Source organism: Phoenix dactylifera, unplaced genomic scaffold (genome assembly GCF_009389715.1).
Source record: "Phoenix dactylifera cultivar Barhee BC4 unplaced genomic scaffold, palm_55x_up_171113_PBpolish2nd_filt_p 000749F, whole genome shotgun sequence".
In the NCBI taxonomy this organism is placed as follows: Eukaryota; Viridiplantae; Streptophyta; class Magnoliopsida; order Arecales; family Arecaceae; genus Phoenix; species Phoenix dactylifera.
Genome location: NW_024068121.1, coordinates 1,307 through 73,395, shown reverse-complemented (window position 1 = coordinate 73,395; position 72,089 = coordinate 1,307). Strand labels below are relative to the sequence as shown.

General features: G+C 39.4%; 2 protein-coding genes and 1 pseudogene across 5 annotated transcripts; 2 read left to right on the top strand and 1 right to left on the bottom strand.

Moving 5' to 3' along the window:
* Positions 1-31,373: 31,373 nt before the first annotated feature.
* On the top strand, positions 31,374-31,471 carry LOC120107062 (annotated as a pseudogene).
* Positions 31,472-39,607: 8,136 nt separating this feature from the next.
* LOC103724272 (60S ribosomal protein L10a) lies at positions 39,608-44,111 on the top strand. Of its 4 annotated transcripts, none has more exons than XM_008815485.4 (6): positions 39,608-39,755; positions 40,015-40,061; positions 41,288-41,507; positions 41,836-42,001; positions 42,841-43,046; positions 43,812-44,111. In XM_008815485.4, exons 2-6 carry the CDS (start codon positions 40,057-40,059, stop codon positions 43,863-43,865), a joined length of 651 nt encoding a protein of 216 aa, XP_008813707.1. In that variant the 5' UTR covers positions 39,608-39,755; positions 40,015-40,056; the 3' UTR covers positions 43,866-44,111. The 4 variants fall into 4 exon arrangements, with proteins under 4 accessions (XP_008813707.1, XP_008813708.1, XP_008813705.1 ...); XM_008815486.4 differs by having other exon boundaries at positions 39,637-39,755; positions 39,990-40,061; XM_008815483.4 differs by having other exon boundaries at positions 39,649-39,755; positions 39,937-40,061.
* A 3,730-nt stretch (positions 44,112-47,841) lies between these two features.
* Positions 47,842-54,339, bottom strand: LOC103724273 (iron-sulfur assembly protein IscA-like 2, mitochondrial). The gene is made up of 4 exons (XM_039120203.1): positions 54,064-54,339; positions 52,557-52,687; positions 52,335-52,443; positions 47,842-48,121 (listed from the first exon to the last, which is right to left on the bottom strand). Exons 1-4 carry the CDS (start codon positions 54,265-54,267, stop codon positions 48,059-48,061), a joined length of 507 nt encoding a protein of 168 aa, XP_038976131.1. The 5' UTR covers positions 54,268-54,339; the 3' UTR covers positions 47,842-48,058.
* Between the last annotated feature and the right edge of the window lie 17,750 nt (positions 54,340-72,089).

The window sequence follows — 72,089 nt, the reverse complement described above, 5'->3', positions numbered from 1 at the left end:
GTCCACTCCCCAAGTCTCACTTGGGAATTCACTATAACCCCTCGGATTACAGCCGTTGTTTTACAAGCTCACAACCCAACTTGTTATTTTACGAGGTCACAACGAACTCGGTCGGTTTTTCCAGGCTCACCGACTAGAACCACCCGATTGTTTTTTCGGGATCACAATCGAACCTTACACGTTGGTTTTACCCTCGGCTCACCAACCAACCTCTACACCCTTGATTCAATCCTCCGATTAATCAAGTGACAAGAAAACAGTTTATAAAGAATACAGGAATAGCTTCTTGAAAAGCAAATATAAACAATATAACTAAAGAAGAGTTAGAAGCCCTCAAACAGATTTTTAGATTTGAGGAAGGAGGCTTCTCGAACTCTGCAATCTTCTCGTGAGTGGGAAGAAGATTTGCTATCAGATGAGGAGCCTTGAATGCGAAGAAGACGTTGGGAGTATGGACTTCAATGCACTTCTTCCTTCTTTCTCTTGTATTTACTCTAGAGAGGCTTTGGTAGGTGAAAATCACTTTAGCTTTGAATGGAGTCTCTCGTTCTCCTCTTGCTACAGTCCTCTGTGGCTATTTAAGCCATTCCCCACGGAAACTAGCCGTTAGACACACTTTTCTAGCCGTTCTGCACATTCTGCACATCCTGACAATGTGTCCGTTGGGATCGGAGTCGACTCGCGCGATCTGGAGTCGACTCGGCTGTAGCAGGAGTCGACTCATGCTTTTCTGGAGTCGGCTCGGCAACTGTTCCAGATTTGAATTAAAGTGGTCTTCTCGACTCGTGCATTTTTGGAGTCGGCTCATGCCAAGGAATCCATGGATGTATTCTTCAACTTGGCTCACTCGAGTCGACTCGTGAATTCTGGGAGTCGACTCGATGCTCAGAGCCCGAACTCCCGATCTTCTATTTTTTGGCTCGTCCAGTCTTGGAGTCGACTCGAACTGTTCCGGAGTCGACTCGGCTCTCAGTATCCGGAAAACAGTTCTCTGTCTTTTTGGAGTAGCGCTGCCTTGGAGTCGACTCGAACTTTCTTGGAGTCGACTCGCGTCTCAGAGACACAAATACTGTCTTCTGTCTTTTTGAGGTCGCGCTGTCTCGGAGTCGACTCGGCCTTTGCGGGAGTCGACTCGGCCCTCAGTGTCCGAAAGTTGCTCTCTGACTTTTGCCTTGTATTACACTGAGAGTCGACTCTCACTTTCTTTGGAGTCGACCTGCCAACCATCGAGTCGACTCGCGTTCCTCAGGAGTCGACTCGGCTCTCAGGGTCCGAAAACTGCTCTCTGACTTTTTGTCTGTAACTCCCTGGAGTCGACTCATACTACCCTGGAGTCGACTCGGCTAGCATCGGAGTCGACTCGCGCACTTCAGGAGTCGACTCGCTGACAGGTTCTGAGTTGGATCTTTCTGTTTGTCTGTCTGTTCTTAGTCGGAGTCGACTCGTAATGTTCCGGATTCGACTCGAGCCTGTGCCAATGCTTCTGATACGCTTGGAGTCGACTCGTACTTTCCAGGAGTCGACTCGAGTCTCAGACTTTGGTTCATATAGACTTCTTAACTTATCCAAATTGTCTTGAACCAAATCTAGAGACTCTTAACCATAAATTTACAAGATTTTCACTGAAACACTAGATTGAATTCATTAGTAAACATAAGATATACTCAAATGCTTTGAGCTCATCAAAATCAAATAGGGTTCCAATCAATCACTCCACAATCTCCCCCTTTTTGATGATGACAAAACATTGAGTATATGTAAAGTGAATTGCTCAACCAAAAAGGAAATTTACAGTAAAATTTCAAAATGAATTCAAGTGTCTTGTTATTTGATTTATCCAAAACTGAAAGGTGTGAAATAGTAAATTTTGAAGTTAAAACTCCTCCTTCCAAAGATATGAAAATAGTTCACTTTTGGTTTTCTGTTTTTCCAAAGTTCATAAGGTGTTTTCTTTATAATGGGTCTTAATAAAACTCTATTTAATATATGACATGAGGTATTAATGGCTTCTCCCCAAAAGTACTTAGGGAGATTACTTTCACATAACATGGTTCTAGCCATTTCCTCTAGAGTTCTATTTTTTCTTTCCACAACTCCATTTTGTTGTGGTGTCCTAGGTGCAGAAAAATTATGAGTTATCCCCTTTTTACTACAAAATCATCAAATAAATGATTTTCAAATTCGGTTCCATGGTCACTTCTAATAGCTATGACTGAAGTATCTCTAGCATTTGTTACTTCTTTGTGAAATTTCTTGAAGACTGAAAATGCTTGATCCTTATGACCTAAGAACAAGACCCAAGTGTATCTAGAATAATCATCTACAATAACTAGACCATATTTATTTCCACCTAGACTTGTGGTTCTAGTTGGTCCGAATAGGTCCATGTGTAGTAGTTCTAGAGGTCTAGAGGTAGAGACACACTTTATAGATTTAAAGGAGTTCCTTGATTATTTCTTCCAATGAAGTTTCTTTCATGCCAAAAGGAGAAGGTGCATTCAAACCTTGAGGGAAATGGGCCTTCGGTGTAAAAAGTGTAGTCGATACTGGACTAGATGGTGATAAAGAAGAGTTTGGGTTCTCTTTAGGCACAGTCATACTCCTATCTTCATTTTTCTTATGTTCTTTTTCTCCAACCTTATTGTCCACTACGTGTCCGCTTCTTAAGGTAGTCATGGCGTTAGCTTGTTCATGGTGACATCATTCGGGTGGGTCTCTTGAGCCATGTACTGCCCCCTCGAGTTACTCACTGGTTGACTTGGAAGCTTTCCTTCCTCTCTCTTATTCAGTGCACTAGCTAGCTGCCCTAGCTGGATTTCTAATTTGGCAATAGACTGGGTATGGGAGTGGCAATAATTGTGTATTGGCTTCTAGTCCTTGAAGGGAAGTCAATACTTTTTGCTCAAAAGCCATATCTCTTTGGGGTGCTGGAGGGAGACATGTTGAAATTGTGAATAGTGAGTAGGAGGATGATTTGGATGAACATTCTGGAAGGTTGAAAATTTTGGAAATAGGTTGGGAGGTATTTGGGAGTCTGCTGCTTCCAAGAGAAGTTTGGGATGGTTGCGCCATCCCGGGTTGTACGTGGTAGAATATGGATCATTACCAGGTCGGAATTGTATTTGGATAGCATTAACTTGTTCTTATACAAATTTAAGGATTGAGCTGCGAAGGGCACTCATAACAGGATGAGCCGGGCTAGAACAGAGAGCACACACTTGTGCTAGGAGAAAGTTTGGAAGCTATTTCTTTAGACATTAATTGATCAATCTTGTGGGACAGTGCATATACTTTGTCAGATAGACCTATGGACTGGCTAACTTCATATATGGTCCCTTTTCTTTGAGAACTCGGGGGTGCTTGACGAGCGGAGGAGGCATGGTGGAGGGAATTTTCATTGAGGTTTTCAAACAACTGCCATGCCTCTGCTCACTCTTAAGCATGAAGTTCCCCCATAAGAAGCATCAACCATCTGACGGTTTCGTTCAGACAACCCGTCATAAAGATTACACTAATTGTCATTTGGGTATTTGATGATGCGGGCATTTTCGGAGTAAATCTCTAAATTTTTTCCAAGTTTCATGAAATTCTTCCTCGTCAGATTGGAAGAAGCTCGTGATAGCACGCCTAAATTGGTTTGTTCTTCCTATAGAAAAATATTTCTTTAGAAATTCATGTTACATTTGCGCCCATAAAAGAATAGAATTGGCTTCTAATGAATGGAGCCACTGCTTAGCTCTTATCCTTTAAGGGAGAAAGAAAACAACCTAAGTTTCAGAACATCATCAGTGAAGTTCTGAATTTTGACAGTAGTGCAGATCTCAAGGAACTCATATAAATGTTTGTATGGGTCTTCATTGTTGAGTCCATAAAAGAGGGAAGTATTTGGATGACACTAGACTTAATTTCAAACTATACAGCAGCAGTATCGGATAAGTGAATACAAGATGGAGAGGTATAAATAGAAGGAGTGAAGTACTCCTTTAGCAGTTTGGGTTTTTCTTCAGCCATCTCGATAGGTGGAGCAGATTCTATGGTTCTATAGGTGCGGATTTTCGGCTCGAAGGGCCCTAATAGAGAGCTCTATTTCAGGATCAAAGGTACTAATTCAGGAGATCTGGAACGATGCCCTAGCATACACTAAACTTTTCTGATAAGTCAAGTGCAGTTAAGCATGCAACAAAACACATCAAATCCTCTGTTTTGCCCTAAAATCACTAGACAACTTCTAACTGGTTTGAAGAGGGCACCTAAGCCTCCAATCCGGTCTAATGAACTGAGTTGACCAGGTAAGCTCTCAGGTAAGTGGGGGGGTCACGATGCGTTCACAAAGGTTCCATTTAAAAATCACTTGCCTAGACATCAACTGAGCCACAGAGCAAAATTGGTGCAACTTTCGGTGATCTTCGTCCTATTAAGCTCGAATATCCCTAAGGCCAATTTCTAATTGATTTTAATTAAAGTGATAGCTATGTGAGAATTGGTTCACCTAATTTGGGCAAGAATCTGGTGATGAAATCCAGTTCTTATCTTCTTGGGGTGATTGCCCTTACTATGTGCGTGATGAATTAAATGGTATGTCAAGCACAATATACATCTTACTCAAATTAAATCAAACAATTACAATAAGGATTCAAATGCATGAGCAACCTAAATAATATCTATTCGAGCACTCGTAGTTAAAGGGGGTGACAGACTAGACACACATATGTCGAGAGGTTTAGAGGTTACCAAGCAAAAATTGCAGCAAGCTAATTGATCAAACCTCTTCCGTACGTGTCCTCTAGTCATCCAAAATTCATTTCTTCTTTTTCTTTTTTTTCGATAGTCCTAACAAACAAATAATGATTAGTACATCTCAAAAATATAGCAATATAAGGAAGTAGATGTATCCAATCGCTAAAAAAAATAAATAAAAGTAAATGAATAAAAGAAAACACCGTGCTAGCAATCCCGACAACACCGCCAAAAATTAATAGTCAGTTTTAAAGACCACGCAATAGCACGTACCTTGTAGGATAGTGATTACGGGTATCGATCCACAGGATTGGGGTACGATTGTTTTCTTTTTTTTAAATTATTAAATATGAATTTATGAAGAATATTAACCTAAACATTTAATAAGAAATGCAATTAAATGATATCAGTTGAGAGAACCTAGGGCAAGGAATTCACCACTAATATGGCAACAAGGATTAATTGTATTTTAATTTATTCTTGGATTAAATGCAAATTAGCTACAAACCGAATAAGCATTCAAATAAAATATCACAAAAGCAATTTAGGAACATTCATCTTCAGTTGGCATGAAATGTCTACCCTAAACTAATGCATTAGGCTCAACAATAAATAATCAAATCAAACTTGAATTATCTCTAATATTTATTAAAATACAATCATGGAGGAAAACACATTTTCTATATTTAAATCTAAGATATGTGCATAAAAATAATAATAAATGCTATTTAAAATAGACTGATTTATACATTATTTAGCACTTATCACACCCCCCAACCTACATTTTACTAGTCCTCGAGCAAAATAATAATAAAAAAATAGAAAAAAAAATTAACTCACTTTTACAGGAATCCGATTGCATTTACCATATGCAATAAGGCTTTAAACCCTAGGTGGTCCTAGTGGACGAGTTTTATCTCGTGAGGGTTTCCGGCTCAGATACCCACAAACTATGGTCTCTACCCAATTTATTTTATCGTTACATAAAATCTAATTTCAAATGCATAAGTGCCAAGAATTTTAAAAGCACACAAAGTTTTAATTACTAAGTCAGCCCAAATCCTAGGTCCAGATGCAATTCAAGTTGAGGTCGTTAGGTTTCCGTTTAGGGAGTTGTAAGACTTTTATACTTGAGTGCTCCGGTGAAATCTGGACCATACAAAGTTAGCTTTAGATTCCCAAAATACTGCTAAAATTAGCAGTTTCCAAGAATTAGTCAGATAAGACCTAATCACTGATTCAAAATCATCATATCTTGCAGAATTTGAGAGTTATGGATGTTTACTTTAATACCTCATGGGTTTTATCTGTAACATTCCAGTTTACTTGAATTTTTATAACGATGGCTTTCACACTATCGTCTTTTTCAAGATCAATATTATTTTCTCCTTTCTCTTTCTTCTTTCTTTTTTTTGTTTTTAATTATTTTTTTTATTTGTGATTTATAAATAAATTATGCACTTTTACTCTTGTAATGATTCCTCTATGTAGCGAGCCTTCAGTCAACAATTTCTACACCAGATGGCATAAGGTGTTGGGCATCAAGACTCCCCTACAGACCTATGCTCAGGTTCATTATCACAAGCCCGCTGACCTTTGACGATAGGTAGACCTATGCTACTCTCAAATCTTTTCTTCAATCATCTTCTTTCTAGCTGCTATGATGCCCGTGGCACTCTCGCGCATTTATCTACTCTCTGTCGTTTAGACTTATCCTACAATATCTCTTGCAAGCCAGCAGGTCAATAGGTTCTGCACATACTTGGAGAGATGCTAGGCAAATAGCGGTCCACACCTTTGCTGATATCACCATTCAAAGGCTTTGAAAAAGATTGATTAATCAATTAGCAAGCGGCATGCATGGTCTTACTCCAAAAATGATTTTGGCAACTTAGCATATGACAATATGCACCAAATCTTTCACAATGTGAGATTCATCCACTTCACCACACCATTATGTTGAGGAGTGTCAAATTTTGTTTCTCACATCAATACCATTGTCATTGTAGCAGTCTTTAAATAGACCTCTATATTCTTTACTATGGTCAGCATGGATCATTTTAAGGTTGCCAACTTTTTTTTCACCTTTAGCAAATGTTTGAAAATTCCAAGAGCCCCGTCTTTGTGTTTCATAACATAGACCCTACCTTTTTAGAAGCATTATCCACAAAATTACAATGCAAGAAGTACCATCCATGGATTTTACTCTCGCCATAATATCGAAATGAACTAATCCCAACAAATCATGCGTTCTAATTTGAAGTGTGTAAAGGTGACTCTGTGTTGCTTACCAAGAATATAATGAGGTGTACTAGTTTGAATGTTTACCTTTGGCATCTGAAATGAGTGTTTTCTTTACAGAACGTGAAGACCTTTTCTATGTGACCAAGTTGCGTGTGCTATGGATTCATAGTTGTTCCTTTCTCTATGGCATTCACTTAGTCTTTGCACACTTTAGCTTATTTTTAATAAGATACAACTCTTCCTCTCCCCTGCTATAATCAAAGTACCCTTGATAGCTTTCAAGACCCAATAACAATTTTGTTTTCAAAGCCTTCATCATCAAGTTTTTCTGGTGGAAACCAAGTTCAAACAAAATATCTTTAAATATTATCTCATCATACAAATTAGTCTTAAGACAAACATCACCTAGCCCCATAATTTTGCTTATTCCACTATAACCAATATTCGCCAATTCAAAATCTCTCGTCTTGTAAGAAATGAAGAAATCCAATTATGGGTAGCTTGACATGAAGCACCACTATCGATAAACCATTTCAAGTCTTGGTTTGTATTACCTAGGTAAGTTTCATGACAAGCAATAAAATAATATTTTTTTTTATTGGAAGATATCTCAGTGGTGTCCTCATCCTCTTCTTGCCTTCACTTTTTTCTCCTTCTTCTTTCTAAGAATTTTGCAATCCTCCCTCAATTTTTTGAGACAAGAACTAGTGGTTGTGAAAATCCATATTCTCCTTTTAGTCTCATTCTTAAGCAAGGTAGCTTTAGCCATACTCATTGTTATTACACTATTTAGTACTTCCTCCTTAGGAGGCGGGATCATGCAATTGATTTAGAGCCATAAGCAAAGCCACCTGCCACGGCACCCTACCAAATGGCACCTCCAGATCTAGAAGAACTAAGGAGGCAACTCAAGGAACTCTTGGATGCTGATTTATTCGGCCATCAAAAGCACCCTATGGAGCCCTAGTTCTTTTCTAGAAGAAGAGTGATGAGAGACTACACCCGTACATCAACTATTGAGCACTTAATAAATTGACCATCACAAACAAGTATCCTATCCCTCTAGTATCCAACCTCTTTGATCTCTTGGTTAGGCCTGATTCCTTACCAAACTAGACTTGCGATCAGGATACTATTCAAGTATGGATCGTGGAAGCAGATGTTGCTAGGACAACTTGCGTCTCGAGGTATGGCTCTTATGAGTTCCTTGTTATTCTATTTAGATCAATGAATGCTCCGACAACATTTTACACCTTCATGAATAAGCTCATCCAGCCTTGATTGATTTGTAGTAGTCTACCTTGATGATTATAGTGGTGTATAGTAGCATAATGAAAGAGCATGTGGAGTAGCTAAGGGTGGCTTTCTATTTGTTAAGGGTGAACCAACCCTATGTGAAGAAGAAAAGTTACTTATTTGCCAAAGAAGAAGTATGCTTCTTAGGACACTAGATAGGCCACAAAAGCATTTAGATGGATAAAAACAATATCTAAGCCATCTAGAGTGGAAGACTCGTACAACTATGATAGAGTTATGGTCATTTCTTTAACTGGTAAACTTCACCAATGATTTAAGAAAGGATATTTGTCCAAAGATAAATTCTTGACCAACCTCCTGATGAAGGATTATAATAGCGATGGATGACTGCATGCGAGGGGGGTATTATGCAGAGCTAAAAAGGGCAGTGATGGAGGAGTCAGTTTTGCACTTACCTAACTACTCCAAGCCTTTAGAAGTCCACACCAATGCATTTGCATTTGCATTTGCATTTGCCATTGGAGGTGTATTGATGCAGGAGGAACATCCTATTAAATATGAAAATTAAAAATTGAATGATACAAAGAGATGCACACCATCCAAGAGAAGAAGATGATGACAATGGTGAATAGATTGAGGTTATGGAGACATTATCTTCTTGGTTTCAAAATAGCGGTTCGAACCAATAATGAGGCCATAAGTTATTACAGACCTAAATGACACTATCCCCAACACAGCCCTACAGACAAGATTTCTTCGCCAAATTTTGATATTCAAATGGAGTATAAACTTGGCAAGAAAAATCAAATGGTCGATGCACTCAGTTGGTAGGCAGAGTTGGCTTCAAGTTATAAAAAAAAAACCTTTTTGATCGAATCTATATCGATATTGTAGAAGTCTCTGTGGGCACTTCTAAGGCTAACTAAGGATGGAAATACACAAAGATTTTGGATCAATGATAGAGTCCTCTATACTAATAGAAACCGGGTGTTTGGCCCTAAGTGGGGATAATTTGTGGAAGGAGCTTCTTAGAGAATCGCATGACACCAAATGGGCAAGGCAGTTATGACAAAAAACCTTGGCATTGCTTGAGACAACTTATTATTGGCCAAAAATGCATGAAGATGTAGAGGATTGTATTTACACTTGCCTAACATGATAGCAAGACAACATAAAATAGTAGAAGCTATAAGGTATTTTAGGACCTTTACAAGTATCGAGCCATCTATTGGAGAGTGTTTCCGCGTACTTAAAAAGTACACTATTTGAAGGCGAGGTGTCCAACCATATGTAGCATACTCAATAAAGTGGAAGGGACTTTCACATAGTGAGGCTAGTTGGGAACGTGCAGAGACACTTTTTCAGTATAGGGACAAGATCAAAAAGTTTAGCATAGTGCAATGAGTACGTCTACATATTAGGTAGGAAAAACATCAAAAACCACACCCAAGGAGGCCAAAAAATCACTCAAACCCTGGAGGACTCCAAAAACTTTCGAAGTTTCTTAGGACCTTGGAGATATTTAAGCCCTATTATAGATTACTCCTAAATATTTTTGGCGCCCTTACAAATATATTGTATCTAGATGTTCTTACTAGTTGAAGGATAAGTGGTTACGATCCTATCCACCATGGATCCTTGTTTTGGCCAATATAAAGGGAGGGGTAATTATTGGTAACCCTACACCTCAAAGATAGAGAGTTTCCTTGAGAGGAGAGAGTGGAAACTCCTTTAAACATCTCATACCCTTCCTATTCACATTTGGAGCCTTTCTTCTAATCTTTGTCGACTCTCTCTTCTACTCTCTTGCAGCTTCTTTGAAGGCTTTGCAGAAAAGGCGCTGAAGGCTTACTAGGCTACGAGGAGATAGTTGGGAGTATTTCACAAGCTCTGGATAGGATAAATTCCATAGTTCATGACAAGTAGGTATAAAAATATAAAGAAGCTCCTCCTCTTTTCCTAGAGTATAGATGTATTGCATTCATTCTAGATTTGCTATAATAAATGAGCCATCGTAGGCCTATCCAAACTCAAAATCATTCGTTAGCGATTTGGTAGAATAGTGATTAGATATAATCATAATCAAGAGTAACCAAGTCATGTGACTCTTGTACTAAGAGAACCCATGAAGCAAAACTGCCTCCTTTTTTAATTCTTTTCTCTTTTTAAGTGATATACAGGAAAGACTCTTTATAAGGACTGAAATAAGAAAGATGTGTTAAATAAAGTAGAGTTACTTTATTAGGTTGGAAATTCTTGGCATGCATCTTGGTTCCACATATTACATCATAGTTTTAGGAGTTCTGTCATTTAGCCTATATAATTTTCTTGAGAACCCCATAAGATATCACTCTCTTGCTAAAAAGGAAGAGGAATAAAAATACTATAGGAGATTGGCAAATTTTGTTTTTCTCTAAAGTGAAGATCTTGAAGTAATTACTATATTTCTTCTTCTCATTAGTGATGTAATGTGTATATATTAACTAAATTTTATAATTTAATTTTTGATGTTAAATTGAAGTCAAAATTCAAATCTCAAACACTTATCTTTTCAAAATTTGCTCTTTCATAGAAACCTATGCCCTACTTCTCTTCTAGTTGTTGACATCAATAGTATTGCTATTATGATATGATACTATAGATTGGTGAACTATTTTTTTTTTTGCAACGTTAAAGGCAAAGGCTAGATATAGCTCTCAAACTATACCACCTTTTTTTTGCAGTATAAATGTAACTGCTTTATTTATCTTTCCCTAAGACGTTAATTTGTCTTTCCTCAATGATCTTATAATGTCCTAGATTGGTCCATTTTACTATTTAGTTATCTTTATAATTGCTTCTACCATCTACACTTTTGGTTTTTTTTTTTTTTCTTTTTCAACTCTTGCTGATTTTATATGAACTATTTGATCCCCCCCCTAAATATTAGGATAGCAAATTTAACTATTTTGCATATTTACTAAATTATAATTTTATGCTTTTCAAGAACTTGTAATCAAAGCATGAACATCTTTATGTTCAATACAATTATTTTACAACTCTATTACCTTAAACTTCAAAAATAAAACCTAAATTCTTATACCTAAATGTAGAACATAGTCATTTATACTTAGAAATCCTAAGTACATTTCTGATCAACATAAAATCCACTGAATTAGTGATTAACAAGTGATGGATACATCTTCATCTTTATAACTTTTGCTTTTGTGATACGTGTTGGAGAGAAAACAACTTTTCAAGGGTGGGATATTATTCTCTCTCATGCAAAAGTTGTTCTATTATTTAAATTGGAAAACATACATCCAACCATATGGCTTTTGGTTGGTGCCAATTACATTGTTCTCAATATGTGTGTGTTTTACCAAAAAGAAGGTAAGTAACTTTTTAAAAAGCAATAGTTTAAAAATATGGAGTTCCTCTACAAGAATATTTAGTAATACTTGATGAAATTAGAAATATCACGTCTATTATTTTATAAGTCCATACATGACCAAAAAAAGAATATAATACATACAATTTATTATATAATTTAATTAATTTAATTTAATTTTTTTATTAATTTACTTAATTTGAATAACAATTAAGTATCGATTCTTGATTTTGTTTTTGAAATTTTGTGTCTGTTAAGTTAAATAGTCATTTCCTTAATTTTTTCATCCATTCTTAATGAATTCTAAATTATAAAGTATATTAATATTTTATTATTATAGTAAATTTAGGTTCTCATCAATTTAGGCCCAATACGAATAGATCATCTGCAATTGCATGCTCTTTAGAAAAAAATTTCAGCGCATTGTCATAATAAAAATTTAGCAACATCATATGATCTTGATGCTTCGATTGCAAATACTGATCTATCCAAGTCTACGAGAGCTAAATCTACAAAATAACATAGGCAACTTTTCTTGAGTGTTGTAATTTTAACAACTTCTTATCTTCCCATCACCTTCAAAAAACTAACCCTTTGGTTTTGATTTATATTCCCTAGAACATGATCTAGGTTTTGCATACAATTGATTATCCTCATGATTAGGGAGGTATAGTACAGCATGCTTACATCCAAAGGTAGGTAAATACCGATATATATTATTAGAGTATCCACCTTTTGGTTCTAAAAAGCATCCTCACCAGTCCAACAATGCAAGTTTAAGAATATTTCTCACAACTTGAGTTTTCTCGTTCCAAAAATGTAGTTTTTCACTTTCCATATTATTTATTTGGTATTAATCAATCTAAGCATCTTGGATCATTTGTATTCATTTTGAAGGATTTGGACAACAATAAAAAGGTTAATCATGTTAAAAGTTAATGCAAAATACACTACAGTAATTGGAGTAAGGTAGGAAAGTATGAATAGGTCATATATAACATATTTGAGCTTATTCTTTATTTTCTTCACCCCTTCTTTCATTCTTGTTGGTGAACCCCAAACAATGTAGATCAGCAACTTATCTTAACCACAACCAAAGCATAAAAACAATAGTAAATCATGGAGGCATGAAACCGAGGTTCACAACCAAAATCGTTAATTAGAATCGGAATCAGAATAGATTGAAATAGGAATTACAATGCTATATTCGTCGATATATTTGGTTCATGACCAGAACGAAATCCAAATCGGAATGGATTTAAATACTAGAAAAGAGGAGGGATTGTATTTTGAGGGATTGAGGCATTCCTATTTTCTCCTGAAATTGGAGTGGAAAAAGAACTTCTCCCAACCAATAAACGAGAGTCAGTGATTCCCATTGGTCGTGTATTGCAGGAGGGACATTCCTATTACATATGAAAATTGAAAATTGGAATGACACAAAGGGGCTCTACAGTGATGCAAAAATAAAATTGTTCTCCCAAGTGCAGGAGAATCGCACAAGTAGTAAAATTCTCAGGAGTCCGAGGTCGAATCCTCAGGGAACGATCTATAGATTATTAGCGTAATTTTTAGATATAATAGTACTTTAGTTGAATAAATATGTGGATTAAAATGATGTTTTGATTTTTCAGAAATTAAATGCAGAGAATAATAAAGACAGTTCGATGAAATAAAAATGGTAGGGATCTGGAATCCCCCTTGATGATATTGCATCCAAGGAATAAACTCTATGGTTCTTGATTAAGATTAAATGTAGGATAGATCTAATCATGGTATATGTTTCATGAACATATGAACTCAATTTCTAAGCATTTATCGTGCTTTCTACGTCTACGACGAATCAAATACTAAAGCAATCCATATATCAATAATCATAATCCATTAAAGATCTACCTATGAAATAACTACGCATGGATCAAGAACATATCAATAAATATAAATCATTGAAAGCTAAAGTTTAGAATTTACTTCAAAGAGAAATACATCAAAGGTTCCTCCATCACCCTTCCTAGGACTTTAGCCTTCCATTTCACACATTAATCCCCCTTTCATTTCTTTCTTTTTTTTTCTCTTTTCTATTTTCGGAAAACAGGGCCTCCCCTGTTTCCTCTCTCTGTTTTTTTCTTTGAATGGGGACTGAGGCAGCCTCTGTTTTTCTTCTCTTTTAAACCCTCCGAGAGCCTCCCTTCCCTTCCCAGCCGAGAGGGACATGCGGTGGAGATGGCCGGATGAGATGAAATCCCGGGAGAAGGGGATGGACGTGGACGGCTAGAGATGCTTGCGGACGGAAGGATGAAGCTGTGGATCCGGAAGAAGTGGGGATGGATGCGAACGGGAGATGATCGCTGATGCTGAGATCACGGGATGCCGGGATCTTCGGACGCGGACGTGGCGGATGGGTGCGAGGAGGATCTTAGGACGCACGGACGCGGGTGATGCCTCGCAGGATGCTGGAAACTCGGACGATTTGCTGGATGATCACCAAGCTGGAGATGAATCTTGGACTCAAGAGGCCTGGACGGATGGAGCTTGATCGTTGGAGCTGGGACGCGTGGACTGCGACGAAGACGGAAGCCGCGGACGTGAACAGATGCTGAGATACGGGATGCCGACCTACACGCGGACGGATGAAGCTGAAGTGCGTGAGAGGATGCTTCACGGGCGCCGGGAGCTGATAGCAGAAGCTTGGGATCTCAGGACGTTGGGAGGTTGGGTGGTCGTTCGAAGCATACATCCCGGCTGAGAGCTGGATCTCCGGACGCGTGAAGGAAGCTGATCACGGACGTGGCATGCTGGGATGAGGTGCGGACGAGGCGTGCGCTCATGAGGAACTCGGACGTGGACGCTTAGATGAAGTCGGATGGAGCTTGGATGCAGACATGGAAGCTTCACGGGCGGATCACGATCACGGAGCTGGGAGGCGCTGTGAACCGAAATCACGGGTGATGAACCTGAGACGCTGGCGCTGAGATCACGGAACTGGGAGCTTGATATGACATGGTGGATGGATGAACTCGGGCTCGCGGGCGAAGCGGACTCATATGCAGAGAAGATGGACTCGAAATGCTGGCCGCAGGATGAGATTTGGGTGCTGGGAGGTTGCACGAACGCGATGAGAGATCACACGCTGGGCTTGTAGAAGACTAAAGCTGCAATGAAGTGGACAGCTGATCTTGACCTCCTTCTAGTGTGCAACTGGGGTTGACACAAGCGGTTGGCTGATCACCTGCAGTGATGCATATTTTTGGACCCAATGTGCATTTTAGCTTGATTTCCGATCACCTGCACCCTACAAAAATATAATATTAATACAGCACTTCTATAATCATTTGTTAGCAATAATACTAATTTGAGTGATGTGTAGATTGCACTTTTGTGCTCTCATCACACCCCCCAACTAGCTTATTGCTAGTCTCTAGCAATTAACGAGCAGATAATAAAATGAGAGTGCAAAAGGTGTTGGTTGATCCTTTGATGTTTTATTAGAACTAATTGCATAAAATTAAGATAAGTACTCACTTTCGTAGGAATCACGATTGCACTTAGCACGTGCAACAAGCCGTTAAACCCCTAGGTTACCCTAGTGGACGAGTGTTGTCTCGTGAGGGTTTTCAGGGATGTTACCCACAAACATCATGAATTATATGACATGAGATTCTAATAAAAATAAACCCTAAGCTAATACACAATGTAATTAATTGACATATATTTTCAAGTATGGCAACCGTCAAAGCAAGGAAATATAAAAGTGTAGTGTGCATCAAATCATATGACTTTCTCAGAGTACTAATACCTCCACCACAACAGAGCACCGCCTGAGTTTTAGGTGCACTACTCAAATCCCACAAATGTTTTCTACACTTTATTAGAACCTGATCCATCAAATTTTCAGAAATATCACTTGTTGACTAAATTTGTCAAGAATGGTTCGCATATAAAGAAAGAGCTATCAATCTCCAACTAAACAACCTGGGTACACAGAGGTCCAATACAATGGAGTCAAACCAGCCATTACCCACATATCCACTATGGTTCAGCCTAACCAACTCATTCATGCTTATTTTTATTTCATTTTTTTTTTTTCAATACACATGACAACTACAGCTATCCAACCCCATTAGGCTCTAGTAAGGTCCATGTAGCGAGCTTTCCAGTCAATGACCCCCGATCCAGTTGGCTCAAGACATTAGGTGAAACACCCCTCGGACTTAATTACTCGAACCAGACTACGCCACGAGGCCAGACTTGTCATCATAAGTTTTTTTTTTTTTTTGAATAATAATTATGCAAGAAAGAAATGATAGACTGAACCATATAAATATTTTTATTATATATGTGACTGCATCGTGACTATAGGTCAACCAAAGTCGGATCATAAGGCACCTTAAGTAATCTAGTCGGGATATTCAACCTCTATCTTTATGTGAAACCAATCCTGAACCTTATGGTACGAACAAGGATACTCATACTTCTTTTTATGAATAAGGCTAACAAAATGCAGTTAACAAATATGAACTCCTGAGGCCTTCCTATTGTCATTAAGTACCGTGTGGGGATCTAATAATAGGTCTCTGATCAGTCATAGTATGCATGTGTTTCTTGCCTTAATAGTTGTCCACACTCAATATGAAAATACATGTGCATTTGCTCAGAAAAAAAGTAATAGAATAAATCAAATGCAAAAAACAAGTTTTTTTTTGTCAAAATATCTTCACCTCCCCCAACTTAAAACATTCCATTGTCCTCAATGTAAAAAATGCAAGAAAAACTATATATGAGAGACAATAGAGAAAATAATAGGAGAGAAAGAAGAATACCTTGAGCTGGTTGATTTCCAGAAAAGAAGAACCTACAAAATAAAGAAGAAAAACTAGAAATAAAAGAAAAAAATAATAATTCTAACTTAATATACACATACCTTGGCCTTCAATGTTCAGTCATAAGAAGGCTCCCCCAAGGAAAAGGAGTCCTCTTCATCTGCAAAATTTTCAAGAAAGGTTTTAATCTGTGTCCATTAACCTTAAAAATTTTGCCATCCTGTGGATTCTCAATTTCAATTGCCCCGTGTGGAAACAGTTTTTACAATGAAAGGACCTGTCCATCTTGATCGTAACTTTCCAGGAAACAGATGTAAGCGAGAGTCATACAAAAGAACTTTTTGTGCAGCTCAAAAGATTTTCTTAGAATTGAGTTATCATGCCTAATTTTCATTCGTTCTTTACAAAGTCTAGCATTGTCATACGCATCCCGACGAATTTCATTCAACTCACTTAATTGTAATATTTCGAGCAAAACCAGCATCGGACAATTCAAAGTTTAATTTTCTAATGGCCCAATATGATTTATGCTCTAATTCAACAGGTAGATGATATGCTTTTCCTGTTAGATGTATGCCCTAGAAGCCAATTTGGCTGACACATTGTTTGATTCTAGGACATAATTTTGTACTTGACTATTTATTATTGAATAAATAAAAGGCATCTTTTCATTCATATTGTTTATGTGTCTATGAATCGTCCAAGAAATTAATAAGATGATGATACATATTCTCAAGAGTTGAGAATTTGAGCCATGTATCATTGGTGATTAATTTCTAAATGCTCCTGATCAATGGATCATCACGAGGACGGTGATCGATCCGATCAGTGCACAGATCACTCTTCTTCTGGATGGACGAGACTTGAGTCACAGTGTAGGGACACTGAAGTGATAGTGCAGGTGCTTGTTAGAGAACAAGGGTACTGAGCGTGACCAAGACAAGAAGTCACTTGGATGTCTATCCACTCGTCAGTGACTTGCTTGATGTTGCAGTAGTGTGACTGGTCCTTTGACCTGCGGTGCTTCGGCTACTCACAGTGAGGTTATTGTAGTTTGACTGCACACATACATGGTCTCTAGCCATATGGTCCATGCAGTGTAGAATGGCTGCAGTAAGTTCACTGTAGGAGTAGGGTATGCACCTATAAGGAATCTATCGACCTTGATAGAAAAGGAGTGATCCTATGTGATTTGTTAGACTGAGTTCTAAGACCTTGGCCAGGGCAGTAATATAAAGTGAAAAAGAGTTTTCCACTATCGAACTCAAGTCGAATAAATCTTGACATATGACAGACGATGGGGTTTGACGAGTTGTCCATGACCTCCGTCCTGTAGGGATCCACGATAGTAGGACTGTATCACACGTTAACTGCACCTAGAGGTTCATCTTTCTATTCTACTGGGTAGCCACTACATGCTGCTAGTGTCACTGGTGGATGGTGGGACTCATAGGATTATCTTGATGATCGATAAACCCTAATGAGTTGAGTTGGAATCGTTCCAACCCATTGAAAGGAGTTTTCAATGATATTGAGATAGAGATCACAATATATCTCACTACCATCAGAGTAGAACCTATGGGGTCACACACACTAGAAGTATTGACCGATCCGATGGTTGAAATCGTGATTAGGAATCACAAGTAATCAATTTGATTGATAAGAAGTTGAAGAAGGAAAGGGAATTATTAATTGGACTTGAAACAAGAATCCTACTTTGGGTAGGATTCCTAGAGTCCTAATTGGATTAGGACTGGGAATCCTAGTTGGAGTAGGACTGGGATTCCTACTGGAATAGGATTCCTACAATCCTAATGAGATTAGGAACTTTGAATTAAAATTGATTCCTACTTGGAGTAGGATTCCTAGAAATCCTAATTGGATCGAATTCAAATAAAGCCCTAATTGGATTAGGACTAAAATTAAACAAATCCTAATTGGATTAGGATTCCTTAAGTCTAAATTAATTATTAATCTAATGAATCAACATGACTCCTAATTGATTAGGATTGAAGAGTTCAATTAAGTCATGATTCATTCAAGTCCTAATTGGATTAGGACTAGCGTAGATTGAACCCAAATTTGGCTAATCCTAATTAGATTAGGATTAAACCATGAGAGAGGCACCTAATCCTTTTTGGAAGAGGATTGGGTTAACCAAGTAAGAGGGGCATCAGCCCCTCTTCACTTAGTTGGTGCGACATGAAGAGAGAAAGGGGGCCGGCGCCCCCTCTTGGAAAGTAGTCAAGGGCTCCTAACTTGTAGGAGCCCTTCATCCTTATTAAAGGAGGACTAGGGCCGCGCCCTAGATGGACCTTTCTCCTCTTCATCACGTGGCCACCCCCTCTCCATCTCTCCTTGGTTCAGCCGCCATCAGCAAAGGGAAAGAAGAGGAGGCGTCTCCCTCCTCTGGTCTTCTTCCTTGGCTCCAACGCATGGAAAAAGAAGAAGGCTGCAGGGGCTTTGATCTTCTTCCCATCTTCATCCTTCTTCTTCCTCCTCTCAAGCACAAACAAGGGTTGATTGAAAGAGAGGAGATCAGCCATCAAAAGCTATCTCTGCAAGGAGCTAGCACCCCGGTGAGATAGAGAGCTTGGATCGGATCCTGCTTCGTGTGGATACCCGTAGAGGCCGGACGTTTGAACGGCTTCAGCGAACCCTCTTCCAAACCACGAATTCAGATTTGCGGTGTCATCTACCCGCGCAAGGTGAAGATTTGATCTTCCTAATAGTTTTAAAAGTTTTAATTCTTACTAATTACGAAAGGTCTAGAAACAACGTTCATGCGATGAACGTCGAACCCGTGCATGCCGATTCCGCTGCCATCTGATTTAATTTTTGAAATATCAGCGGCATGGGCGGGTTACCAACAGTGGTATCAGAGCCTAGGCTTCGTAGATTACGGTAAGAATTAATATCTAAAGGCATATTAGATCTGAAAATTGATATGATCATGCATGCTGAAAAATTCTGCATGCAGATTTTTCAGGGTGCTGATTTTTGCATGCTGATTTTTATGTGATAAAAAGATGATTCTAATTGCATTGTTAATGGGATTACAAAGTTTAGAATCATGATTAGCATGATCAGCGACCTATGTCATGATATAATCAGTTAGTTTTCAGATCTGAAAATTATAATTGTTGCATACGGTGATGATCATAGGATTCAAACCCTTTTGGTATCAAATGTAATGACCTGCGATGTGATCTGCGATGTCATGTAATTTTTCAGATGCTTGCATGCATCTTATTTGATGTTTGAGAGGCCTGCGTGCCTCCTAAAAGGAGATGTAATTTATTTTTATTTTTATTTTACATCTGGTTGTATTTCTGTGATGTGATGTACATCAACGATCAAGTTGAAGCAAAGGCATGAGATGAAAGGTGATCCAAGCGGTTGATGGCGATGGGATCAAGGGTTGATCAAGGATCGATCAAGGAGGCTTGGAACCAATTCAAGAGTTGAAGACCACTTGATCGATTGATGTGCATGTGCTTGTAATACGACCTAATTAGAATCCATGATCATCACCTAGTTAAAGTTTAGCTTTAATTTGATGCTGCGATTATAACTGCCTGTGATGTACCGTTTGCATGTGATGTGAATGCGAGTCGGGTAGATAGGCTTACATGTGATGTAGCAAACTCATTGAGACCTAAATCAAAACCTCCTCAATCAAGTCGAGGGTGAACCGACATGAGCAATCATATTAGATTAATTGATCTAATTGGTGTCTAAGAAAGCATGAAAGGTGGTTACTTAATTAGGACCTTACTCTCTGAGTAAGGGGAGCCTCCCACCTGCTTACCTGGCCAATGTTCGATTACCTCTTATGAAGGGCTCAAGTTGCAAACACTAAGACCTGATTAACCAATATTAAGTCAATAGGTCTTCCACTGTAGTAGAGCTGCTAGGCCTTTCTGACGTTGATTTGTCTCGGCTGGACACAGTGTCAAGTTGCATCGGGGGGCTGGACCTCTCTCTAGACATGAGATGTTGTAGGGTAAAGGTGGGTTGGGCACCAATAACTGTTAGGTGAGGACCCGATGACGACTTTATTCCTACGGTTATACGGTGGGTCTGACTTAACTAAGAAATGGACCAATAACTGTTAGGTGAGGTCTTCATGGCTTAGAGACCAAGTTACACTGCAACATGCTTGAGAAGCATTGTACAAGAGTTGTACACTCATCCATCTATGTGTCACCAATAACTGTTAGGTGAGGTGCATGTAAATCGGTGGGACCGCAGTACCCACTAGAAACCCTAGTCGTGTGGGATTTCCGTTCCCTACCAGGGGAGTGTGAGGGATTCGAGAAATAGTGGGAGTTACATTTGTTCTAAAAGACCTTAGACAGATTAGGATCAAGTACAAAGTCTAACTAGAATCTTTACTCTCTGCAGATACAATGTCAGCTTCAAACCCTTTGACCCGTATTCTGAGACCAACCGACTGACCGGAACAAATTACAAAGACTGGCTTAGAAATCTCAAAATAGTTTTGGACTGTGAGAAGATAGGCTACATACTCGATTCAAATATCCCCACACTACCAGCACGTCCCACTGATGTTCAGCGTGAGTTGCATAAAAGTGTTGGATGAGACATTAGAGTAAAATGCTATATGATGGCATCCATGTCTAATGAACTCCAATGCCAGCATGAAATATAAAGACTGCTAGGGACATACTGGCACACCTGCAAGAGTTGTATGGTGAGCAGAGTCGCACAGCTCGTTTTGAAGTGTCCAAGAGGCTCTTCAAAGCGAAGATGCGCGAGGGGCAGTCTGTCCATGATCACGGTCTGACCATGATCAAGGACCTAGAGGAGCTTGAGAAGCTCGGTATGGACATGCACAAGGAATGCAAGTGGATTTGATCCTACAGTCACTTCCTGATTCATTTGGTCAGTTTATAGTAAACTACCACATGAATAAAATTGAATGCACTAAGACTGAACTAATCAACATGTTGGTAACTGCTGAGGGAGCCTTGAAAGGTTCAAGGGGCAATGTCCTTCTGCTGAGTTGACTTCTGGTTCCAAGAGAAAGTCTACTTGGAAGAAAAAGAAGCCTGCAAAGAAGCAGAAGAAAAGACAAGAAGCAAAAAAAGGAAGTTCAAAAGAAAAAGGCTAACGACAAAGGAAAATGTTTCCACTGCAATGTCGAAGGCCACTGGAAGAGAAACTGTCCTTCATACCTCGAGAGCCTAAGAACAGAAAGGTGACACACCTCAGAAGGTATAGACTTGCTCATAATTGAAACTAATCTAACGGTTTCTTCTACTTCTAGTTGGGTTATAGATTCTGGTTCTAGTGCTCATTTGTGCACTACCATGCAGGGTCTAAAGGAAAGTAGAAGGCTGGCGGAAGGTGCGGTAACCCTTCGGGTTGGCAACGGGGCAAAAGTTGCTGCTGTGGCTGTGGGCACCTACCATCTGCGACTACCGTCTGGATTTAGTTTAATACTTAGAAACTTGCTATTATGTACCTGTTGCTAGCAGAAATTTGATTTCTGTTTCATGTCTAGCACAGGAAGTTCATGTTTTTACATTTGACAAAGACTGCTGTTCTATTTATTTGAGAAATAAAATAGTCGCACGTGGTTTCATGATTGACAATCTCTATCATTTACATATGGATGTATCTGTGAATGTTACCGAGCAAGATGTGAGTGCCAAAGGATCCAAAAAGATCCAGAGATGAGATAAACCAAAGATATTTGTGGCAGCTCAGGCTTGGCCATATTGGAGAGGACAGAATGAACAAAATGGATAAAGAATGGGCTTTTAGGCTCATTGACTTCCGAGTCATATCCAGTTTGCGAGTCCTGTCTTCAAGGAAAAATGGCAAGACTGCCCTTTGTAGGACATGGGGGAGAGGACCACTGAATTACTTGCCCTAGTACATACAGATGTTGTGGCCCATTCGATGTGGCTAGCCAGGGGACGTTATTCTTACTTCATTACCTTTACCGATGATTATCACGGTATGGGTATATGTATCTTATGAGACACAAGTCTGAGTCTTTTGAAAAGTTCAAAGAGTTCAAGAATGAAGTAGAAAAACAAACTGGAAAACCTCTTAAGGCTCTTCGATCAGATCGAGGAGGAGAATAACCTTAGTAGGGAATTCCGGGACTATCTCAAAGAAAACGGCATAGTCTCACAATGGACACCTCGCGGGTATACCTCAACTTCAACGGGGGTGTCAGAGAGGAGGAATCGGACCCTATTGGATATGGTCAGGTCCATGATGAGCTTCACTGATTTACCTATGTTCCTTTGGGGAGATGCCTTCTCACAGCGATTTATTATTGAATAGAGTTCCCTCTAAATCCGTTCCTACCACACCGTATGAGATATGGCATGGGTAAGAAACCAAGTCTGGGGTCATTCAAGATTTGGGGATGTCCGGCCCACGGGCGCAAGAGACTACAGGCAGACAAGTTAGAGGCTAGGACCATAAGTGCTCGTTTTATAGGATATCCTAAAGAGTCATTAGGATTACAATTTTTACATCTCAGAGGATCACAATGTGTTTGTGAGCCGTCATGCCATCTTCTTGGAAAATCAGTTTATCCTTGATAGAGGCAGTGGGAGGAAAATTGAGCTTGAAGAGAAAGTCTCTGAAAAGCAACGAGTCATGGATCCTATTGAACCCATTCATACAGAGCCAGTACACAATGTCCCTCGACCACCTCGTAGATCTAGTAGGGTCTCCCATCCTCCCGATAGATACTTAGGTATACTAGAAGAGGATACCGAGAAAATGTTCCTAGTGGGAGATAGGGATCACATACAGGATCCCAAAACCTACAACGAGGCGATATCTGATATCGATTCCGAGAAATGGCTGGAAGCAATGAAGTCAGAGTTAGGACTCCATGCGTTCCAACCAAGTCTGGACCTTAGTAGACCCACCAGAAGGTATTGTACCTATTGGATGCAAATGGATCTACAAAAGGAAGATAGGTTCGGATGGAGAGTAGAGACCTATAAGGCAAGGCTTGTGGCGAAAGGGGTATAGTCAGCGCGAAGGCATGACTATCAGGAGACCTTTTCACCTGTAGCCATGCTAAAATCCATCCGAACATTGCTTGCCATTGCAGCATTTCATGATTATGAAATCTGGCAGATGGATGTGAAAACTGCTTTCCTGAATGGATATCTTGATGAAGATATCTATATGGAACAGCCTTTGGGTTTCACTTCCAGTGATGGAGATCACAAGGTCTGGCAAGCTGCAAAGGTCCATCTATGGACTAAAGCAAGCATCTCGGAGTTGGAACACTCGTTTCGATGACGCAATCAAAATGTTTGATTTCATCAAAAACGAAGAGGAACCATGTGTTTACAAAAAGGTTAGTGGGAGTGCTGTAGTTTTTCTCGTACTGTACGTAGATGACATTCTCCTGATTGGGAATGATATTCCCATGCTAACCTCGGTCAAGGTCTGGTTGTCAAAAGAATTCTTCCATGAAAGATCTTGGGGAAGCATCCTATATTTTGGGAATAAAGGTCTATAGAGATAGATCTAAAAGGATGCTTGACCTTTCACAGAAGATGTACATAGAGGAGGTGCTGAAGAGGTTCAGCATGGAAAACTCCAAGAGGGGTCTCTTACCCCTAAGGCATGGAATTTCATCTCTCCAAGAAGATGTGCCCCAACACATCTGAAGAGATTCAACGCATGAGCAAGATTCCTTATGCATCGGCAATAGGAAGCCTCATGTATGCCATGCTATGTACACGACCTGATATAGCTCTTGCTGTGAGTGTCACAAGCAGATATCAGTCGAATCCAGGTGAAGAACACTGGATAGCTGTGAAGAACAGTCTTAAGTACTTGAGAAGAACTAAGGACATGTTCTTGGTCTTTGGGAGAAGATCAGAGTTGAAGGTAGAAGGATGCACACATATTGATGATAGAAAGTCTACATCAGAATATGTGCAATTGTGGTTCAGTAAATTGGAAGAGTTCCAAACAACCGATCATTATAGATTCTACCTTAGAAGCTGAATGTTAAGCCGTATCTAAGGGTGCAGTGGAAACCTTCTGATTAAAAGTTAATTGCAGAGTTAGGTGTAATGTCATTAGATGCCATAACACTTTACTGCGATAACATTGGCACCATAACACAAGCTATGGAGCCATGGTCTCATCAGAAATCCAAGCACATAGAGCGGCGCTTCCATTTCATACGCGACTATGATGTAGAGGTGCAGAGAGTAGACTCCGCGGATAACGTGCAGACCCGTTCACTAAGCAGCTGAGTCAGCAAAAGACTGAAGCCCACCTTGAGAAGATGGGCCTAAGATATATGACCAATTGGCTTTAGTGCAAGTGGGAGATTGTTAGATGTATGCCCTAGAAGCCAATTTGGCTGACACATTGTTGATTCTAGGGACATAATTTTGTACTTGACTATTTATTATTGAATAAATAAAAGGCATCTTTTCATTCATATTGTTTATGTGTCTATGAATCGTCCAAGAAATTAATAAGATGATGATACATATTCTCAAGAGTTGAGAATTTGAGCCATGTATCATTGGTGATTAATTTCTAAATGCTCCTGATCAATGGATCATCACGAGGACGGTGATCGATCCGATCAGTGCACAGATCACTCTTCTTCTGGATGGACGAGACTTGAGTCCACAGTGTAGGGACACTGAAGTGATAGTGCAGGTGCTTGTTAGAGAACAAGGGTACTGAGCGTGACCAAGACAAGAAGTCACTTGGATGTCTATCCACTCGTCAGTGACTTGCTTGATGTTGCCAGTAGTGTGACTGGTCCTTTGACCTGCGGTGCTTCGGCTACTCACAGTGAGGTTATTGTAGTTTGACTGCACACATACATGGTCTCTAGCCATATGGGTCCATGCAGTGTAGATTGGCTGCAGTAAGTTCACTGTAGGAGTAGGGTATGCACCTAATAAGGAATCTATCGACCTTGATAGAAAAGGAGTGATCCTATGTGATTTGTTAGACTGAGTTCTAAGACCTTGGCCAGGGGCAGTAATATAAAGTGAAAAAGAGTTTTCCACTATCGAACTCAAGTCGAATAAATCTTGACATATGACAGACGATGGGTTTGACGAGTTGTCCATGACCTCCGTCCTGTAGGGATCCACGATAGTAGGACTGTATCACACGTTAACTGCACCTAGAGGTTCATCTTTCTATTCTACTGGGTAGCCACTACATGCTGCTAGGTGTCACTGGTGGATGGTGGGACTCATAGGGATTATCTTGATGATCGATAAACCCTAATGAGTTGAGTTGGAATCGTTCCAACCCATTGAAAGGAGTTTTCAATGATATTGAGATAGAGATCACAATATATCTCACTACCAGTCAGAGTAGAACCTATGGGGTCACACACACTAGAAGTATTGACCGATCCGATGGTTGAAATCGTGATTAGGAATCACAAGTAATCAATTTGATTGATAAGAAGTTGAAGAAGGAAAGGGAATTAATTAATTGGACTTGAAACAAGAATCCTACTTTGGGTAGGATTCCTAGAGTCCTAATTGGATTAGGACTGGGAATCCTAGTTGGAGTAGGACTGGGATTCCTACTTGGAATAGGATTCCTACAATCCTAATGAGATTAGGAACTTTGAATTAAAATTGGATTCCTACTTGGAGTAGGATTCCTAGAAATCCTAATTGGATTAGGACTTCGAATTCAAATAAAGCCCTAATTGGATTAGGACTAAAATTAAACAAATCCTAATTGGATTAGGATTCCTTAAGTCTAAATTAATTATTAATCTAATGAATCAACATGACTCCTAATTGGATTAGGATTGAAGAGTTCAATTAAGTCATGATTCATTCAAGTCCTAATTGGATTAGGACTAGCGTAGATTGAACCCAAATTTGGCTAATCCTAATTAGATTAGGATTAAACCATGAGAGAGGCACCTAATCCTTTTTGGAAGAGGATTGGGTTAACCAAGTAAGAGGGGCATCAGCCCCTCTTCACTTAGTTGGTGCGACATGAAGAGAGAAAGGGGGCCGGCGCCCCCTCTTGGAAAGTAGTCAAGGGCTCCTAACTTGTAGGAGCCCTTCATCCTTATTAAAGGAGGACTAGGGCCGGCGCCCTAGATGGACCTTTCTCCTCTTCATCACGTGGCCACCCCCTCTCCATCTCTCCTTGGTTCAGCCGCCATCAGCAAAGGGAAAAGAAGAGGAGGCGTCTCCCTCCTCTTGGTCTTCTTCCTTGGCTCCAACGCATGGAAAAAGAAGAAGGCTGCAGGGGCTTTTGATCTTCTTCCCATCTTCATCCTTCTTCTTCCTCCTCTCAAGCACAAACAAGGGTTGATTGAAAGAGAGGAGATCAGCCATCAAAAGCTATCTCTGCAAGGGAGCTAGCACCCCGGTGAGATAGAGAGCTTGGATCGGATCCTGCTTCGTGTGGATACCCGTAGAGGCCGGACGTTTGAACGGCTTCAAGCGAACCCTCTTCCAAAACCACGAATTCAGATTTGCGGTGATCATCTACCCGCGCAAGGTAAAGATTTGATCTTCCTAATAGTTTTAAAAGTTTTAATTCTTACCTAATTACGAAAGGTCTAGAAACAACGTTCATGCGATGAACGTCGAACCCGTGCATGCCGATTCCGCTGCCATCTGATTTAATTTTTGAAATATCAGCGGCATGGGCGGGTTACCAACATTTCCATAGACTAGCCGATACGGAGACATACCAAGAATAGTTTTATAAGCAGTACGGTAAGCCCACAATGCGTCAGAAAGTTTTAAAGACCAATCTTTGCGTGATGGATTCACCGTTTTCTCTAAAATTCGTTTAATTTCCCGATTGGCTAACTCTACTTGGCCACTAGTCTGCGGGTGATAAGGAGTTGCAATTCTATGAGTGATACCGTACTTTCGCAATAGGATCTCAAAAGGCGTATTACAGAAATGTTTTCCCCCATCACTAATTATAACCTTGGGCATCCCAAATCGTGAAAAAATATTTTCTTTTAGAAATTTCAAAATAGGTTTGTGATCATTAGTTCTACAGGCAACAGCTTCTACCCATTTTGACACATACTCAACACCAACTAAAATATACTCATGGCCAAAAGATGGTGGAAACGGACCCATGAAATCAATACCCCACATGTCAAAAATTTCAATAGCAGTAATGAGCTGAAGAGGCATCATTTGCCTAAGAATTAGACTTCCAACACACTGACATGGGTCACATGTCCTACAGAACTCGTGGGCATCTTTAAATAGTGTAGGCCAATAAAAACCACATTGCAACACCTTAGCTGCTGTTTTCTTAGATGCAAAGTGTCCTCCACAAGCACTGGCATGACAAAAAGAGAGTACACTTTGTATCTCATGTTCCGGAATGCATCTTCTAAAGATTTGATCATTGCAATACTTGAACAAATAAGGAGCATCATAATAATAATTTCTTACTTCACGCAAGAAATTATTCTCATCATTCGATCCCCAATGCTCCGGCATACGATTCGTGACAAGAAAGTTTACAATATCAGCAAACCATGGCATAGTAGAAAGTGCAAACAATTGCTCTTCAGGGAACGAGTCCTTGATGGGCAACTGTGGCACCGAATCATTAAAAACTAGCCGTGATAAATGGTTAGCAACTACATTTTCTACTTCCTTTTTATCTTTGATAGTGATGTCAAATTCTTGGAGTAGAAGTATCCATCGTATTAAGCGTGGTTTGGCATCTTTCTTATCCAATAAATATTTTAGCGCTGCATGATCTGTAAAGATAACAATAGGAGTACCAAGGATATAAGAACGAAATTTGTCTAATGCAAATACTACTGCAAGCAATTCTTCTCGGTGGTGGTGTAATTCATTTGAGCATCATTTAAGGTTTTGCTTGCATAGTAGATGACATATGGCTTATTATCCTTGCGTTGTCCTAGGACAGCTCCTATCGCATAGTCACTAGCATCGCACATGATCTCAAAAGGTGATGACCAATCAGGTGGTCGCACGATGGGTGCAGTGCTAAGCATAGCCTTCAATTTTTCGAATGCCTCTTGACATGTTTCAGTCCAATTGAACGGTGTATCAAGGGATAGGAGGTTACATAATGGTCGAGCTATGACACTAAAGTCTTTGATGAACCTCCTATAAAATCCAGCATGACCCAAAAATGATCTAACATCTCTAACCGTTTTGGGTGCAGGTAGCTTGGCGATTAAGTCAATCTTGGCTCTATCAACTTCCATGCCCTTCGATGAAACAATATGTCCTAGGACAATTCCCTTTGGCACCATGAAGTGGCATTTCTCCCAATTCAGTATCAGGTTCTTTTCTATACACCGAGCTAAGACAGCTTGTAAATGTAGTAAACAATCATCAAAAGAATCGCCAAAAATAGAAAATCATCCATGAACACTTCCAAAAACTTCTCGTTCATGTCTTCAAAAATACTGAGCATGCATCTTTGAAATGTTGCAGGTGCATTACATAACCCGAACGGCATCCGACGGAAAGCGAATGTACCAAAAGGACAAGTGAAAGTAGTCTTCTCTTGATCTTCTGGTGAAATCTCGATTTGGTAGTATCCGGAATAGCCATCGAGAAAACAATAAAAATTATGTCCTGCAATTCGATAGTCAACACACATGCGCCAACTCGTGGGGACACGAGTCGGGACTAACTCACCCTGCTCATTTTTGACTACCGTCAGACCTGCTTTTTTGGGCACGACTTGAGTAGGACTTACCCACTTGCTATCGAAAATTGGGTAAATAATACCCACGTCAAGCAACTTGAGGACTTCTGCTTTAACCACATCTCTCATCGTAGGATTCAACCTGCGTTGCATTTGCCTTGTGGTTTTGGCATTGTCCTCCAAATATATCCGGTGCGTGCAAATTAAAGGGCTAATCCCCTTCAAGTCTGCAATAGACCACCCTAAAGCTCCTCTATGATTCTTTAGAACACCAAGTAATTTTCTTTCTTGGGCATGATCAAGATCAGATGAGATAATTATAGGAAAAGTGTCATCGGATCCAAGAAAGGCATACTTGAGTTCCTTCGGTAAAGGTTTCAACTCGAGCTTAGGTGCTTGTTCATGGGATGGTACTATCTTTGTTCCTCGAGATGGCAAATGTTCAAATTCCTCTATTCTCGGTCTCCACCCATTGACCATCATAACATCCGAATTATCTAAACCAGGTGGGACCACATCATTAGCAGTACCTTCAGAACACCAATCTATTAAACCATTGTCGGCCGATTCAGTAAATGTTTCTTTTAACAAATATTCTTCCGCAATGGTTTCAACCCATTCAACTTCTTTACTTTCTTCATGATCACTGGGTTGTTTACCTATACTAAAGACGTTCAGTTCCAAGGTCATATTTCCAAAAGAAAGCTTCATGACACCATTCCTACAATTGATCAATGCATTAGAAGTTGCAAGGAATGGGCGTCCTAAGATGACCGGAATCTGAGATGGTGAATTGGAAGCCGGATGTGTGTCCAGTACGATAAAATCAACAGGAAAATAGAACTTGTCTACTTGGACCAACACATCTTCGATAATCCCTCTAGGAACCTTCACTGACCGGTCAGCTAATTGTAAGGTCACAGTTGTTGGCTTCAACTCACCCAAACCGAGTTGCTCATATATCGTATATGGCAACAAATTCACACTTGCTCCTAAATCTAGCAATGCTCGCTCAATCCTAAAATTGCCAATGATGCACGAGATAGTTGGGCAACCTGGATCCTTATATTTAGGAAGAATGTTATGCTGTAAAATTGCACTCACATTTTCAGCCAGAAATGCCTTCTTCTTGACATTTAAACGACGCTTGACAGTGCACAAATCTTTTAAAAATTTTGCATAGGAAGGCACTTGTTTTATTGCATCAAGAAGAGGTACATTGATTTTTACTTGCTTAAAAAGCTCAAGAATTTCAGAGTTTGGTTCAAGCTTTTGCAAGGGCTTTAATCTTTGTAGAAATGGTGCAGGAAAAGGACATTCAATTTTTTTCAGTAGATGTTGGTGCTTCAGTTTCTTCATTATCCTTTTCTTTTATCTTGGGAGGGTCAGAATCCGGTATGACTTGTGTTTGTTCTGGGACTGGTCGGTCAATAATCTTTCCACTTCGCAAAGTTATTATACTCTTTGCTTGCTCTTTATGCGAAGTTGAAGATGATGCATTACTACCGCCATAGACTTGAGGATTAGGTTGTGGTTGAGCTGGTAGCTTACCTTTCTCTTGAGCACTTAAAACAGTGGTCAGCGTTGTCAGTTGATTTCTTAATTCATCATTGATTTTGGCTTGACCTTGCATGAAAGATTGCAAAGTTTCTTCGAGACTGGATTTTTGAGGGGGTGGGTGTGCATAATGAGGTTGCGGAGGTGGAGGAGTTGGGTTATATACTTGTTGAGGTTGGTCATTCCTCCACCTGAAATTTGGATGGTTCTTCCATCCAGGGTTGTAAGTACCCGAAAAAGGATTATTGAAAGATTTTTGATAGGTATTCATAACATTGGCCTGATCGTGCAAGACTTCCTTGAATGCGGGTATTGTGGGGCAATCAGTGATGAGATGGCCAGGCATCTCGCAAATCCTACAACACTCGCTGTTATGTTCTACGGTCTTGACGGGTTCAATCCTTCTAAGTTCAATTTCCTCTACCTTCCTAGTAAGGGCTGCCATTTTAGCTTGAATATCATCCTGAGTATTAAGGTTGTAAAGGCCCCCGTGTGGAATGCTAGTAGTCTTAGGCAAAGGTTTATTCACTCTATCCCCTGTATCCCATAATTGTGCAGTCTCTGCGAGAGAGTCTAAATAGTCCCATGCCTCATCGGGTTGCTTTTCCAGAAATAAACCATTGCACATAGTCTCTATAAATTGTTTTAATTGTGGAGACAATCCCTCGTAAAAGAAACTAATGGTTCTCCATGTTTCAAACCCATGATGAGGACAAGAGAGTAGCAAATCTTTAAATCTCTCCCAGCATTCATAAAATGTTTCATGGTCTTTTTGTTGGAAATTACTAATGTGCCTTTTCAAAAAATTAGTCCTTTGTGCGGGAAAGAACTTTTTTAAGAATTCTCTTTGCATATCATGCCATGTTCCTAACGATCTTGGTCTCAAGGAGTTCAGCCATGTTTTGGCTTTATCCTTCAAGGAAAAAGGAAACAAGGTTAATTTAAGGACATCTTCCGATACATTTGGCACTCTAAATGTGATGCTAATTTCCTCAAAATCCTTAAGGTGAAGATAAGGGTTCTCGGATTCCATTCCATGATACTTTGGCAGCAATTGAATTACTCCTGGTTTGATTTCAAAGTGTCCTACATTTTCAGGAATAATCATGCATGAACGTTGACTAGTCCTAGTGGGATGTAAGTATTGTCGAAGTGTCATAACTGGGAGTCTACCTTCATCACCATGGTGACTTCCTACATCATCAGGAAAATTTGCCATCTCACAAGGTGTGAGATACTGCGAAGGAATTTCAAGGGTGTGTCCTAAGGGATGATCTAAAGTTGTACGACTTAATCGACCGGTGTCGTCCCTATCCCAACCTAGCATACAAAATTTAATTAATTAATTTTTTTTTAATTAATTTTTTTTAAAATAAATATAAACATAAGTACCAACTAAAGATACCCTAAAACTACACCCTAAGACAAAAATCTATTAACAATCAAACATGCAACTAAACATTACACCTCAATTTCTAATATTTTTCTTAAATTTCTAGACAGCTCCTAACTGGTTTGAAGAGGGCACCTAAGCCTCCAATCCGGTCTAATGAACCGAGTTGACCAGGTAAGCTCCCAGGTAAGTGGAGGGGTCACGATGCGTTCGCAAAGGTCCCACTTAAAACCCACTTGCCTCGAACAGATGAACTGTCTCCCTTATAGGGACAAAGCTTGCCTAGACATCAACTAAGCCATAGAGCAAAATTGGTGCAACTTTCGGTGGTCTTCATCCTAATTGAGCTCGAATGTCCTTAGGGGCCAACGTCTAGTTGATTTTAGTTAAGCTTAGGATATTTATGCAATGGGGTGATTTTTGGGCTAAGGACGAGTGATGAAATCCCGACCTTATCTTTTTAAATGGGTTCAGCCCTTAGAGTATTTTATGCTGATGCCATATACTATATGCAACAATCAAGAGATTTTTTTTTTAATATTTTATGACATGATATTAAATTTCATTGAATAGGTGATCAAGCAAATTATTTATTTTTTTTTTAAATTTTTCAATTAGCAACAAGGGTTAATGAGATATGATAGCAATAAAATTCTGATCTAAAACAATTAAATGCAGAAAATTCAAAACAGACAGCAGCAAGTTTTCGTATTAATCTGACAGTTTTAAAAGTTTCAGAATGTCAATTAGACCGTTCAGATGAAAGAAACACAGGTCCTACACCGGAAGACCAAATTTGAGTTCAATCAGACGGTGGATTACTCAGATATCAGAGTTTGATGCAGACTGTGCAGGGAATAAAAAAACAGCAATAAAGATTTTTTTTTTTTGAAAGAAAAAGACTAAATACTAGGATACTGATTAAATCTAAAATTATACTAATAAATCAGCCGTTCTCCGGCAATGGCGCCAAAAACTTGATGCAAAAATAAAATTGTTCTCCCAAGTGCAGGAGAATCGCACAAGTAGTAAAATTTCAGGAGTCCGAGGTCGAATCCTCAGGGAACGATCTATAGATTATTAGCGTAATTTTTAGATATAATTAGTACTTTAGTTGAATAAATATGTGGATTAAAATGATGTTTTGATTTTCAGAAATTAAATGCAGAGAATAATAAACACAGTTCGATGAAATAAAAATGGTAGGGATCTGGAATCCCCCTTGATGATATTGCATCCAAGGAATAAACTCTATGGTTCTTGATTAAAGATTAAATGTAGGATAGATCTAATCATGGTATATGTTTCATGAACATATGAACTCAATTTCTAAGCATTCATCGTGCTTTCTACGTCTACGACGAATCAAATACTAAAGCAATCCATATATCAATAATCATAATCCATTAAAGATCTACCTATGAAATAACTACGCATGGATCAAGAACATATCAATAAATATAAATCATTGAAAGCTAAAGTTTAGAATTTACTTCAAAGAGAAATACATCAAAGGTTCCTCCATCACCCTTCCTAGGACTTTAGCCTTCCATTTCACACATTAATCCCCCTTTCATTTTCTTTCTTTTTTTTTCTCTTTTCTATTTTCGGAAACAGGGCCTCCCCTGTTTCCTCTCTCTGTTTTTTTCTTTGAATGGGGACTGAGGCAGCCTCTGTTTTTCTTCTCTTTTAAACCCCCCGAGAGCCTCCCTTCCCTTCCCAGCCGAGAGGGACATGCGGTGGAGATGGCCGGATGAGATGAAATCCCGGGAGAAGGGGATGGACGTGGACGGCTAGAGATGCTCGCGGACGGAAGGATGAAGCTGTGGATCCGGAAGAAGTGGATGGATGCGAACGGGAGATGATCGCTGATGCTGAGATCACGGGATGCCGGGATCTTCGGACGCGGACGTGGCGGATGGGTGCGAGGAGGATCGTTAGGACGCACGGACGCGGGTGATGCCTCGCAGGATGCTGGAAACTCGGACGATTTGCTGGATGATCACCAAGCTGGAGATGAATCTTGGACTCAAGAGGCCTGGACGGATGGAGCTTGATCGTTGGAGCTGGGACGCGTGGACTGCGACGAAGACGGAAGCCGCGGACGTGAACAGATGCTGAGATACGGGATGCCGACCTACACGCGGACGGATGAAGCTGAAGCGCGTGAGAGGATGCTTCACGGGCGCCGGGAGCTGATAGCAGAAGCTTGGGATCTCAGGACGTTGAGAGGTTGGGTGGTCGTTCGAAGCATACATCCCGGCTGAGAGCTGGATCTCCGGACGCGTGAAGGAAGCTGATCACGGACGTGGCATGCTGGGATGAGGTGCGGACGAGGCGTGCGCTCGTGAGGAACTCGGACGTGGACGCTTAGATGAAGTCGGATGGAGCTTGGATGCAGACATGGAAGCTTCACGGGCGGATCACGATCACGGAGCTGGGAGGCGCTGTGAACCGAAATCACGGGTGATGAACCTGAGACGCTGGCGCTGAGATCACGGAACTGGGAGCTTGATATGACATGGTGGATGGATGAACTCGGGCTCGCGGGCGAAGCGGACTCATATGCAGAGAAGATGGACTCAAAATGCTGGCCGCAGGATGAGATTTGGGTGCTGGGAGGTTGCACGGACGCGATGAGAGATCACACGCTGGGCTCGTAGAAGACTGAAGCTGCAATGAAGTGGACAGCTGATCTTGACCTCCTTCTAGTGTGCAACTGGGGTTGACACAAGCGGTTGGCTGATCACCTGCAGTGATGCATATTTTTGGACCCAATGTGCATTTTAGCTTGATTTCCGATCACCTGCACCCTACAAAAATATAATATTAATACAGCACTTCTATAATCATTTGTTAGCAATAATACTAATTTGAGTGATGTGTAGATTGTACTTTTGTGCTCTCATCATACAGCATCTAAGATAAGGAGATGACTGCAGTGGTGAACTACTTGTGGTTATGGAGACATTATCTCCTTGGTTCCAAAATAGTGGTTCAGACCAATAATGAGGCTACAAGTTTCTTCCGAACCTAAAAGACCCTACCTCCAAAGTAGGTCTGTAGGCAAGATTTCTTTGCCAAATTTGATATTCAAATGGAGTATAAACTTGGGAAGAAAAATCAAATGGTCGATGCATTTAGTTGGAAGGCAAAGTTGGCTTCAATATATCAAGTCAAGGGGAATCTTTTTGATGGAATCTATGTCAATATTGCAGAAAACCCTATGGCACTTCTAAGGCTAGCTAAGGATGGGAAAACATGAAGATTTTGGATCGATGATAAAGTCCTATATTCTAAGAGATACCTGGTGTTTGTGCCTAAGTGGGATAATTTGAGGGTTGAGCTTCATAGGGAAAGCCATGACACCAAATAGGCTAGACATTTGGGACAAATGAGGGACAAATGACCTTGGCATTGCTTGAGACAACTCATTATTAGCCAAAAATGCATGAAGATGTAGAGGAATACATTTGCACCTACCAGCATTCTAGCAAGATAAAATAAAACACTAGAAGCTAGAATTTATTTTAGGACCTTTACAAGTACCGAGCCATCTATTGGAGAATGTTTATGTGGACTTTATCTCTACTCTACCTAAAGTTGGAGATTTGGGTCCATTATGGTTGTTGTAGAATGCTTCTCAAAATATAGTACCTTCATGGCCGCAAACATAGATTGCACCATGGAGGAGGCTGCAAGGTTGCTTATCTCCAATGTAGTCAAGTATTGGAGGATCCTAGAAAGCGTAGTGACCTATCCAGATCCATGGTTTGCCAGTAATTCTGGATGGAAGTCTTTATGATCATTGTAGTCGGGTTGCTCTTCTCTACAATCTTCCACCCTAGTTTGATGGATAGACCGAATGAGTGAATGCACTACTCGAGGAATATGCATGACACTTCATAAATGCTAGTCATAAGGATTGGGTACATCAGTTGGATGTCGTCCAGTTTTGCTACAATCTTAAGAACAATGAGTCATCACACTATAGCCTATTTAAGATAGGAATGGGTCGGCAACCACTTGCTCTTCACACCTTTGTAGCGGGCAAGGTAGCCAAGAGCCCTTTGGCACAACAGATGGTGGCAAATATATAAGAGATGATGGATATTACAAAGTCATTCTTAGGGAAATGGGTTGACAAAAGTAGAAGGCCCTTGAGTTCAAAGAAAGTGATATGGTCATGGTTAAACACCAACCCCGATAATTCAATGTCTTTCAAGACGTACGAAAAGAGCTAATACGGAAATAGAAGAGATCATTTCCAATTCTCAAGGAAGGTGGGCAAAGCGGCCTACAAGTTGAACCCCCAACCAACTTAAAAATCTATCTTGTCTTCCATGTGCGCTGACTGAAATCTTATTGTGAAGATAGGGAGGATCTAGTGCGAGAGATTTCACACGAAGCGCCAGCGACAATGACCACATCATTTGAGAAATAAGTGGAGGTCATGCTTGACGAGAACACTATTTGGAGGCAAGATGTCCAACCATATGTAGCATACTTAATAAAGTGGAAAGGACTTCCACATGGTGAGGCTAGTTGGGAACGTGCGAAGACACTTGGCCAGTATAGAGACAAGATCAACAAGTTTAGTAACAGTATAATGAACAAACCTGCATATTAGATAGGGGAGAACGTCACAACCTCACCAAAGGAGGCCAGAAAATCACTCAAACCCTAGAGAACTCGAAAAGCTTCTAGAGTTCCCTTGGACTGTGGAGATATTTCAGCCCTATTCTAAATGACTTCTAGATATTTTTGGTGTCTAGCAAATATCTTGTTTCTAAAATGTTCTTACTAGTTGAAGAATAAGTGGTACGATCCTATCCACTATATAAAGAGGAGGGGTACTCATTGGTAACCCTACATCTCAGAGAATATAGTTTTCTTAAGAGGAGAGAGAGGAAACTCCTTTAAACATCTTATACTCTTCCTATTTATAGTAGGAGCACATACTTCTAATCTTTGCCCACTCTCTGTTCTACTTTCTTGCAACTTTTCTGAAGGCTTTGCGGAAAAGATGCTGAAGGCTTACTAGGCTACGAGGAGGTAGTTGGGGTGTTTCATAAGCTCAGAATAGGATAAATTCCATAAGTTTATGACAAGTAGCTATGAAAATATAAAAGACCCTCTTTTTCCCGATGCATTTATTTGTGACCGGAATCAAAATCGAAATCGGAATGGAATTTGAATACTCGAAAAGAGTAGGGATTGGATTTTGTGGGATCGTGGCATTTCCATTTTTCTTAAAATTAGAATGGAAATAGAACTTCTTCCAACCAATGAACGAGAGTCATTTAATCCCATTCTCATTCCAGAGTCCAATTCGCTCCAACCAAACATACCCTTAAAATCAGAGTTTTTGAGGGAAAGAGTAGGAAATGACCTTACCTAGGGACTGTGAGGTAGTGGGAGTCCATACATTTGGGAGGGGGAGATTGGAGAGAGCTTGTTAGATCCTAGCATTGGAACGGAAAGATAGGAATGGAAAACATGGGTGTCTTGTTAAGGGGGAAGTGGTAATTTATCACCTTATTTACAAGGGTCACCTTAATATATAAACAATGGTCATTAACTATTGTGTTTGTAAAAACTTAATCTAAAGTGTTATAAGGAATTATTTTATAGGATTATTTGGGTTATGTGACCGGGTCATTATTAAGCTATGTGAATTGTATTTAATGGGAAAAAAAATGTGACAATTGTGAGTTGGAATGGACCTGAAGCACCTCTAAGGCCCTGTTTGGGGGAGCTGTTGGCAGTAGAGCTGTTGGAAGTAGAGCTGTTGGAAGTAGAGCTGTCTGAAGTAGAGCTGTTATAAAAAGCTGTTTGTTGTTTGGTAACTATATTTTTAAAGTGCTGTGGCACGTTAACATATGTTTGGTAAACAAACTGAGAAAGTACTTTTATATGACAAAATTACCATAAAGGACATTGCATAGTATTATACAATAGAGCATGATAAAACATAACATATATTAATACATAATATACGATATAGTATAATATTACTGTAATATAAAATATTATTATTATAATATAGTAATATGATATTGCATAGCATAGCATAATGGTAATATAATTATTAGTATTAATTAATTTCTCATAATATAACATAATATTAAATTATTTAAAATAACATATTAATGTATTATGATATAAGGTAATATAATATAATATGTATAGTATAATACAATAATAAAGGTATAAAATAATATATTATTAGTATAAATTAATTTTTCATAATATAACATAATATTAAATTATTTAACATTACATATTAATGTATTATGATATAATGTAGTATAATAATATATTTATACTATAATACAACAATAAATAACTATTTATCTGTTTAATAGATTATCTTTTTACTTAACTATTTGCAATGGCGACAAATTCACCGTACTTATCAATATCATAAGGATCAGATTATTTGCCACTCACTCATTATTTTTCTTTATATTTATTTATTTATACGTTCATTCGTATATATATTTTTATTTATGCATTTATTTATTTATTATTTTATCCATTGAAATATATTTATTTATTATCTTATTTATTTATTCATTCATTCATTCATTCATTTATATAAATATTTATTTATGCATTTATTTATTTATTTATTCTTTTCTTTTCTTTTCTTTTCTTTTATTTTATTTCCTTTTCTTCTTTTTTTTCCTTTTCTTTTTTTCTTCTCTTCTTCTCTTCTTCTCCTTCCTTCCTCTGCCCCCTTCTCCGTTCTTCTCCTCCCGCGCACCCGGCAGCACCGGAAGGGGGCCAGGCCACGGCGGCCGCGGAAGGGGGCCGGGCCGTGGCCCGCGGCAGTCTCAGTGGCCGACGGCGCCGGAGGGGGTGCGGCCCTACGGCGGCGGGGGAGAGGGACGGGGTGCAGCGGCGGGGGAGAGGGAGGGGGTGCGGCACTGCAGCGGGGAGACACTGCGGCGGCGGGGGAGAGGGAGGGGGTGCGGCACTACAGCGGCGGGGGAGAGGGAGGGGGTGCGGCGGCGGGGCACTGCAGCGGCGGGGAAGAGGGAGGGGGTGCGGCGGCGGGGGAGAGGAACGGGGTGCGGCGGCGGGGGAGAGGGAGGCACAGCAGCGGCAGCGGCGGCGGTGATGCGGGGGTGTGGGTGCGGGTGGGTTGGGAGGTGGTTTGGGAGAGGAACAGGGCCGGGGGGAGGGGGGCGGGTCGGTTGGGAGAGGAACAGGCGGTGAGGAACCTTTTTGGGGAGGAATTTTTTTTTTTACATAGGGGTATTTTGGTCAAAAATACAGCTTTCCGAAAAAGCTGAAAACAGCATTTTCGGAAAGCTCCAAATTGGAGCTTCCTTCCAAAAGCTGTTTTCAGCTTCCCGCAAAAGCTGAAACAGCTTTTCAAAAAATTTACCAAACACCATTTTTTAGCTAAAAGTACTTTTGGAGGGCCAGAAAGTGCTTTTTGGCCCTCCAAAAGCTCCCCCAAACAGGGCCTTAAGCCTGGGCCGTCCGCCTCTGGCCCAGCCACTATCGCGTCTGATCAATCAAAATCCAACGGGTGTAATTGAGCCTCACCCTAACGACGCCGCTCTGCATGAGGATCAATTTAGAGATCCACCCAAACCCTAACATTTATCGGCGAGGTTCGCATTCTGGGTCTCTTCAGTTCTCCCGGCGTCTTCTTCTTCTCGCCGACCTGCCGGTAGGTCTCCTTCGGCTTCCGCCTCCCCTTCCCATCGCGGGCAATCCGCTTATTTTCTCCTCATCCTCGACTCTAGACACCCTAACTTCTTCTCTTTTTTTGCTTCAAAATTTTTCCTATTTTCCCGGATTTCATCTATTCTGTGTTTTTCTTGATTAATTTGCTTTTTTTTTTTTTCAAGTAAGTTCCGTTGTTGATTTATATGTGATGGAGGATTTTCTCTGGTTTCTCAAGATCTGATCTCTTTGTCTGAATGAAGGACTGAGCGTAGAAGTGAAAGCAAGAGAAATCCGACGGAACCATGAGGTATTGGTTATTGAGATTTATTCTTATTACACTCACTTTTTGCTACGATACATCTTTAACCCTGATGTATGCTGTGATGTCTATCCATTTTCGTTTTAATTTTTAAGTCTGCTCTTATTCTTTGTTTGTCTTTTAATAGGTGTGCTTTTTTTTCTCTCGAAATATTATTTCCTTTCGGATAAATGCCCATCTTTTAGTATGTGGTGAGTTAGCACTTTATTCTATTTGACCATTGATGTGTATCATAATCACTGGCAGTGTAATTCAACCCTCTTTTTCAACATGGACGGCGGTATTTGGTCGATCATTTGTTCAATTTTCGCAACAGGATCACTTTATTTATTTATTTTATTTATTCTGGTTTATTGGCTGGTTTTAGCAAATTTTAATATTTTCTTAAAGTCAGAGAAGAATTATTTTTTGGTAGAAAAGTTGGATTCTTTTTTATTATTACCTGGTTGGAGAATCGTATGGGCAATGGTTCCTTTTATATTTTTGGTGTTTGTGTGATGATGTAATGCAAATGCTTTGTTGGTTCTGAAGCATGTTATGGATCTCAACTTCACTCGTTATGTTACCAACATATTTTGTTGCATGTATGGTCTATTAATGATGCAATATTTTCAGTACATTATATCTTGTATTTGCAGCATGGTCAATGAACTACGATAATCAACAATCTCAACTCTTTAGGCTAAAATGCACGAACCCATTTCTGGTATCAATCTGCACCAAAAGGACACATATGTTCTGTCTGGAAGTTTTCGCAAACCTTCTTCACAACTTCTGTCCCTTGTAGCTCTAGTAATCTATTTCTTTTTCTTAAGCCATGGTCTTAATTACTTGCTTCTCTTCTTGCTGGGCCTTCCTATGCATTTGTTGCACCTCTTCAAATTCCATTTTGATGAATGATGCATCACTTTTTGTCAGTGTTTGGTAATTCCTGTATACCCATTTCTCTTTTTAGCAGCCACATTTTGCACCCTCTTTTATTGCTCGTCTTTCTAAAGCATGCAGCATTGTGCCTCAATATTGTTTGATGAAAATGTCTCTTGTTTCTTAATTATGTGATTGTTCGATTACACTTGTATGATTGGTTTATTAAAACACCAGTAATTCATAATGATTATGAAATGATCTTATCCTTGCTTTCAGAATTTTCTGAGCAGAAAAATACAATAATGAAATATAAAACTGACTATCTATTCTCTTCACCACTTCTACAGTAAGTTACAGAGTGATGTTTTGAGGGAAGCAATCTCTCAGATTGCAAATGATTCTCGGGAGAAGAAGCGCAATTTTACTGAAACCATTGAGCTACAAATTGGTCTGAAAAACTATGACCCCCAAAAAGATAAGCGTTTCAGTGGATCTGTGAAGTTACCTCATATCCCTCGTCCAAAAATGAAGGTCTGCATGCTTGGTGATGCTCAGCATGTTGAGGAGGTATAATATGCTGATGCTTCTTTGCATAAGTTTACAGAAATATTATCTAGTTACGTTAAGTTATTTAAAGGAAATCATTTTAAGGTAGCCCTGGTCCATGTGAATTTTGATTCATGTATTTTTGCTTCAGTTATCGACTAATGCTCAGTGGCAAACCTTGTTTCGCTAACTAAATTTGCATTCTGCGTGACTTGTAAACTACATCTGCATTATATCTGTTGATCACAATGTACCAATAAAAATGAAAACATCTAGTTGCTCATGTTTTCATTAACTTCAATTTGCAGCAGCAAAATATTGTACTAATGCTTGATTATGTCTTCTGCAGGCAGAGAAAATAGGGCTTGACTATATGGATGTTGAAGCACTAAAAAAAATGAATAAAAACAAGAAGCTGGTCAAAAGGCTTGCTAAGAAGTACCATGCTTTTCTAGCATCAGAGGCGATCATTAAGCAGATTCCTCGTCTTCTTGGTCCTGGTCTCAACAAGGCAGGCAAGCACTTCTGTTCTTTTCTATGTTAGAGTTTTCCTGGAAGCAATTTGGCATAGGTTGACCCTGAATGCTGATGCCTAGAAATTGCATAAATTGTATACATAAAGTAAATTTGCTGTTTTTCCTTTTTTTAAAGAAAAGTTCTTGACCCACAAGTTTGCTACATCCTTTAGAAGATTTATCTATGGCACTAACTTATGTAAACACTAACTTTTGATTATACCAAAATATGGGAGAAAAGGATGAAAAATATTATTTTGTTTGGGCGTCATTACCATTGATATGGTATGACACTGTATCGGTATCCCTTTCTATAGTATTGATACAGTATGAGAAATCAATTTTGCTGGGTGGACCCATATATCATCAGTCTGGCTAGTAATGCCTAGTGAAGAGTTACATAACATTTTTCTGCTAATTGATGTACAATCAATATATAAAATTTGATTGACAAATGCTTGTTTAGTCCTAGTCCCACGATCAAAGGGAAAAGAGGCATGAGAAGCATCAGGCTTCATGTACAATCTAACATAGTAGTCAATTCCCTGGTGGTAAATTGTGATCTTTACTACGGTGAACTTGGTTATTCTAATTTTGTATCAAAGACTATGATATCATGTAATTTACCATATCACTGTACAGTTTGTGCTTTTCACACTATTCATTTGTAAAATACTTTTTCTTTCAAAACTTAAGCACCGAGTTTCTCTAGCCACCTGAAGCATGAATAAACTAATTGACCCTTTTATTTTGTGATTTCTTACATGTTAACATGCCATGCATTGTTAACTTGTGATGCATTTGTTTCTCACATGCATTCTTGACATTTTCTCATGCAGGGAAGTTTCCCACATTGGTGACTCATCAGGAATCCCTGGAGGCAAAAGTTAATGAGACAAAAGCAATGGTGAAATTTCAGCTCAAGAAAGTTCTATGCATGGGTGTTGCTGTGGGTAACTGTTCAATGGAGGAAAAGCAGATTTTTCAGAATGTGCAACTCAGTGTTAACTTTCTTGTATCATTGTTGAAAAAGAACTGGCAAAATGTAGGTTTTCCCTGTCATATCTTTTATTGTTTTCCATGTTCCTGGATTGATTTACATTTTGCTTGTGTTCCTTTCAACTTGTGTTTGAAATAGATTTAACACATCACCCCTCTTCCCGGTACGGAAGAATTTACCACTTGTTAATGCCATATATAACATATGTACATATTCTGATGTTCCCTCTTTCGGTAAACTCTAGGACTTATCTACAACGAATTAAAGAAATATGTAGATCTACAATTTCTATGGTGTTTATTGCACATGGATATAGAGTTGATTGAATATGAGAGTTGTTTAGCTTAAGCTTTCTCTAGGATGTGAATTAGTTAACAAATAAAACTATCTAAAAGTATTGATTTTCTTGACATGGATGTGTTTTAATTTAATAGCCTTTCTCTTGTACATTCAAGTCTAGCATTGCTTTATGGAAGATCCACGACCCTGCCAGCATTTATGGCTGCAGGATCCAGATAACATGTACCTAGGATGCTCACCTTCAAATCTGTAACCCAGGGCGTGCTACCTGGATGCGACAGCCATCAGGACTTTCTAGTGGTTTTCTTTATTTTGGTTCCATTATAACTTATGAGCATTCCTTATTTTTTTTATTATTTTATAACATGGGCTTGTGTACTTTTATTCAATTGATCTAGTGTTCAAAGCAGTTTTGTGAGTCTATCTGTTCTGAGGGTTGTTATTTGTTTTGCTAGTTTGCTGTATTGTGCAGTTTTCTGACGTTTCTCACTCCACACTGCATGATTACAGGTGAGGTGCTTGTACCTGAAGAGCACCATGGGGAAGCCATACCGAGTATTCTAGGCAGTTCTTTGCCTGGTCTGGTAATTTGCAAGACAAGATGTAGGGAATACTTGGTTTTCATTTTGTTCATTCAGGTCTTGTTATCAACGTCTATTAGTTTGGAATCCAAAATTTCGTTCCTTTTGGTGCCAGTGAGATTTTGGTGTTTGATAGCTTTTAAGACTTTCTGATGGAATGCATTATTATGAATTTCAGTTCACTGGTTGTGATTTAAGACCACCAAAATGTGAGAATGTTTTCTTAGTATGATGTGGTAGTTTTGTCAGAAGGATGTTAGAACTCTACTGCTGTGTGATTTTTGTCCATGGTTTATCTTTTAGATTACAAAGGGACTGGGTGGTTGACTTGTGTGCACTAGGAGGGCTGGCCAATACTTTCTGCAGGAGGGCCACTTCTTGGTCCACCATTTCTAAAAGCCTTGATGTGGGCAATCCTTTCTTTTTTATAAAAAAAAAAAATACAACAGGGTCAAAGACCCTAGAAATATTTGCAAGGAATGGAAATAGCTCCCGCCCATGGCATCAGACATTAACAGACTAGAGAAATGTGGGTGGAAAGAAGAGCTGCTGATAACATCCGTCTTTGAATCCCCATAGGTGTCCGCCTAACACTAGCAGTTAAAGATTGTGAGATCCAGTTAATAAGCATGTAATCCATATATGGCTGCCGTTTAACCTTCCCATGCAGATATGAGGTACTAAAGCTGCACTAAAGACTTTGGATTCTGCTGATAAAACTTGACGAAGATGATTTCTTAGTTAACATCCAGTACCAGGTTGTCCTTGTTGAAAGGAACCTTCTCTGTAATTGGGGGAGGAGGCGCCTCATGCTAAAGCGTTTAGGTGAGCTACTAGCGCTGCAGGTGGCCCAGTGTCCTAGGTCCGGTGTTGAGGGGTGGCAGTCGGGTTGGGTATATGAAACATCAAAAATATGTCAATCTGAACCTAATAGTTATTAAGCGGGTCAAAAATCTAATCTAGAAGCTGAGCATTTTATTAAATAGGTGGTCTGATTCAATCTACAGTAGGTTGAATCATGTTAAATGGGTTAAATGGATCAAGTATTGCCGCTGTTGTTTTTGATGTCTTATAGAATTCTGATGTCTGAATAATTGCTAACATAGCCAGCCGCCTAGGATTGGAAACATAGTTTTGAAATAACCTGACATTCCTCAACTTCTATCGCTGGCAATAAGATATAAATAAATTGAATTTGGGGAGGACAACCATCTCCCATAAATCCCAACAGAGAAAGGATTGAATCAAAATTGATGTCAATCGAAAACTCCTCATGAAGACAATTCCAAGTTGATCTAGCCACCAGACATACTATTAGAACATGATCTGTCCTCTTCCAATCCACAAATATCGCAATATACGGACTGCTGATTGAGAATACCCCTCTAAGCCAAAAAATTTTTACAAGGTAGCAGATGCTGCATGACCTTCCACCAAAATGTTTTGATACCTGCGTTAGCTTCAAATTTCCAAATGGTAGTAAAATTTCAACCGAATATGGATCCATATTTGGTGCATGCCTGAGCTTCTTATTGTTTGTCTTGAGACTTCAATGTACTTAATCTCGTTGAACACCATACTAAGCGATCTTGACAATTGTTTTTTTTGGGATGGCAATAGCTTGAATTTGTGATTGTCAAGTAGGGTAAATATAGCTTTGAGGGATGGAGAGTACATATATGTTGCTTTATAATGAATCGAGATACAAGAGCATTATCAGTAGCACAATCTGCATTCATGAGAACCGGTCACCTGTTTAAATGAATATTGCTCAACAAAGAATCATGGAGTAAATTAACATGAGATCCGCTACCAATCTACCATTGAAGTTCATACCGCACAAACCCAGCTGATTTATAAATGGCCTTCCAAATTGAAGAAATATTCCTTCCATAGATGTAGTCTTCCCATGACCCATGAAAATTATGTTTATTAGGCACCACTTGGGACATTTAACTGTTATGATTTAGAATTGAATGAGCAGCTGCCTTCGCAAGAAATGCACTATGCCGTACCTTAACATACTGGACCCTCAATCCACCATAGATTTTGGTTGACATATGGCCACCCAAGATACAAGATGCAAAACTCTCTTCTTCATGTCCCCAAATGAATGACTTGATAATTCTTTGGAGCGTAACCAAGACCTTAGTAAGGATAGCACAATTTGCCATGAGATATAGAGGTGTGGAAACAAGCACAGATTGAAGAAGTATTACCCTACCGGCCTAGGATAAAAATTTCCATTTTAATCCTTGCAACTTAGCATTTAGTTGATCAAAAAGAGGGTTGAAATCAGTTATCTTTAAATGCTTCCCTGATAGTGGAATACCAAGATATGACTAGCTACCAAGCCTTTTATTAATTTGAAGCTCCGAAAAAATGAGCTTTTGTGTGTCTCAAACATAGTTTGGGTATTAAAACTGTGAGATTTGTCAACAATAACCTTTTGTCCAGATTGGTTGCAGTAGTTCAGCATAATATGTTTTTGGGCTATGGCATTTTCCAAAGTAGCATTAGCGCTTAAGAGCAAATCATCCGCAAAAGGTAAATGGGACACATGAATACCCCTACATCTAGGCTTAAAAACTGAAGTTCCACCTATTAACTGCTTGATGCAAGGCTCTAGGCAACATATCCGAGCGCATGGTAAAAGGAAAAGGATATAGTGGATAGCCTTGGTACAATCCAAGAGTATATGAAAACCAATTCAAAGGAACTCGATTGACCAGGATAAAGAAACTAGAGCTGCTTACACAACCTTTAATCCATTTTATAAATGTATAATGAAAGCCTAAGCGTTGAAGCACAGAGAACAGGTAATCCCACTTAATTCTATTGTATGATCTCTCCATATTTGCCTTTATCACCATTAATGAGTTCCTTTTAGAGACTTTCTCCATTGAGTGCATGATCTATTGAGCTAACAACACATTATTAGTGATAGAATGGTCTTGGATGAAGGCACCCTATTCTTCTTCATTCTACTAACCAGAATTTTGGCGATCACTTTATAGATGGAATTACACAAACTGATAGATCTATAGTTCTTAAACTGCAGTGGATTGTTTTCCTTTGTAATAGGAGTTATATATGTCGCTTTCGACGTAGCAAAGAACTCTTTCACAACCTCGACCACATCCATCTTAATTATGGACCAAACATCCTGAAAACTATTGAAGTCCATCAGATCTTGGTGCTCTGTCCGAAGCCAAGTTCCACAATGAGTCCTCTACTTCTCATTTCGTAATTGATGCAACGAGTGTTTCATAAAAATGGCCTTGTTTACCAGCCTGCAATGACTCGAGTACCTTATTGTCTATGCTTGGTTGGTGAAGAACACAGGCAGGGTAGAATCGATTAAAATGACCTAATCAGCACGGGCTAGATTTGTAAGAGGCTCTAATAGGGTGAAATAATTGGCTGTTTCAGGGGTGAGAGAAAGGGACGTAATGTTGTGGCAGCTTGCTGGTTTAATGGGCAAGATTAGCCAGTGGCAGCTAGAAATCATGGTGGCAAGCTCTTATAGTAAGCCTGCTCTTAGCCAGTCCCCCACTGCGCTGGAACCTCAATACAATCAAAAAATTGCACATAAACTTGCCGACGCCTTCGTAGATATTTTCCATGGACATCAGAAAAGACCCTCCCAACCATTTTAGAGTTGGTAATCCTGTGATCAATACAAAGAAAAGGGGGAGGGTTACCCCTCACCCAGATACTTGCTAGCGGGATTCGAATGCAGGGTGTTTTATTTTGTGATTAAGAAGCAAGCTAATTATGCCTAGTTTCGATATCTTGCCTCTGCAACTAGATCATAACGTCTGTGTTTAACTTTACCATGCACAAGACCAGATCATGAAAGAAATTATTTGACTTTAGCATCCAGATGGTGTATCCTGCAGGATTTGCTGATCTGACTTTCATCAATAGTAAAGAATATAGGCCCAAGCAAATCACAGTACCAGGCAACAGCATCAAACTGTTAATGTTATTGTGGATAAACAATTCTGCCATTAACAAGCTCAAATTTTACAAAAATGAAGAGGTACGTAATGCTGACTCAATTCAGTATACTGTTATTATCAATTAGTACAGCAAGTAAAGGACATCAGAGTCAAATGCAGTGGAAAACATCTGTGTAGCGATGGAAGGAGGTGCTTCCCACCATCCTGGCGCTTAATTGACCATAAAAGAGCTTTTGCAGCTGCAGCCCCCTACTGCATTTGGGTTGGTTGCCACCTGCGCAATAAGCTCAATTTTATCAACTACTATGCAGCAGATTTGAACATATCAAGAAACTTTCTCCACAAACATTCCAATGTAGCAATAAATCATCCCCCACAACTACATATCATATAATTGGCAACAAGCATAGGGTAGGTAGAGCTTGTAACAATTCAGCTGATGGTATAAGATCGATAAAGAATGTAGTTTTGGACAAAATGCAATGCAAGGGTATCTAAAGTCCATTTTTCAATGTGAAAAAAGTAACACATTCCCACTCACAAACCATATAACTTTCAGCAGAGAGTACAGATAGGATGATTATAATAAGTGAATTAACTACAGGAACATGAAATTTATCAAACATGCAGAATTAAGAGAACTTGTAAGGCACTTTCTCTTGGATAACTACAATGCATGAACCACAATTAGTATCGAGAAGCAACTTTGTTATGTGAATAGCAAAAAGAGGTGGAGTCGCTGTCATGCCTTAGAACTGGTGTATTGAATTAAAGAAACAATTGAGTTTCAAAACAGGGGTGGTGTCCTGGCAAGTCAGAAAAAGGACAACACGAGAAGATCTAATCTAGCACTCTAGTAGAGTAGGACAGTAAAGAAATGTATCTACAGGAGCAGCTGTACATTCGGAGTGAGTTCGAACAATAAGATACATCAACAATGATGGACCAGAAAAGGAAATCTAATGCTGGATCTCCGGCCGGTTCTAGCAAATTACACTAAGAAACCATTCTCCTTGCTATAATGATTACAAACAACAATTAGGAGATGCAAACCTCCAAGCTATACCCATCGTTTATTAGCCTTCATAATGATGCATGCAGCCACACAACAAAAATCATGTGAAGCTCGACTTGCAGATAAAAGAAGATGATAATCCTGGCTGTCAGAAAATGCTACTATTAAGGTAGAAAAATGAAGATGTATACAATGGTTTTCATTAGCACCAATGTTCAAGGCTGTTGCTGGTACCTTGAGAAAGTGCTCAACAAGGCTCAAAGGTTGGTGTGTGCATCTCTCATTGAACCTCTTTACAATGAAGTGCAGAAGGTTAGGGGGCAATAGTTGCTGGTCCAAGCTTGTTCATGTTGATCTATGGTTTAAGGTTTATTAGACTGTTTAAGTTGTTTCTGCTTCGCCTACAGAGTGTGTGAAGAAATGGACAAAGTGCAGAAGGTCAGGAAGCAATCTTGCGGGTCCAAGCTCGTTCATGTTGATCCATCATTTAAGGTTTATCAGACTGTTGATGTTGTTGCTGCTTTCCCTAATGAGTGTGGGTACTGGGTACTGAAGACATGGACCTAAGCTTTTTGAGTTGATCTATTGGAGGTTGAGGTCACTCACTAGGAGATTGAAGTTGGATTATGATGTGAATAGACATAACTTTACCACTTGAATCATTGCAGTCTGCAAAAAATTACCCACACTCTCCATTCTATTTTTCTTCCCATTTTCCTGGTGTCTCTATCTTAGACTTCTATGGGACTCTACACAAACCTGTTGCAATCTTGTTGAGACTAACTAGCATGCCTCCATACCATTGTCCCTTTGGACTAGTTTTGCCTCAATAGGCATTTTGGTATATTATTTTCTTATGTTTAACAAAATTTATGGAACATTCATTCATAATTGATTTTATTGTTCATCTTTTGCCACTAAATTCTGTAATATATTTCTTATTCATGTCAGGTATTTAATGCTCAAACATTGATCAATTGGAATAAGGATCTATATTTCCGCATAAGAAAGTTCAAAGAAAAACAAAAATTCAGGTACATTATATATGAAATTTTAGTTCAATTTGAGTCAAGGTTTGCCATTTTGATACAAGATCCCATGCCTGTACCATGCTGGTACAGTGTCAGCATGCTGGGGTCGGTTCAGCATACCAATCATACTGAGTCTCAGTTCGATACCTGTACACACCAGTATAGGGCGATATGCACTGGTATGACGAACCTTAATTAGAGTAACCATTTAGATGTTACTTTTCATATGGAACCAGTAGATGTTGTGCCTTTTTTTTTCTTTTGATGAAACACATTGACTATGTAAGTTGCTTTATATTTGTGATGGTGAGAAATGTTGCATAAGGGTAGAAATGAGGTGTTAGGCACACCACCTGCAGATAGGATTCTCACCAAAGCGAGCCACAAAGCACAGGATTCTAACAGAAACTCCATGAGTTCAAGTTTTCTTGAGGATCAGAAAACACAGTGAATTACTTGGTCACCAACGTTAAAATTTAATTACAAGAATGACATAAGTTAAAAGTAACTACATGATAAATTTCCTGAGCAATAAATGATGATCCAATCTTCACCAAATTTTCTAGAATTCTAGCCTGTAGACTATCACATTACATACTTATAAAAAATAGGGTTGGATGTCATCCTTTTACCAACTGAACATTGAGTTGCCCTCAAGTCTGTTTAATTGATATTTAACTTGATCACCATCCCATAGGTTCATTTCTGGTGCACCAATTTGGCCTAAAATAATACATATTCCAATCTTAAAAAAAAAGAGAACAGACTTTACACCTCTTTTGTTATATATCCCACATTCTGATAATGACCTATTCTCCCTCAGCATTGAGCATAATGACATTTTCGACCTCGAACTCTGGCACAAAATTCTTTATGGAGTTTGAGTGAGAAGTAGAAGCAGCTATATTGTAAAGACTGAGTTCTGGAGATATGTAAATGGTGTTAAACAAAACAAAAAAAGTGTAAGCAGGGGGTCTGTGGAAGTCATGGAGTTAGATCTATTAATGTTTTCTTAGCTTAAAGAGCTAAATCAGAGTTGATATGTTTGGGTTATCTCTACTATCTTTAATGCAATAAAGCATCCAACTACCATCCATGAGCTGTCCTGATTCTCTCGTCTGTCAGTCCCACATAATATCTTCAACCCAAAAAAAAAAATCAATTTTCACAAGTCTCCACCAACTGCAAAGATATAAGTACTCTCTGTTTTAATATATACTTCTATGTTAGTTAAATTAATGCTTTCCTTGAGGGCAAGAACAAGAGGAGCATCAGCTGAAAGTATAAGCGTATTTATCAAGACACATAAAGGTCAGGTAGGGTATAAGAGCCATCTATGCTTCTGCACATGCACTGCAATTGTCCAATGCTAGTAGTGATTTATCAATCAAGGTTTTAGTGCCTTCTGCCAAGACTTGCCAACTTGGCATTGGCACCATACATGTTACCACATACTAGCACACCTAGGCACACACTGGCACACAGGCAATAGCATGCATCCATGTCATGTGTCTGTTTGGCACCATGACACCTACAAACTTGTGCCAACTGATACAACAACCATTGTAATCCATCAACATTTTTTAGAAAGAAAGAAATCTCTTTGTTTATAAAGATGTCGAGTTAGCGAAGTATTTTCTTGAGTAAGACACATTTAAGTTTTGCGGTATAGAGGAATTTTAGGGTTTAGAGGTGTCACCTGCTGGTCCAGCACCATAAAAAAGGCAGTGACATTTAAAACACAGATCTTGATCCTTTGTTGCTGGTCAACCATTTTCTATGTTTAGCCTCTATTGTATTCATATTAGATAAATAGACTCACTTTTTTATTCTTTACCATATTTGTTTCTCACCTTCCCTTAGGCCTAAGAATTGTTCTTATCATTCAGAATTCCCCTATCATCTGCATTCATTATTTTAAAATTTACCTTCTATCCCAGATTAGAATATTCAGACTGATTTTTATTGTAAATTTTCTTCAATCCTAGCTTGACATATTTTAACTCTATGCCCTAACCATCTCTCATATAGATCTATCCTAGCAATTTTGTGACATAACAACTTTTAAAAGAATCACATAAGATATCAGACCAAGGTTCGCCGTCTCCGTACCGAACTCCATATCGGTGCCACACTAGCACTATATCGGTACAGTACGATATGGAATCTTTTCGGCATATCGAATGTTCGTACACCACCCGAATCCGATATTGGTAATAAATCAATATCATGTATAAGATGAATGAAACAATCATTGTAACCCTTTTGTGTGAGCAATTTCATTTTTGTTATATGCAATAAAACTTGTTCAAACAAACAACAGTTGCATGCAATTGTTATCAGTACAAGTAATAAACATACGCCATATATAGTTTACAAATAAATGTGTGTCAAATAATTATGTATCTCCAAGAGTGGCATTCAATGATGAAGGAGCTAACCAGGAATGCAGAACGAATCAATTCTTCAACATAATCAATGGTTGCACCTTTCACAAAGTCATAGGAGATGTTGTCAACCACCAGCTTAACACCATCCTTCTCAAAGACTCTACAAGCATTCCAACAACATATATATGAGATAGAATATACCATTGTAAGAAAAGAAAACAATCCTAATTGTTGTTCGTAAGCAATTGATATTCCTCAGGGATAGAAGAGAACCTATCATCTGCATTTTTCTTGTCATCAAGCAAAAAGACATACTGGAATCCAGAACATCCACCAGTTTCGACACTTAACCGAAGCATCTTCCCCTCAGCAGATGATTCTTTGGCATGCAGTTGTTTCAATCTCTACAAAACAAACTTATAGTCAACATTACTAAGTGCAACAATGGAGAAAAAGATCAAAAAGAATAGACACTAGAGACTAAAACCTGAGTAAAAGCACCTGATATGTTTATAACACTTTAAGTTAATTCTTTATGGTTTCAAGAAAGCTCCTATTTGTCAAAAACTAAGCTACTAGCCGGAAAATAGAACTGACCCTTCTCATTTTGGGAAAAAAAAGATCACTTAATCAACTGGATTACGAAGCAACTTTTACATGTTCAAATTAAGAAAAGAAAAGCTATTGGCTACAGAGTAATTATTTTCTGAGTCAGCAGATTCGTCAGTATGTTCATCCTTTGATTATCCAAAGTTCTTAAAATTTGAACTTTCTTTGATATCTACATGAGGTCACTCGAGAACAGAAATTCTCACTAACATCAGGTCACAAGATATCAAGAAGAATGCCCCCTATGTATCAATAAATCTTTCAGATACTGAGAGACCTAATATGCCTCCAAGGTCTCTCACAAGCGTTTTGAGGTGCCAACTAAACTTTCTTTACGAGTATTTCCTTCCTTGTCATCCCAACAAATGAAAGGTTTGGAAGGACTAACCAAGTTAACTATAAGTAGGATTGTCATCCAGAACAGCTTGATATTTGCTTGACAAGGGCTTGGTCAAGCAGCAAAATTAGACAACCTTGAGAATAACCAATCTCAGGGTGTGCTCTCAGCTTGCATAAGCTCAAATATATGTGTGCATGTGTGTGCGCATGTAAATTTAGTTTCTCTTTGCTAATAAAAACTTGTAATTTTAATTTAATTATACAATCACAACCTATTAATATTACGGATAAAAATTTAACGAAACTTCTCTATGACTAAAATCTCCTCTCCAATTCCTTAAATAAGCCGCCTGTGTGCAGCTAAAGCTTGGCATGAAAGAAACTGACCTCAACTTGAGCTTAATTCTGTCATAATTTAATTTAATTTGATCTTAAGCCTAGCTTACAGCTATAAGAAAAAGGAAAAAAACCCTCAAATTTACATCTTCGCTGAAATATGAAAATAACCCCTATTATGATTCTGAACAAATACACATAAATACCAACATCTAAAGAAATCCTTTAATTAATTCAAAACAAGTTCAGGACTGCTTCCCCAATCCCCTAATTCTGACTTCCCCAATTTGCTTACACAGAACCTATTATATATGTTGGCACATAATTCTATATTTTTCATAAATCACTGACTATTTAAAACAAACACCCGCAAAAACAATTGTGAATGACTGCTTACAAAATCACAATATTTTCTTTAAGCAATTATCGAGCGAATAAAATGGGCAGAAAAAAAACAAAACCAGGAGAAAAGGGGACGAGGGCAAGAGAAGGGTACTCGGATGCAGTTTTCCGTCATGCGAACGGCATCCGGGCTTTCCGATGGCAATTCCTCCGCGGCGGAGCACAGGAGCCTCTGGTTCCGTTGTATCCGGCCGTGAACTAACGGCGTTATCCGGCGGAGCAGAGATCTTGACATCGCCCTTCTTCTCTTATCCTCCTCTTCCTTCCCTTCCTCTATGTCCCTAACTCGCAGGCGCATGCGAAGCTTTTCTCGCTATCCCTCTCGCTCGCAGCGTGGAACGATGCAAGCCCTTCTAGCTAGGGCTCTCAACGGGCCGAGCTGCTCGGGCACGGCTCGGCCCGGCTCGATAAAAGCCCCGTTTGAACTCGGCTCGTTAGTCAAATAAGCCCGAGCCCGAGCTCAAAATGAGGCCTGTTTAAATCTGAGCCCGAACCCAAGCCCGAGCAGCTCACGAGCCCAAATGAGGGCTCAGTCCAATTAACAATTTAATTGGGTCCCAATTAAATTTTATTTGGCTTAATTAATTTAAATCCTAATCTGATTGAACTCAGTTGGATTTAGATCAAACCCAACCCGAGCTAACCCAAATCCATTTAATTTCTTTAAATCGAATTAGATTGGTTCGGATTCGGACCCAACCCGTTAACCCGAACCTGAACCAATAACACATTCCCTCCACCTCCTCTCTCTTTTTATTTTTTTTTCTTCTCCTTCCTTCTGGGTTTTTCCAGAAGCTTCCCGCGCCCGGAGTGGCGGTGTCCCTCCCCTCTCGCCTTCCTCCTCCGCCGCCGATGCCTCGCTGCCTCCTTCCACCGCCTGGGAAAGAAGCACCCGAGGTCCCTCCCCCTGTTTCTTCTCCGTTTCTCCCCCTTCCTTTTCCTCTCTTTGCCGACTCCTCCACCGGCGAGACTGCGACAGAGGAGGGGATGAGAAGCCCTCCTCCACCGGCGAATCAGGGGAGGAGCCGAGGAGTCCCTCGCACGGGAGGGTCGGGCCACGGCCGGCGGCGCCCGCGGCCGAGCCCGCGGCTTCCTCGGCCGTGCCTGCAGCCGACGCCCATGCCGGCGGTGCTCGCGGCCGAAGCCGGCGGCCGCCGCACGCGACGAGGTGAGTCCATTCTTCTCTCTTTTTTTTTCTTTCTTTCCTTCTTTCTTCTCTTCTTCTTCTTCTTTTCTTTCTTTCTCTGCTTCGTTCTTCTCTCCGACGACGAACTATCGGGACTCGGAACCGAGCTCGGCTGCTCGTTGTTCTTTCCGACGGAGATGGGGACGGGGACGGGGATGGGGATGGGGATGGCCGGATGGGGATGGGGCGGGCTCGGGCTCGCCGCTCGGGCTCGGGCTCGGGCAAACGAGCTTTACGAGCCCGAGCCCGAGCCCGAGCCGGGCTGTGCCACCCGAGCCCGAGCTCGAGCCCAATACAGGGCTCGGTACCGAGCCCAAGCCCGAGCTAGAAAATTTGTGAAACGAGCCGAGCCGAGCCTGCGGAGGCTCGGGCTCGGCTCGGCTCGTTAATAACCCTACTTCTAGCCCCCACCCAACTTCGGCAGCGAAACGGAAGCGGACCGATCCGGCCCGGTCCCAAGACCACGGGATCTGTTGCTCGCTAATCGACGGTTAAAATGGCCTCGTATGGGGCTAGCTACAAGTCTGAAAAATTCTTTTAAAAAATAAATAAAAACAAATAAAAATAAAGAAGAAATTTTTAGATTAATAAAATGAAGAATATTTGATTTAAATAAATCTTCAGGGTGGAGATCTCATGAATGAGAAAAAAGGATAATATATCTCCCAACTGGCCTATGCTGATGAGAAGAACCAATCAATGAAAGTTCGCTACCTAGCCATAGGTTAATCATTCCTGTATAAGCTTAGCAAAATCTTAGCATAAAACTTCATTAGTTGCACCAAATATAATATCATCAACAGAAATTTGTACAATTAAAGTGTCATTATCTTTTTCTTTTATAAACAAAGTTTTATCTATATTTCCTCTTGAAAAATTATTTTTTAAAATAAATTTGCATAATCTTTCATACCAAGCTTTAGGAGCTTGCTTTAACCATACAAAGCCTTGTTTAATTTAAATACATAATTCGAAAATTTATGATTTTGAAAACCAGGCGGTTATTCCAGATAAACTTTTTTAGCAATAAAACCATTCAAAAGGACGCTTTTAACATCTATTTGAAGAAATTTAAAATTCATGTAGCAAACAAATGCAAGCAATAATCTGATAAATTCTAGTCTTGCTACATGTGCAAAAATTTCATTAAAGGCAATGCCTTCTTCTTGGTTATATCCTTTAGCAACTAATCTGGCTTTGTTTCTTATTACAATTCTATATTCATTTAGTTTGTTTTCATAAACCTACTTTGTTCCTATTATTGGATAATCCTTGGGTCTACTTATAAGTTTCCAAACATTATTTCTTTCAAATTGGTTAAGTTCTTCTTGCATAGCATTTAACCAATTATGATCTTGTTCAGCTTCTTCCATAATTTAGGTTCTATTTGAGAAACAAAAGGTAAATGATTGCATGTATCTCTAATAGATGATCTAGTTATTACCTTATGTAAAGGATCACCAATAAAAAATTCTTTAGGGTAACTATGAATATATCTTCATTCTCTAGATAAGTCATATCTACCTTGAGATTGCTGTTGTGACCAATCCTTTTCTTCTTGATCATTACCATCATCTTTTTCTTCTTAGTCCATTGCATCTTGTGTTGATCTGTCCCTTATGGTAAGGTCCTTCATTTCTTTGCCTAATGAATCTACATCATCATCAAAATATTTTTCCTTATCCTCGTGAACCATAAGGCATAAGTTTACTATTTCTTAGTTCTCATTCTCTGAGATTGATTCATCATTGTCACTCCAAGCAGCGACCATTGCTTTCTTCTTTGGCTTTTTCTAGAGCTTTCTTTAGCAGTGGGTAGTCTGCTCTATAGTGGCCTAATTTCTTTCACTCGTAGCATACTAGCAGCTATTATTTTTTCTTTTTTTGCTCTAATCTCCCTTTGCCAAAGGCTTTCTTCTAATTCCTTTCCTTCTTCTCATAAACCTCCTGAATCTTCTTATAATGAGGGCCATATCTTCGTTACACTCTGATTTTTCGCTCTCTTTCTCTTGTTGAGCAGTAGATTTGAGAGCCATGGTCCTTCTTTTCTTTGATTCATCTTCTTTCAAGTTCTGCATCATGGATAGCTTGTGAGTCATCAGCAAACCCAACAGTTTTTTTAGAGAAAGGGCGTTAAGGTCCTTTAGTTTTTGAATGGCAGTGACTTTTGCCTCCCAAGCTCTCAACAATGACCTGAGAATCTTTCTCACCAAATCACTATCAATATATGATTTTTCAAGATATTTAAGATCATAAAAAATATTAGTGAAGTGAGTAAACATATCAGAAATATACTTACTAGACTCCATCTTAAATAGCACATATTTATGTACAATCAAATTGATTTTAGACTCCTTAACCTGCTTAGTGCCTTCATGAGTTACTTCTAGCCTATCCTAGATTTTTTAGCAGATAAACAGGTTTAAATACAATTAAATTCATTTTTATCTAATGAGTAATATAAAATATTTTTGGTCTTAGCATTTAGCTAAGCTATCATGTTATCTAACTCATCCCATTCTCCTTCAGGTTTGGAAAGAGACACACCATCAATAATTTTTGTAGGTGTGTAAGGTCCATTAACTATGATACTCCATATGTCATAGTCTAGTACTTGAATAAAAATGCGCATGCGAGTTTTCCAAAATGTGTAGTTGGTGCTATTAAACAGAGGAGGTCTCTTCATGGACTGACCCTCGAGGAGAGAGGTACCAATAGAGGCTATCATAGATCTTTAACTTTTGAAGGTTAGATTAATGATCTACTGAGTACCAAGCTCTGATACCAGTTTTTGCCCAGATATGCAATCCAAGAGAGGGATGAATTGAATTTTTCAAGATCTTTAAGTGAATGCCACCGAATTAAAAGCATGGTAGATGAATTTTAATTTTAGCATATTAGTAAAAAATAAATATGCAAGAAATTAATGCAAGTAAAGCAATCAACACAAATACAAAAAATCTAAAGTGGCTCGGTGCCAACCCTGCACCTAGGTCCACTTCCTAAAACTTTTTTTTTGAGAATTTTACTATAATCTACATCCTAGATTATAACATAATTATTTTTGGGTGCATGACCAACCAATTGATTTTTTTAGGCAATCAACCAAAACTTTCAACAGATTATTTTTTGGGTTCAAAATAAACCTAGTTGATTTTTCTAAAAAATCAACCAAATTCTACACCGATTGTTTTCTAGGTTCACAATCAACTTAGTTAATTTTTTCAAAAAATCAATGAAAACCTTCACAATCTAATTTCAGGTATGGATGGACCTTTTTCTCAAGTTTCAATTTCTGAAACTTGTTACAGCAAAGAATAGAAATAAATAAGTGCTGACACAATAAATACAGCTCCAAGACAATAAATACAAAATAAAAAATGGAGCTAGACTCTGTTGGTTGACTTAATTACTCTTGAAGGTGCTTCACCAACTCTCTGATATTGAAGACGTGATCTTTAAGCTCGTAACAAAGGCTCTTGAATGATATTTTCTTTGAAGCTCTCTCTTTCTACTTTCTTTTCTTGCTTTAGTTGATTTGTTTCGTCGATAGCATTTTCTGATTTGGGATGTTTTTCTTTATAGTACTTGAGCTCTATTTTTTCTTTAGTGTTCTTATACATTTATACTCTTTGGAGATGGTTGGAATACTTTTCTAGCTGTTAGACAGGTAATAGAACAGTTGTGAGATGAAAACAACCATTCTAATTCACAAAAAAACTAGCTATTACCATTGTTAGGCACAAAGAGGTTGACTCACCATTTTCTGTAGTCGACTCGAGATTTTTTGGGATTGATTCATGATCTTCATGAGTCACCTCAAACTTGTGTTTGTTTTTGTTGTGCTCTATCTTTCATCTATGGCACTTGTGGAGTCGGCTTTTCTAGTTCAAGGGTTGACTCGTCAGATGACTGGGGTCGACTCATTGCTTTTAGAGGTCAACTCTTCAATAGACTAAGTTTTACTACATGCTGTCTTTCCACTATGGCCGTTCTGGGGTTATCCTATTTGTTTCTAGGATCAACTCTAGTTTGACTGGAGTCAGTTCATGCCAATGCGACAATTTTTCTACCTCTCTAATTTTTCTCTGTAGCTATTTAGGGGTCAACTTGCTTTTCACTGGAGTCGACTCTTGCTAGAGTGGAGTCACCTTGTGTACTTTCGGGTCAACTCATCAATGTGATAGATTTGTTGGTTTTCTATTTGTCTTTTGAGATTGTTTTGGGGTTGACTCACGATCTATTGGAGTCGGCTCGTAAAGACATATCAGTCAGCGATAGTGTGCCGGGGTTGACTCGTTGCAAGTTTGGGATCGACTCTTAAGGTAACTTAAGATGAAATTCTCTGTATTGCATGTGAGCTTTCAAAAAATATTTTCATGGCCTTTTCGTAGTTCAATTCTTGATGTGGAATGTTGTCCGATTCCTGTTTACCTAAAAATATGCTAAACAGATCATTGTTAGAACCAACAAACAAAGTTTAATTTAATTATACTCTTACCTTTTCTACTCGAAGAATAGTGGTCGTAAGAGGTCGATCCACAGGGAGGCGATTGAAGTTGCATAAAAATTAAAATATTCTTTCGGATTCGAAATCGATTTTTGAATGATAAAAGAAAAATATTACTTTGAGGATGTTAAATAATTCTCTGGTTTACCAGAGAATGTTTTTTTTAATTTAAAATTAACAAAAAGCAGGTACATAGATTCAAAGAGCATTTATATATTTAACTAATCAAAGAAGAGCTTTGGCATAAATTAAAATGGATGAAAACAGTGCTAAGAAGATCAAAGCCTGAAACATAAATTGCATAAAAGAAAATTTAATGTATTGCATAAAAAGTAAAAATTAAACTGAACATAGAACATGGATTGCATGAAGAAAATTGATTGATTTCATAAAAAGAAATGATTTCCTTTTATAATGGATTTTTCTAGCCTCAATGGCTATAGCATTTTCTAAGATAGCAATCCAATCGTAAACCGTAATCATACAAAAAGTAAAAAAAATTGAAGATGAACCCTAATGCTTCTTTCTTCTGCAAATAAAAATAAGAAAATTTCATTTTCTCTCCCTTTCTCTCCCACGGTGGAACTTCAACATAAAATACTTTTTTTTTCTTTCTTCTTTCCAAGAACAGAGCATCCCCTGTTCTTTGGATGTGAGCTCCCCTCCTTCCCTTGCCCAGTCGAGAGCTCCTCTCCCCCCCTTGGCCCAACCGAGCACCCCCATTATATATGATGAGAGCACAAAAGTGCGACTATATGTCACTAAAATTAGTGTTATTGCTAAACCAATAATGATAAATTCACTGGATTAATATTATATTTGGGTTTGACACAGATTATCATAAATTAGAGATAAAATGCACATTGAGTACAAATTTGACTTCAGAAGGATCTCTTCCCAGATCCGACCCGGTTGAAGATCGGATTCGGGTCCGAGTCGGGTTCGGGTCCGAGTCGGGTTCAATTTCTTTGTGCTTTTGGGAGAGAATTTTGGGCAAATCTAATTTGACCATATCATAACTATGAGGTGCTGGCTGACCCATGACTTGAAAGACTTGCAATTGACCTCCACTCCCCTCTAAGGAGGGCAAAGAGGGTCCCAGACCTTCTTCCAAAATCTAAGCCCATTGCAGAAACTGGCACATGATCCCACAGCCGCTCGTCCCAGCTCCTCAGCCATGCGCCCATTCCGGATTCCCAGCTCTTCCGTGATCTTCTCCTCCGCATCCAAGCGTCCGTGCCAGCTCGCCCAAGCCATGATCCCGTGATCCCGTCGATCCCGCGTCCGTGAAGGAAACTCCAGCACCCCAGTGATTCCCATGCCATGAACGCCCACCCAAAGAAGGAAACCCCTCTTCCGTGAGCCTAGCCATCTCGGAGCCGTCACTGCCAGCGCGTCCCCACTTCCGCATCGCTGCCAGCGTCCCAACCGCATCCTTGCCTTCCAAGCGTACAAGCTGGCAACCTTCCATCCGCATCGTGCCAGCCATCGTGCCAGGCTCCAGCTCCTCCCAGCGCCCAGATCCACGTCTCTCCCAGCAAGGAAAATCCCAGCCGATCCCTCCATCCGTGCCTCCTTCTTCTGTGCACCCTCGGATCAGCCCCTCCTCCCAGCTCGCCCGTCTCCAAATCCTCCGCAATCACCGGCGATTCCAGCTCCTTCCCGTGATCCCAGCCCACGGCATCCCGTGGCATCTTCCATCTTCATCTCATCTTCTTCCGTCCGCCTCATCCACGTCTGCAAGCTTCCCAAATCAGCAAGCCGCATCCTCCCGGCGATCCCGCACCGCGTCGCCATCTTCCTTCTCCATTTGAAGATCCCGTGCCAGCAGCCCGGATTGCGTCCGTGATCGACTCCTCCCCGCGTCCTCACCGCGTCTGCCATCTCCCTTCCGCATCAGGCGTCCGTCTGCGGCTATAAAAGGAGAAGGAGGAAGAGAAGAAAGGGTGTGCCTGGTTGGGGTGGGAACCAAAGGAGGTGGGAGCTCGGCTGGTTCAAAGAAGAAGAAACAGAGCAATGCTCTGTTCTTGGGAAGAAGAAAGAAAAAAAAAAAGGTGTTTTATGTTGAGAGTTCACCGTGGGAGAGAAAGGGAGAGGAAATAAGATTTCTTGTTTTTTATTTTATTTGCAAAATAGGAGAGTATTAGGCCTTCTAATCTCCACTTTTATTTGTAATCAGTTTTCTTTTTATATCCATCAATTTTCTTTTATGCAATCTATGTTCTAAGTTTCAGTTTAATTCCTGCAATTTATTTTATTTGTACTGAAAATCTTATTTAAATATTTTTCTTTGCTGTTTGACCGCTACTCTGCATTACATTCTCAATTACAAAGTTTTCTTTCTTTCTTTTGTTTATTCTTCAAGTAGAAAACATTCTCTAGTAGACCAGAGAATCATTCAAACATCCCCGACGTAATGTTTTCCTTTTATCATTCAAAAATCAATTTCAAATTCGAGTGAACGTTCTAATTTTTATGCAACTCCAATCGCCTCCCTGTGGATCGACCTCTTACAACCGCTATTCTTCGAGTAGGAAAGGTAAGAGTAAAAATTAAATTTAACTTCTGTCTGTCGGTTCTAACAACGATCTGTCTAGCGTATTTTTAGGTAGGCAGGAAAGGACGAACAATATAGAACTTCCCCACCCCTTGAAGCCGGCTGAGGATAAAAACGGTCGCGGGATCGATGGGTGCTGATCACGGATGACTGGCTGATTCGGCAAGCGGAGGGGAATCACGGATAGTTGCGTTGGGTGCTGGGGTCCTTGGAAATGGAAGGAGCTGCGGACAGACGCTTGGATGCATAGGATCCGACGAACAGGAGACGAGATGCTGCTGGCTTCACGGCTTGATTGTTGGGAATGGAACGCCCGGAACGGCTGCGGCTGGAATATGGATTGATTGCGAACGCTGAAGATGAATACGGATGGAAGAAGAGGCGGAGGCGGGGTCATCCGGGATTTGGGAATCTCGAATCCGGAGGAGATGCGGACGACGCGGACGGCCGGAATGGAAGCGGGAGGCTTGATCATGGAATGCTTCACGGCTGGTCGCGGGATCACTGGAGGAGCTGGGAGCGTGATCGACGGAAGGAAGAAGACGTGGATGCTGGGATGGGTCGCGGAGGAGGCTGGAGCCTGCTTTGACGCGGATCAGGCGGACGGGCGCGGGACCTAATCTAGGAGATGGACGGCCGTGATGCACTGCGGGAGGAAGAAGAAGAACAGTGAATAGAGTATATTTTTCGTAACACTGTTCATATGAACAGTGTCATCACGGAACACTGTTCATATGAACAGTGTCATCTCGAAATACTGTTCATATGAACAGTGATTTCAGCATGAATAGTAATTTCGGAATAGTCTTTTTAGCTATTCTTCATGGGATTTAAAAAGTTCTTTTTCTTTGTGATGAAGTGAGAGTTGGAATCTCTATTCTGGAAGAGTGCGGGTGCTAATCCGGAAAGGAGGGAACGCGAGGATCACTGGGAGATCGCACGCGAGCTCGGATGTTTAGGTGCAAATGTGCTCGATCAGATCATGGCAGGATTGGGCCCGCACGGTTTAGGCTGTTGCTGGCTGGCACGCTGGGATGAGCTGAGCTCAAACCCAATGTTATTGGGTCTCTTGGATACTTGCACTCAAACACAAATACAACGTTAATTAGTTAATTTTATCATTAATGATTAACTATAATACTAATTAAGATGGTATGACGATTGCACTTTTGTGCTCTCATCACACCCCCTAACTAGCTTGTTGCTAGTCTCTAGCAATTTAGTGCGAAAATGATAAAATGAGAGTGCAAAAGTTTTATTTTTAGTATTAATTATTATTATATATATATGAACTAAAATAAATACTCACTTTCGTAGAGCACCACGATTGCACTTAGCACGTGCAACGAGCCGTTAAATCCCTAGATTATCCTAGTGGACGAGTGTTGTCTCGTGAAGGTTTGCAGTAAAGTTACCCACAAACTTCAATCCCAAAATAAAATTTGTTTTATGAAATGAAAGTCTAATTTTAAGTACATAACTGATAAGAATTTCAAAAGCACACAAGGTTTTAATTACTAAGGCCCTGTTTGGGGGAGCTTTTGGAGGGCCAAAAAGCACTTTCTGGCCCTCCAAAAGTACTTTTAGCTAAAAAATGGTGTTTGGTAAATTTTTTGAAAAGCTGTTTCAGCTTTTGCGGGAAGCTGAAAACAGCTTTTGGAAGGAAGCTCCAATTTGGAGCTTTCCGAAAATGCTGTTTTCAGCTTTTTCGGAAAGCTGTATTTTTGACCAAAATACCCCCATGTAAAAAAAAAATTCCTCCCCAAAAAGGTTCCTCACCGCCTGTTCCTCTCCCAACCGACCCGCCCCCCCTCCCCCCGGCCCTGTTCCTCTCCCAAACCACCTCCCAACCCACCCGCACCCCCACCCCGCATCACCGCCGCCGCTGCCGCTGCTGTGCCTCCCTCTCCCCCGCCGCCGCACCCCGTCCCTCTCCCCCGCCGCCGCACCCCCTCCCTCTCCCCCGCCGCTGCAGTGCCCCGCCGCCGCACCCCCTCCCTCTCCCCCGCCGCCGCACCCCCGCCCTCTCCCCCGCCGCTGCAGTGTCTCCCCGCTGCAGTGCCGCACCCCCTCCCTCTCCCCCGCCGCCGCACCCCCTCCCTCTCCCCCGCCGCTGCACCCCGTCCCTCTCCCCCGCCGCCGTAGGGCCGCACCCCCTCCGGCGCCGTCGGCCACCGAGACTGCCGCCGGCCACGGCCCGGCCCCCTTCCGCGGCCGCCGTGGCCTGGCCCCCTTCCGGTGCTGCCGGGTGCGCGGGAGGAGAAGAACGGAGAAGGGGGCAGAGGAAGGAAGGAGAAGAAGAGAAGAAAAAAAGAAAAGGAAAAAAGAAGAAAAGGAAATAAAATAAAATAAAAGAAAAGAAAAGAAAAGAATAAATAAATAAATAAATAAATGCATAAATAAATATTTATATAAATGAATGAATGAATGAATGAATAAATAAATAAGATAATAAATAAATATATTTCAATGGATAAAATAATAAATAAATAAATGCATAAATAAAAATATATATACGAATGAACGTATAAATAAATAAATATAAAGAAAAATAATGAGTGAGTGGCAAATAATCTGATCCTTATGATATTGATAAGTACGGTGAATTTGTCGCCATTGCAAATAGTTAAGTAAAAAGATAATCTATTAAACAGATAAATAGTTATTTATTGTTGTATTATACTATAAATATATTATTATATTACATTATATCATAATACATTAATATGTAATGTTAAATAATTTAATATTATGTTATATTATGAAAAATTAATTTATACTAATAATATATTATTTTATACCTTTATTATTGTATTATACTATACATATTATATTATATTACCTTATATCATAATACATTAATATGTTATTTTAAATAATTTAATATTATGTTATATTATGAGAAATTAATTAATACTAATAATTATATTACCATTATGCTATGCTATGCAATATCATATTACTATATTATAATAATAATATTTTATATTACAGTAATATTATACTATATCGTATATTATGTATTAATATATGTTATGTTTTATCATGCTCTATTGTATAATACTATGCAATGTCCTTTATGGTAATTTTGTCATATAAAAGTACTTTCTCAGTTTGTTTACCAAACATATGTTAAAGTGCCACAGCACTTTAAAAATATAGTTACCAAACAACAAACAGCTTTTTATAACAGCTCTACTTCAGACAGCTCTACTTCCAACAGCTCTACTTCCAACAGCTCTACTGCCAACAGCTCCCCCAAACAGGGCCTAAGTTGCCCAAATTCTAGGTTAGTATGCAATTTAAGTTGAAGTCATTAAGTTTCCGTTAGGAAGTTGTAAGACTTATTTATACTTGAGTGCTTAGTGAAGTCTGGACCATGCACAAGCTAAGGTTTTGGATCTCCAAAATATCGCTAATGCTAGTAGTTTCCAAGAATTGGTCGGACAAGACCTATTTGCTGATTCAAAATCATCTTATTTGCAGAAATTTGAGAGCTGTGGATGTTTACTTTAATATCTCATGGGCTTTATCTGTAATATTCTAGTTTACTCGAATTTTTGCAACGACGGCTTTCACACTATTGTCTTTCTTAAGGTCAATATACAGAATTTTTTTAATTAATTATTTTTTTAAGAAACATGATAATGTATATATTGTACCTTTTACTCCTGTGATGATTTCTCCATGTAGCGAGCAATTAGTCGACAATTCTCACACCAGTTGGCATGAGGTGTTGGGCATCAAGACTCCCCTACGGACCTATGCTCGGGTTCCTCATCACAAATCCGCTGATCTTTGACAATAGATAGCCCTTTTCGATGTACCTGACTAAATCCACCAATTTTTTTTTTAATATGTGAATCAGAAAAAGATGGTTCATCAGGATTCGAGGTTGCTACCATATTCTCAACACAATGTCGAACCTATATCTTAGAAATCCAGGTCAGATGTGTTGTGAAATTCAAAGCACTAATTAGCTTACAACTCACTAAAAGGAACTTAATAAAAAGAACTCACTTTGCACTACTTCCGACTAGTCATTGGGCTCTTAGATTTTATATACCTTGTGTGTTGTACAGAAATTAGAATTTTTTTTTTATTTTAAATGCTTAAAAAATACCCCCAAATCTAAATCTAACATTGTCCTCAATGTTAAAGAAAATTTAAAGTAGTAATAGGACAGAGGAGAAGTTACCTGATATGGATAGGTAAATTGACAATTAGGGCAAAAACCCCCAAACCTGCATGTTAGTAATTTATTGAATTTTTTTATTTTATTTTATTTTATTATAATATAATATTTACATGTTAGGTTGCCTTCCAAGAGCGCTAAGTTTTATAACTTCAGCCAGACAAAATGTAGATTCATTTTTTTTCAACCATTATCTAAGAATGGTTTTGGAAGAGTGTGAGGAAAAACAGTCGGCCGATGACGATCTATGCTCATAAAGGGAACAGAATTAGGGAGCGCATGCTCGACCCCTTCCTCGGAATGGGCAAGGTAAGCCTCTAAAGGGTCCTTACTATAAGTTTGTAAGAGAGTCTCCTGAACCTGACTTTCAATCAGGTCAACTTCATTGATTTCTTCATCATCTGGTGGTTGTTTACTTATGTTGAAGATATTAAGCTCGACTTTCATGTTACCAAAAGATAACTTCAGCATGCCATTTCGACAATTTATCACAGCATTTACTGTGGCTAAGAAAGGTCTACCTAAAATTATAGGTGTGTGACTATCTGGATGTATTACAGGTTCGTTCTCAAGGATAACGAAGTCCACAGGATAGTAAAACTCGTTTACCTTCACTATTACATCCAGACAGTCACACACCTATAATTAAGGGCTTTAATTCCTCCAAACCTAACTTTTGGTACACATAGTAGGAAAGTAGGTTCACACTGGCTCCTAAATCTAATAGGGCTCTCTGGATGATCGTCTCTCCTATTTTTACTTCAATGGTAGGGCAACCAGGGTCTTTGAATTTTAAGGTAATCTATTGTTGAATGAGAGATGAGACTTGTGCAGCCATAACAGCTTGCTTAGGAATGTTGATTTTTCTTTTGACCATGGTGAGGTCTTTAAGAATTTTGTATAGAAGGGAATTTGTCGTATGGCATCGAGAAAAGGTATATTTATTTGAACAGTTTTAAAGACTTCCATGATTTCATCATACTGAGATTTTTTCTTTGAGTCTTGTAGTCTACTAGGAAAGGGAGCCTTGGGTGTGTATGTCTCTATTGGTTTCTCCTCTATTCCTTGTGTTCCCTGTTCTTGTGCCTTTTTCTGAGTGGGGTTCGGTTCATGCTTTTCTTCTTTTTCTTGTACAAGAAGTTGGACCTTGTTGTCCACTTGCTTGCCAAATCGTAAAGTGGTAATCTGAAACTGGCCTCTTGGCCCTTAATTCTGTTGCCTACTAGGGTTAGGCACTGGCTGACTGGGTAATTCACCTCTCTTCCTATCCCCTAGAGAGTTAGCTATTTAGCTCAGACTAACCTCAAGTTTTGCAATCGCTTGCGCATGGAATTGGTTAGTCTGGGTTTGAGCCATGTTGGTCTGTTATTGCTGTTGGATGAAGTCTTGTTGCCGCTTCATCATGTTAGCCATCATGGCTTCCAACGATGTAGACTACTGAGGGATAGGGGCACTATAAGGAGGGATAGGTGGAGCTAATGATTGGTTCATATGTGGTGGACCTATCCTGGGAAAATTTTTCTGAAAACCTGGTAGACCACCCTGATGCTGAATAGGTTCAGTCTGCCTGTATGAGAAGTTCGGGTGAAACCTATTATCAGGATGATAAACTGGGCTGAATGAATTAGGAGTGGGTTTCTTAAAGGCATTTTATGAATTTAGAGTATTTGCTTGCTCAGCCTTAATGTTGGGTAAACTAGGACAACACTCCACTAGATGCTCAGAACTGTTACACAAGATGCATAAGCCTTGTGGCTCATGTTCCACTTTCATGATGGGATTTGACTCTTTTTGTGAGTTTGAGTTAGTGGAAACCGTAAAAGCATCCAACTTTTTGCTTAGATTATTCACCCCATTCACCAGATTGGACATGACATTTTTGAGTTCTGAATCTGTTTTTATTCCGTAGGTACTTGGTTCTCTAGACCCATAATCATCTCTATCTACCTCCTGACCGTAGCTACTCCAATTTTGAGCATTTTCAGCTAAGTCCACAAGGAACTCATAGGCTTGATCAGGGATTTGGTTCATGAACCTACCCTTATGCATGGATTCAATCATATTCCTATGTACTGAAGGTAATCCTTTGTAAAAGAAATGTACTAGATCAGCCTTGTCAAGCCCATGGTGCGGGCACTTGACCAAAAGATCATGGAATCTTTCCCAAAGTTGGAAAAAATTCCTCCTCGGATTTTTCTCTAAAAGTTCTTATGGCATCCTTAATTTTTTCAGCCTTTACCATGGGATAGAACTTAGCCATGAACTTTCTAAATAGTTGTTCCCATGATGTGATGGAATTAGAAGCAAGAGAATACAACCATGCAGCGACACGATCCTCTATAGTCATGGGAAACAACCTTAATTTAATACCCTCTTCATCTAAGTTTTGATTTCTAAACATTTAACAGATTGTCAAAAATTTATTTAGATGAATATATGGTTGTTTACTCTCAAACCCATAAAATTTGGGTAACATGTTTATTGTTGCAGCCCGAATCTCGAATTGGGCTGCATTATTAATTAGTAATACTATGCAAGTAGGGGGACCAGCAGATGCGGGTGCGAACAACTCATTCAAAGTTCTAATATGTTCACCCATTGTAGAGATTGACGGTTGGCTTACAATTCGCTGATTGTGATGAAAAGTTCGGTCAATCTCAAGATCAAATGGTGTTAACTTACCCCTTATTGACCTTCTACCATGCATACATTATCAACAATTCATTAGATTTAACTCCTAAAATGAACGAAATCCTAAGAGAGAAGAAGAAGAACTAGACCAAGATGACCACAATCAACATCACACAACGGATTAGCTCTTTAATCTTGAGATTAAAGAAGGTTTAGTAGCTTTTTAATCTAGTTGCACAGAGATTTATCAGGTTAAAAAGTTTCTGAAATTCTCTTCTAGATTAGACAGCTCCTATCTCCCTTTCAGATTAAGCTTGAGCTTACTAATTAAGCGATCCAGTAACCAGCTGACCAGGAAAGTCTCGGGATGTGTGGTGGTGCTAGAAGGGATACACCGATACCACAATACCCGTAGCAGTTCTCACTGTTGTAAAACTTTTCTAGACATCACCAATTACTAAATTCTCACTGGAGTGGCTTTCAGTTGCCTTCTTTCCAAGAGCCTAATTGAGCTCGAAAACCCTAAGGCCAACGTCTAATTGATTTTAATTTAATTTGGCTTAGGATATGTATGCAAGGTGGTGATTTTTGGGCTAAGGACGGATAATGACTTTCCGACCTTATCTTTTTAATGGGTTTTGCCCTTAAAATTATTTTATGCAAATGCTTAATATTAAATGCAACAAATATTCAATGATTTTTTTTTTAAGTTTATGGAATGTCATTAGGTTGTACTGATTAAATGAGCAAGCAAAATTATTTTTATTATTTTTATATTTATTTTTTTTAATTTTTTTTTAATTTTATGTTTTTTAATTTTAAATTTTGAATTTCAGAATTCAAATTTTGAATTTAAAATTTTAAATTTTAGAATTTTGGAATTTTTTTTAATTTTTAATTTTTTGAATTTTAAATTTTTTTTCAAAATTTTAAATTCTGAATTTCAAATTTCAGAATTTAATAACTACGAAATTATTAACTAAAAATAATCAAAACAAGAAAAATTAATAGAAATAAAAAAAACTTACTACCGGAGTGTGTTCACTCCGGGGATCCAAAATTCGATTTAATCTTAGTGATCGTTCTTGCTTCTCGATTTGCCTTCCTGGCAACGGCGCTAAAATTTTGTTGTCCGATTCTTGTTTACCTAAAAATATGCTAAACAGATCGTTGTTAGAACCGACAAACAAAGTTTAATTTAATTATACTCTTACCTTTTCTACTCGAAGAATAGTGGTCGTAAGAGGGTCAATCCACAGGGAGGCGATTGGAGTTGCATAAAAATTAAAACATTTCACTCGGATTCGAAATCGATTTTTGAATGATAGAAGAAAAACATTACTTTGAGGATGTCAAATGATTCTCTGGTTTACCAGAGAATATTTTTTTTAATTTAAAATTAACAAAAAGCAGGTACTTAGATTCAAAGAGCATTATATATTTAACTAATCAAAGAAGAGCTTTGGCATAAATTAAAATGGATGAAAACAGTGCTAAAAAGATCAAAGCTTGGAACATAAATTGCATAAAGAAAATTTAATGTATTGCATAAAAAGTAGAATTAAAACTGAACCTAGAACATGGATTGCATGAAAGAAAATTGATTGATTTCATAAAAAGACATGATTACAAAAGTAAAAAAAAATTGAAGATGAAGCCTAATGCTTCTTTCTTCTGCAAATAAAAATAAAATAAAATAAGAAAATTTCATTTTCTCTTCCTTTCTCTCCTACGGTGGAACTTCAACATAAAATACTTTTTTTTTTCTTTCTTCTTTCCCAAGAACAGAGCATCCCCTATTCTTTGGATGTGAGCTCCCCTCCTTCCCTTGCCCCAGCCGAGAGCTCCTCTCCCCCCCTTTGGCCCAATCGAGCACCCCCATTATATAGAACTTCCCCACCCCTTGAAGCCGGCTGAGGATCAAAACCGGTCGCGAGATCGATGGGTGCTGATCATGGGATGGCTGGCTGATTCGGGATGCGGAGGTGAATCACGGATAGTTGCATTGGGTGCTGGGGTCCCTGGAAATGGAAGGAGCTGCAGACAGACGCCTGGATGCATAGGATCCGACGAACGGGAGACGAGATGCTGCTGGCTTCACGGCTTGATTGTTGGGAATGGAACGCCCGGAAGAGCTGCCGGCTGGAACACGGATTGATTGCAAACGCCAAAGATGAATGTGGATGGAAGAAGAGGCGAAGGCGGGGTCATCCGGGATTTGGGAATCTCGAATCTGGAGGAGATGTGGACGATGCGGACGGCCGGAATGGAAGCGGGAGGCTTGATCACGGAATGCTTCACGGCTAGCCGCAGGATCATTGGAGGAGCCGGGAGCGTGATCGACGGGAGGAAGAAGACGTGGATGTTGGGATGGTCGCGGAGGAGGCTGGAGCCTGCTTTGACGCAGATGAGGCGGACGGGCGCTGGGACCTGATCTAGAAGATGGACGGCCGTGATGCACTGCGGAGGAAGAAGAAGAATAGTGAATAAAGTATATTTTTCGTAACACTGTTCATATGAACAGTGGTTTTCATGGAACACTGTTCATATGAACAGTGTCATCTTCGAAATACTGTTCATATGAACAGTGATTTCCAGCATGGAATTGAGTAATTTTTAGGAATAGTCTTTTCATGCTATCTCATGGGAATTTAAAAAAGGTTCCTTTTTCTTTGTGAATGAAGTAAAGAGTAGGAATTCTCTATTTTAGAAGAGTACGGGTGCTAATCCGGAAAGGAGGGAAACGCGAGGATCACTTGGAGATCGCAACGCGGGCTCAGAATGTTTGGGTGCAAATGTGCTCGATCAGATCATGGCAGGATTGAGCCCGCGCGGTTTGGGCTGTTGCTGGCTGGCACGCTAGTTGGCACGCTGGGATGAGCTGAGCTCAAATCCAATGTTATTGGGTCTCTTGGATTACTTGCACTCAAACACAAATACAACATTAATTAGTTAATTATATCATTAATGATTAACTATAATACTAATTAAGATGGTATGACGATTGCACTTTTGTGCTCTCATCATGGAACTTCAGATAAA

Excerpts from the sequence above, each read along its gene's own strand:
- LOC103724272 (XM_008815485.4), top strand. Across the intron at positions 42,002-42,840 it reads TCCTGGTCTCAACAAGGCAG|GGAAGTTTCCCACATTGGTG; the intron begins GCAAGCACTTCT and ends TTTCTCATGCAG. Across the intron at positions 43,047-43,811 it reads TGAAAAAGAACTGGCAAAAT|GTGAGGTGCTTGTACCTGAA; the intron begins GTAGGTTTTCCC and ends GCATGATTACAG.
- LOC103724273 (XM_039120203.1), bottom strand. The coding sequence starts at position 54,267 with ATGCGCCTGCGAGTTAGGGACATAGAGGAAGGGAAGGAAGAGGAGGAT. Across the intron at positions 52,688-54,063 it reads TGACGGAAAACTGCATCCGA|AGATTGAAACAACTGCATGC; the intron begins GTACCCTTCTCT and ends TTTGTTTTGTAG. Across the intron at positions 52,444-52,556 it reads AAGAAAAATGCAGATGATAG|AGTCTTTGAGAAGGATGGTG; the intron begins GTTCTCTTCTAT and ends GAATGCTTGTAG.